The sequence below is a fragment of the Engystomops pustulosus genome, chromosome 6 (assembly GCF_040894005.1).
Source record: "Engystomops pustulosus chromosome 6, aEngPut4.maternal, whole genome shotgun sequence".
NCBI classification, from domain to species: Eukaryota; Metazoa; Chordata; class Amphibia; order Anura; family Leptodactylidae; genus Engystomops; species Engystomops pustulosus.
In genome coordinates this window covers 7,907,475-7,973,276 of record NC_092416.1, presented here as the reverse complement: position 1 = coordinate 7,973,276, position 65,802 = coordinate 7,907,475, and the positions used below count along the sequence as shown (strand labels likewise).

The following is a 65,802-nucleotide window of genomic DNA, read 5'->3' as shown; positions in this document are numbered from 1 at the left end:
AGGTTCTGAGGAGCCGGGCGCCGTGCACCACCACAGACCGCACAGTATGACGGCACATGAATCTGCCCAACACAACTCATAGAAGGCTGAACCAGGACAGTATGAAAGCATAAGAGCACCCACCCTGTACACACTACTACTGCAGCTCCACACAACTAGGAGGGATATGCATGAGGACTATGGGTAAGGAGGGATATGATTGAGGACTATGGATGGGGAGGGATATGAATGAGGACTATGGATGGGGAGGGATATGAATGAGGACTATGGATGGGGAGGGATATGAATGAGGACTATGGATGGGGAGGGATATGAATGAGGACTATGGGTGGGTAGGCATATGAATGAGGACTTTGGGTAAGGAGGGATATGAATGAGGACTATGGGTGGGGAGGGATATGAATGAGGACTATGGATGGGGAGGGATATGAATGAGGACTATGGATGGGGAGGGATATGAATGAGGACTATGGATGGGGAGGGATATGAATGAGGACTATGGATGGGGAGGGATATGAATGAGGACTATGGGTAAGGAGGGATATGAATAAGGGACTATGGGTAAGGAGGGATATGAATGAGGACTATGGGTAAGGAGGGATATGAATGAGGACTATGGGTAAGGAGGGATATGAATGAGGACTATGGGTAAGGAGGGATATGAATGAGGACTATGGGTAAGGAGGGATATGAATGAGGACTATGGGTAAGGAGGGATATGAATGAGGACTATGGATGGGGATGGGATATGCATGAGGACTATGGATGGGGATGGGATATGCATGAGGACTATGGATGGGGAGGGATTTGAATGAGGACTAAGGATGGGGATGGGATATGCATGAGGACAATGGATGGGGATGGGATATGCATGAGGACAATGGATGTGGATGGGATATGCATGAGGACTATGGATGGGGAGGGATTTGAATGAGGACTAAGGATGGGGATGGGATGTGCATGAGGACAATGGATGGGGATGGGATATGCATGAGGACAATGGATGGGGATGGGATATGCATGAGGGCAATGGATGAGGAGGGATATGAATGAGGACTATGGGTAAGGAGGGATATGAATGAGGACTATGGGTAAGGAGGGATATGAATGAGGACTATGGGTAAGGAGGGATATGAATGAGGACTATGGATGGGATATGCATGAGGACTATGGATGGGGATGGGATATGCATGAGGACTATGGATGGGGAGGGATATGAATGAGGACTATGGATGGGGAGGGATATGAATGAGGACTATGGGTAAGGAGGGATATGAATGAGGACTATGGGTAAGGAGGGATATGAATGAGGACTAAGGATGGGGAGGGATATGCATGAGGACAATGGATGGGGATGGGATATGCATGAGGACTATGGGTAAGGAGGGATCTGAATGAGGACTATGGGTAAGGAGGGATATGAATGAGGACTATGGATGGGGAGGGATATGAATGAGGATTATGGGTAAGGAGGGATATGAATGAGGACTATGGATGGGGAGGGATATGAATGAGGATTATGGGTAAGGAGGGATATGAATGAGGACTATGGGTAAGGAGGGATCTGAATGAGGACTATGGGTAAGGAGGGATCTGAATGAGGACTATGGGTAAGGAGGGATCTGAATGAGGACTATGGGTAAGGAGGGATCTGAATGAGGACTATGGGTAAGGAGGGATCTGAATGAGGACTATGGATAAGAAGGGATATGAATGAGGACTATGGGTAAGGAGGGATATGAATGAGGACTATGGGTAAGGAGGGATATGAATGAGGACTATGGATGGGGAGGGATATGAATGAGGATTATGGGTAAGGAGGGATATGAATGAGGACTATGGGTAAGGAGGGATATGAATGAGGACTATGGGTAAGGAGGGATATGAATGAGGACTATGGGTAAGGAGGGATCTGAATGAGGACTATGGGTAAGGAGGGATCTGAATGAGGACTATGGGTAAGGAGGGATCTGAATGAGGACTATGGGTAAGGAGGGATCTGAATGAGGACTATGGGTAAGGAGGGATCTGAATGAGGACTATGGGTAAGGAGGGATCTGAATGAGGACTATGGGTAAGGAGGGATCTGAATGAGGACTATGGGTAAGGAGGGATCTGAATGAGGACTATGGATAAGAAGGGATATGAATGAGGACTATGGGTAAGGAGGGATATGAATGAGGACTATGGGTAAGGAGGGATATGAATGAGGACTATGGGTAAGGAGGGATATGAATGAGGACTATGGGTAAGGAGGGATATGAATGAGGACTATGGGTAAGGAGGGATATGAATGAGGACTATGGGTAAGGAGGGATATGAATGAGGACTATGGGTAAGGAGGGATATGAATGAGGACTATGGGTAAGGAGGGATATGATTGATATGAGATGATATGAGGACAATTAAGTGAAAATTTAATTCTTTATCTAAATAAACTTTATTATTAAAAATTCTGCTTGATTTTTTTTCCTCCATCTGTAAATATCCACAACCCGGATTCGACAGATAAAAAAGATGAATGTGCACAGTATATTTCTGCTCTGGGCCTCCCCTCCTCGCACTGCTGGGCCTCCCCTCCTCCTCGCACCGCTGGGCCTCTCCTCCTCCTCGCACCGCTGGGCCTCTCCTCCTCCTCGCACCGCTGGGCCTCCCCGCACCGCTGGGCCTCCCCTCCTCCCACCGCTGGGCCGCCCCTCCTCCCACCGCTGGGCCGCCCCTCCTCCCACCGCTGGGCCGCCCCTCCTCCCACCGCTGGGCCGCCCCTCCTCCCACCGCTGGGCCGCCCCTCCTCCCACCGCTGGGCCGCCCCTCCTCGCACCGCTGGGCCGCTCATCCTCGCATCAGCAGGGTGCGGACCGCAAGTCACGGCTTGTGCACCCCTGATCCCACACTTAGTTGAGATGAATGTGGCTGCACTTTATGTACATGCTCAGCAATGAAGCTTCTCAGCTAGAGGGACCAGGAAAGCAGGACTTCAGAGTCGTGGAGTCGGCAACATGTTGGTAGAGTTGGAGTCGAAGTTCAGGATATTGGGGAGTCGGAGTTGGATTGGGGGGGGGGGGGGGTCTGTCTTACTGACTCCAATGCCCTGGTTGTTTCTGCGGTAAATCTGTTGCATGTGAAAATATTGTAGTTTTTCCATTAAAGGCTCCAACAACCCACAAGAAGGAGGAGAAGAGGAGATAAAAGCAGAACCTGTCTAATATTGGCTACTAGAGGGAGCCAAAAAGTAAAGAAGAAGAAGGACACAGTAGTCACCACATCATCACACCAGCAGGGGGCAGTGTGTCCTCCTATCACTGCTAGGGGTGACTGTCCTATAACATGGCCCCACATCATCACACCAGCAGGGGGCAGTGTCCTATCACTACTAGGGGTAACTGTCCTATACCATGGCCCCCACATCATCACACCAGCAGGGGGCAGTGTCCTATCACTACTAGGGGTAACTGTCCTATACCATGGCCCCCACATCATCACACCAGCAGGGGGCAGTGTCCTATCACTACTAGGGGTAACTGTCCTATACCATGGCCCCCACATCATCACACCAGCAGGGGGCAGTGTGTCCTCCTATCACTACTAGGGGTGACTGTCCTATAACATGGCCCCACATCATCACACCAGCAGGGGGCAGTGTCCTATCACTACTAGGGGTAACTGTCCTATACCATGGCCCCCACATCATCACACCAGCAGGGGGCAGTGTGTCCTCCTATCACTACTAGGGGTGATTACCCTATACCATGGCCCCCACATCATCACACCAGCAGGGGGCAGTGTCCTATCACTACTAGGGGTAACTGTCCTATACCATGGCCCCCACATCATCACACCAGCAAGGGGCAGTGTGTCCTCCTATCACTACTAGGGGTGATTACCCTATACCATGGCCCCCACATCATCACACCAGCAGGGGGCAGTGTCCTATCACAACTAGGGGTGACTGTCCTATACCATGGCCCCACATCATCACACCAGCAGGGGGCAGTGTCCTCCTATCACTACTAGGGGTGACTGTCCTATACCATGGCCCCCACATCATCACACCAGCAGGGGGCAGTGTGTCCTCCTATCACTACTAGGGGTGACTACCCTATACCATGGCCCCCACATCATCACACCAGCAGGGGGCAGTGTGTCCTCCTATCACTACTAGGGGTGACTGTCCTATAACATGGCCCCACATCATCACACCAGCAGGGGGCAGTGTCCTATCACTACTAGGGGTAACTGTCCTATACCATGGCCCCCACATCATCACACCAGCAGGGGGCAGTGTGCCCTCCTATCACTACTAGGGGTGATTACCCTATACCATGGCCCCCACATCATCACACCAGCAGGGGGCAGTGTCCTATCACTACTAGGGGTAACTGTCCTATACCATGGCCCCCACATCATCACACCAGCAGGGGGCAGTGTGTCCTCCTATCACTACTAGGGGTGATTACCCTATACCATGGCCCCCACATCATCACACCAGCAGGGGGCAGTGTCCTATCACTACTAGGGGTAACTGTCCTATACCATGGCCCCACATCATCACACCAGCAGGGGGCAGTGTCCTCCTATCACTACTAGGGGTGACTGTCCTATACCATGGCCCCCACATCATCACACCAGCAGGGGGCAGTGTGTCCTCCTATCACTACTAGGGGTGACTACCCTATACCATGGCCCCCCACATCATCACACCAGCAGGGGGCAGTGTCCTCCTATCACTACTAGGGTTAACTGTCCTATACCATGGCCCCACATCATCACACCAGCAGGGGGCAGTGTCCTCCTATCACTACTAGGGGTGACTGTCCTATACCATGGCCCCCACATCATCACACCAGAAGGGGGCAGTATATCCTCCTATCACTACTAGGGGTAACTGTCCTATACCATGGCCCCACATCATCACACCAGCAGGGGGCAGTGTGTCCTCCTATCACTACTAGGGGTGATTACCCTATACCATGGCCCCCACATCATCACACCAGCAGGGGGCAGTGTCCTATCACTACTAGGGGTAACTGTCCTATACCATGGCCCCCACATCATCACACCAGCAGGGGGCAGTGTGTCCTCCTATCACTACTAGGGGTGATTACCCTATACCATGGCCCCCACATCATCACACCAGCAGGGGGCAGTGTCCTATCACAACTAGGGGTGACTGTCCTATACCATGGCCCCACATCATCACACCAGCAGGGGGCAGTGTCCTCCTATCACTACTAGGGGTGACTGTCCTATACCATGGCCCCCACATCATCACACCAGCAGGGGGCAGTGTCCTCCTATCACTACTAGGGGTAACTGTCCTATACCATGGCCCCACATCATCACACCAGCAGGGGGCAGTGTCCTCCTATCACTACTAGGGGTGACTGTCCTATACCATGGCCCCCACATCATCACACCAGCAGGGTGCAGTGTGTCCTCCTATCACTACTAGGGGCGACTGTCCTATACCATGGCCCCCACATCATCACCCCAGCAGGGGGCAGTGTCCTCCTATCACTGCTAGGGGTGACTGTCCTATACCATGGCCCCCACATCATCACACCAGCAGGGGGCAGTGTGTCCTCCTATCACTACTAGGGGTGGCTGTCCTATACCATGCCCCCCCCCCACATCATCTCACCAACTGGGGGCAGTGTGTCCTATCACTGCTAGGGGTGACTGTCCTATACCATGGCCCCCACATCATCACACCAGCAGGGGGCAGTGTGTCCTCCTATCACTGCTAGGGGTGACTGTCCTATACCATTGCCCCCACATCATCACACCAGGAGTGGGCAGTGTGTCCTCCTATCACTACTAGGGGTGACTGTCCTATACCATGCCCCCCCCCCACATCATCACACCAGCAGGGGGCAGTGTGTCCTCATATCACTACTAGGGGTGACTGTCCTATACCATGCCCCCCCCCCCACATCATCACACCAGCAGGGGGCAGTGTGTCCTCATATCACTACTAGGGGTGACTACCCTATACCATGGCCCCCACATCATCACACCAGCAGGGGGCAGTGTCCTCCTATCACTACTAGGGGTGACAGTCCTAATCCATGGTCCCCATATCATCACATCAGCAGGGGGCAGTGTGTCCTCATATCACTACTAGGGGTGACTGTCTTATACCATGGCCCCCACATCATCTCACCAGCTGGGGGCAGTGTGTCCTCCTATCACTACTAGGGGTGACAGTCCTAATCCATGGTCCCCATATCATCACACCAGCAGGGGGCAGTGTGTCCTCCTATCACTACTAGGGGTGACGACCCTATACCATGGCCCCCACTTCATCACACCAGCAGGGGGCAGTGTCCTCCTATCACTACTAGGGGTGACAGTCCTAATCCATGGTCCCCATATCATCACACCAGCAGGGGCAGTGTGTCCTCCTATCCCTACTAGGGGTGACTGTCCTATACCATGGCCCCCACATCATCACACCAGGAGTGGGCAGTGTGTCCTCCTATCACTACTAGGGGTGACTGTCCTATACCATGCCCCCCCCCCCACATCATCACACCAGCAGGGGCAGTGTGTCCTCCTATCCCTACTAGGGGTGACTGTCCTATACCATGGCCCCCACATCATCACACCAGGAGTGGGCAGTGTCCTCCTATCACTACTAGGGGTGACAGTCCTAATCCATGGTCCCCATATCATCACACCAGCAGGGGGCAGTGTGTCCTCCTATCCCTACTAGGGGTGACTGTCCTATACCATAGCCCCCACATCATCTCACCAGCTGGGGGCAGTGTGTCCTATCACTGCTAGGGGTGGCTGTCCTATACCATGGCCCCCCCCCCCACATCATCTCACCAACTGGGGGCAGTGTCCTCCTATCACTACTAGGGGTGACTGTCCTATACCATGGCCCCCACATCATCACACCAGCAGGGGGCAGTGTGTCCTCCTATCACTACTAGGGGTGACTGTCCTATACCATGGCCCCCACATCATCACACCAGCAGGGGGCAGTGTCCTCCTATCACTGCTAGGGGTGACTGTCCTATACCATGGCCCCCACATCATCACACCAGCAGGGGGCAGTGTGTCCTCCTATCACTGCTAGGGGTGACTGTCCTATGTCAACAGGAATCCAAAATGGCCAAATGAAATGGACACCCATGTACACAAGCCGCACATATGTGTAATGATACATACACTTTATGGAGGAGGGTACCTGAGTAGGAGGGTACAGAGTCTCCTTATAGCGAGGTGTTGGTTGTCCTCCTTATAGCAGCTCATAAGGCACCGGGTGTTATGTCCCCATCAGTGTGTGGCCCCTGGAACAGGCCATAGAGCACAGGGTGGTAGGTCATGGTGTTACGGGGCTCCGAGTCTCCAAGTTCATGTTCCAGAGCATCCAACAGACCCCGGGCAGATGGTCGCCCCCAAAATATGTGCTCCTTGTAGGGGTCCCTGGGGTGGAGGCGAGTATTGCACACGTTTTGGGTACCTTTACCTGTCGCACATCACCTGAGTCCATGCAGTGTCCATCGTGCCGGTGGTAACTCCAGGAATAGACTCCACAAAGCCCTGAGCCCCGACGACTTTGTGGACAATCTTTGGCTTCCACAAGTTGAAGTCCCTCCAGGTGGCGCTCCGTCAAATAGTACCAGGGGGTGTCCCTCTTATCCCATCCAAGAGCCCCCCAGATGGGCAGGATGAAGTACAGAAGATTTCTGTGTCCTACACATCAACGTGTGCAAGACCCGGTCTAAAGTCTTCTCTTGATCAATTCATCATATTCCAGAGCATCCAAAAGTGCAACTGAGGACTCCCAAAAGGTGCAATGATCCTTCCTCCTTGTTGGGGCACCAGTAGGGAGTGTTGTACAAGTTCCAGGTGTGGACTTCCCTCCAAAAGAAAGAGTTACACTTCTTACCCTTATCCATCTATTGGACCAAACATGACCTGGATTCCTCCTCAGACCCTTTATCTCCTCCAGCTTCTCTCCGACCTCCCAGGCAGCGGACGCTGGAGATCTCTGAAGCTCCTTCTCACTCCCCTCTCAGCAGGACAGAAGCTCCTGCAGGAAAATCTCACCTACCTCTGACCATGTGAGGGGGGCCACCTACACCATACACCCAGCACATACCGTACAGGTCAGGTTTACATCATATACTACACCATACACCCAGCACATACCGTACACAGCGCACAGGTCAGGTTTACATCATATACTACACCATACACCCAGCACATACCGTACACAGCGCACAGGTCAGGTGTGTCTAAGGAGTTTTTACTTTCCAGTGCATCTTAGTTTAGGACTTTTGTTCATAAAGTCACCCAAAAGTCACATAGATCTCAGTTATTCCCTACAAATACCACGAGCAGGTGTGGATTTACACCAAATTTGGGATATTTGTTCACAAAGTCCCAACTTCCACGTCTGTAATCGGGTGATAATTCAAGGAACATTTATGAAAACTCGACCATGGAGAAAATCTGAGCCAAAACAAAGGTACATGAGCCCCTAAGGGTGACCTAGACTCAAGACCACATTAGAATGCAACTCTTCAACTCTGCATCTCCAGCTCCTCTCTAAGGCCCCTTCTCCACTGGCGTTTTTCACGCGCGAGTTCTGCGCGTGCATTTGACGCTCAGAACTCGCATTGCACTCTGTCCCATTGTATTCAATGGGTCTTTCTCCATTTGCGTGGTTTTCAACGCGCGTGCTTGCGTTCGTTTGCACGCGCGTCAAAATCGCAGCATGCTCTATTTTTGCGATTCACGCGCATTTTTCACGCCCCATTCAAGTCTATGGGGACGTATCAAAAACGCATTGCACTCGCAAACATTGCAAGTGCAATGCGAGTGCAATGCGTTTTAAACGTAAGGGTTGCTAGGTGACCAGAATAACAGTATTTCCCCTGCTCGCGAACGATCATTTAATTAAAAAAACACAATGAAGAACAGTGAAGAATAGAATAAAAACAGTGAACACAGGATCATTTAAGATAAAAACACAGTGCAGAACACAGTGCAGAATAGATTACAGATGTTCGGCACATCTGCTTACTTGTCGGGAGATACGCGCGGAGCGGTGCGAACAAAATAGCATGTGAAGAACAATATATATGTGTGAAGAAGACATTGCAGATGTATGGAAACATCTGCAATGTGTTCTTTACACACATATATATTGTTCTTCACATGCTATTTTGTTCGCACCGCTCCGCGCGTATCTCCCGACAAGTAAGCAGATGTGCCGAACATCTGTAATCTATTCTGCACTGTGTTCTGCACTGTGTTTTTATCTTAAATGATCCTGTGGTCACTGTGTTCACTGTTTTTATTCTATTCTTCACTGTTCTTCACATCTGTAACTTGTCGGGAGATAATATACGCGCGCGGAACAGTGAAGAATAGATCGCAGATGTTTGCAACTTATCAGAAGACATTATTTTTCAATTAAATAAAACATTTTATTCCCGAACCTTGGTCCCTTTGAAAAAGTCCCATTGACTTAAAAAAACGCGCGTGAAAAACGCAACGAAAACGCAAAAAAACGCGAACAAAAATGAAACAAAAACGCAGCAAAAACGTCAGTTTTTCATGCATTGCACCCGCACGTGAAACGCAACGCTAGTGTGCAAGAGGCCTAAGGTCCCCCTCAAAGCACAGAAGGTCATGTAGGGATTTCCACTCTAAAAAGTCCCTTTTTGGTCCCCGGGAAGGACGGCAGCCTCTATCTCATCCATCTTTGACCATGTGATGGAAGCCCAACTTCAAAGGGACTTTTCAGGACTCATTTGTCTCCTCCAGCTCCTTCAAGGTTCCAGCACAGGAGGTGCCACTCTCTGAGGTCCCTCTTTTCTCCCCTGGGAAGGACAGCAGCAGGAACGTTGCATCTCATCCATCTTTGACCACATGAGGGGAGCACAGCTGACGCCGGGCATCAAACAATTGTTTGAAATCCATGGTTGTTCCTCTCCACGGAGATCTGTAGTAAAAGGCTTTATTGAAGGAGCAGAAGTCTCCTGCGATATTTGTTCAAAAAGTCCCAACTTCCACATCTGTAATCGGGTGATAATTCAAGGAACATTGCTGAAAACTAGACCATGGAGAAAAGGCTCAGCCAAAACAAAGGTACATGAGCCCCTAGGAATTCCAGCTTCCACCTGGACTCAAGACCTCCATGAAATGCTGCACTTTGGTGTCCACCAGTTCCTCCTCAATGTCTCCTCGGCTGTCGCTCACTAAAGTCCCTCTAACTGCCCCTGGAAAAGGCGACTGTTTTAGCAGGAACGTTCCATTTATGTTGGACTGATGGAGGGAAGTAAAGCTTCAAAGTGTCTTCTCAGAAGTCCTTTGTGTCCTCCTGCTCCTCTCTGATGTCCCAGCACAGGAGGTCTTGGAGATCTTTTGTCGCTCTCTGAGGTCCCTCTTTTCTCCCCTGGGAAGGACAGCCGCCTAAGCAGGAACATTGCATCTCATCCATCTAGGACCACATGAGGGAAGTCCAGCTTGACTTGTCTCCTCCAGCTCCTTCAAGGTCCCAGCACAGGAGGTGCCACTCTCTGAGGTCCCTCTTTTCAGGAATATCTCATCCATCTTGGACCACATAAGGGAAGTCCAGCTTCAAAGTGCCTTTTCAGGACTTGTCTCCTCCAGCTCCTCCCCAAGGTCCCAGCACAGGAGGTCTTGGAGATCTGTTGTCACTCTCTGAGGTCCCTCTTTTCTCCCCTGAGAAGGACAGCAGCAGGAACATCTCATCTATCTTTGACCACATGAGGGAAGCCCAGCTGCCGCCGGGCATCAAAAAATTGGTAGAAACTCATGGTTGTTCCTCTCCACGGAAATCTTTAGTAAAAGGCGAAAGATTTGGGCGTTCTGAAGAGAAACCAGAGTGTACCTAAGGGAGGACGACGTCTCTGCACAGGGACTCGGCTCCCCTCATCACACCCATGGAGAGGACAAGGTCCGTGTGTATTTGGAGGATATGACCCGCCCCCCGTCACCTGGACTCTTGTATCTCCTGATACTGAACTGCACAAAGATTTTATTTTATTTTTGTAAACCAGTTTCAATCCTGAAGAGGCACCAGATGCATCCTGGGTAACTATGCAGATGAGAGCAGGAAGTCTTCAGATGGCTGTGAGTTACTGCTGAGAGGGCGGGAGGTTCCTGTCTCCACGTCCTGTGGTGGAGGGGCTGCACTGGAGAGGACACCGGGGGATGGGAGCGGCTCAGGGTGATCACAAGCAGCAGAGGATCACAAGAGCCAGAGGTGGAGGTATCTCTGCGCAGACCTGCCCTCAGGTTACGGAGGAGGCGTCTTATACTGTCGGCATCTATTGGGTTGTCCTTCAGAAGATTCTGGGCTGTGATGTCGGCGCCCCCCGGTGGTCACTCCCTCTGCGGACACTTAGACATCGAAAACTACAGGACGTCACACAAAAAATAAGCCCCCGCACTGCTACGGAAAGCGGCAACACAAAGAGTCTGTTTTTTCCCCTAAAGGATATCATTAAATAAATGAAGGGTTTTTTTTTTTTTTTACAAATTAAAACTTTTACTTCTGGTATTGCGGTTTTCCTTTCGACCCAGAGAAACATTTTTAAGTTATTTGGCAAATTTTTATTAGAAAAAATAACATCAGATTTGTGCGATATGTTAAACAATCTGTATAGAGAGGGTTAATAAAAGGTCATTAGTGCGACATATGAAACCCCAAATTACTATCCCCTTAAAGGGGTTTGCCCATGAAAGAAAATTCTCAAATTTCAATCCCCCAATTGATGTTTACAGAAGAAAGATCATTATTAACCCCTTACTGCACAATGTTACTCAGTGTTATTGGTGTTTTATCTCCTATCACTCAGTGATGGTCGGTGTGAGGGTCCAGAGTGTGAGCGGGGACTCTCTGAGCAGACACTTCATGATCCCTCTAGTGCCCGGAGATGCTGTGTGCTGACAATGTGCTTAGATTATCAGGGTCCAGGTTTATATATACTTGCATTTACCTTCTGAATATTCACTAATATCTGACACATAGAGAGATATGAGACAGAACAGATCAGAGATGATGAGATCCATGAGATGCATATTACACACAGTCACCCAGAACACATGCTGTCAGCTCTGCTATATGCCCCCCTCCCCTTCCCCTGGATAAAGACCTTATCTGTCTATAGATCTGTATGCATGGCCGTGCATCTCTATGGAGAGGGGTGGGGTCATCCCTCCTCCTCTCCATGGCGCCGGGCGCATCCCCGTTTGACGGGGTACATTCGTGTGCATTCAGCCTTAAAGTAATTATTAAAAAAAACATGATTTTTAAATGCAGATCTCCATCCCCCCCCCCCCCCCGACTATAACTTTAAGACTGGATCTCTCTGGTTCTGTCTCACTTAGAAATATTAGGATATTATATTAAAGGGGAGACATCTATACCTCAGTGCCTCCAGAGATATGACGAAGTATATAATATATGAGGTTTGGGCGGTAGCTCGGGACCCAATCCTTCTATGGGGCCCCATGGCCACCCAAACCAGCCACCAAATGTCATACTGAGAAGGTCCTTCGCCCCTGAAATCCTTGTACATCTGTTTCTGCTCTCAATACACATGTGCACAAGAGCCATTTCAGGACCTTAGAAGGTCCTCCAAAGGTCCTGGAACCACAGATTGAAAGCAGCAGAAGGGACTCATCCTCCATTCTACAAGAAGCTGATTCTAGCACCAGATGTGGGAAGTGATTCCAGACTTGTAGGGGCCATAATATTCATACAGCCCCGGGGCACATGGTGGTCTTATTTCCATCCCCCCCCCCCCCCCCCCAAAAAAAAAAGTTTATATTTTCACATTTTAGTTATTTTTCTGCTAATTCTAAATAATTAAATTATTCTATCAGGTTAAAGTCTTAAATATCATGTAAAAAAACTAAGTAAAAATTGTTGTGATCTGTAAAAATCGGTTCCACAAATGTTGCCATTTAAAGACGAGAACAGAACAGAACTGCAAAGATGGACCAGGACGTTCAGGCACCAATGACCAGCGGTAACGAAGGGGTTAATGTGACCCAATAAGATTTTCCAGAACATGGTGTTGTTAGATTTGATGTTGAATGATATCTCAGTGACCAATGTGACGGCTCCTGGAGGTAACGGAGGTAAGATGGCCGCCGCTCACATTGCGTTGCCCTGACGATGTCCGCTCGCCGCTCCAGCTTTGCTACCTGACAGCGTCAGTGTCTGGGGACGGAGCCTCTGTACTGCTGAAAGCGGCGTGAACGGCGGCCATCTTTCCTGTGATACCAGCGTTCACACCTGCACTGACACCCAGACACCATGGAACACCAGACCCGGGCCAACCCATTGTCCTATCAGTGGCGGGACCAAGGTCCAATCCAGGGGGTGTAGGAGAATCATCTCAGAGGTGACCTCCTTACACCCACCGCCGTTTCCGCTCCACAATCCTGGGGCATAATAATAATAGGAGGGGGAGGAGGAGAAGGAACATAAATATCACAACATTATGGACCTTTCCAGAAGTGACACCATGGGGGGTTAGGATATTTATTAGGGTACCCCACTGGCCTAGCACTTCCTGTGTACAGATATATATATATTATACACTTCCCATAGTGGCCACTAGATGGAGATAATAATCCACAATGTGGCCCGGATCAGAACCGGCATCTATAACACACAGGTTATAGCGGAGACTCCTGGATTTATAGATACAGGCAGTCCCCGGGTTACATACAAGATCGGGTCTGTAGGATTGTTCTTAAGTTGAGTTTGTATGTAAGTCGGAACTGTATATTTTATCATTGTAAACCCAGCCAGAACTTTTTTGGTCTCTGTGACAATTGGATTTTCATAATAATGTTGGGTTGTCATAAGAATCAGGATTGATAATAAATCTTCATTACAGACGCCTGTGATATATACACTGTGCAGCTATTGCCCCAGATGAGATGAAACCACTAGATGAAGAGACAGACAGGCTGCTCGCCTTCAGCCTCACGACGCGGTCACATGCTGCGTTTCGGTTGCGTTTTGATACGCATTACAGCATCTGAGGAGCGGAAATTTGCCTAATTACATTACTGATTACATCTGTTAACGCTATGTAAACACGTATGTTAACAAAACATAAACAGTAACACATTTTTTTAACACCTGCGTTAACATCACGTTTATGATGTGTTTTATAAACACAAATGTTAACAGTAAAGTAATTAGGCAAATCACCTCCTCAGCTTTTGTAATGTGGTTCAAAACGCAATGAAAACGCAACGTGTGACCGTGGCCCCACCCAAAAAGTTCCAAATTTTAGGAATCCAGTAAAAAGGCAGGAAAAAAAAAAAATCAGGAATGTATTCCACCTCATGTACAATGTTTGTCCTGGATTCCTCAGCTATAGAGATAGACTGCACACAGGTATGTACTTACATTACATACAGTAGGTAGGTAGGTAGATAGGTAGGTGACTCTTGCTCGGGTCAGTGGAGGGAGTTGTCAGGACCTACAGGAGGATGGATGAGGATGCTGCTGACACGTCCTAGGATAATGTCTGAGATATAACTCTGCTTGCTTCTATCTGGCGACCCGACTGCGTTATGAACGCTAGAGAGGGGAGGGGCCTGGCTGCTGCACCTGTCATAGAGCACTGATAGGGCAGAGACTGCAGGGACCCATTACTCTGCTGCCCCCTGCCGCCGGGGAGAACTGCCTGCACCTGCCATAGAGCACTGATAGGGCAGAGACTGCAGGGACTCATTACTCTGCTGGCTGCCTCTGCAGGACCTTCTCCCCCCCCTCTCGGAGGTCCCTGCAGGCTGTGATATTACATACAAGACATTGTCTAAGGTGTCATGTGGGAGGAGCCAACACAATTTTGCATTGACCCTGGAGAGATTATGGGGTGACACCTGCTGATTGTGCCCCTCAGACATCCCTGGCGCCAGCAGCCCCTCCTGTGACACAACCCCCCGCAGTACAGGGGCCGCCATACCACTCCCTGCCACTGTGATGCGCTATACTGCGCTGTAACCCGTAGCAACCACATCACACATCAGACATGAGCTGGTGAGGGGTGCAGGGGGGGCACTTACCTCACAATACGTCACACATAGAAGATGGATTTTGTCCACTTTTATTAAAAACCCAACTGAGTTCCCTAAATTTATGCCAGAAACCCCCTCGTAGCTGAGGCAGATACCAGATTCTGGCACATGACGGGGCCCCGGCGGACCCCAGACTGTAACCTGCGGTCCTTATACATGTGTGATAACTACAACCCCCAGCATGTCCACACACAGGATACACAGCTGACCACCAGGGTGCGCTCTACCACACAGAGCGTCCTGCCGGGCATCAGCCTCTGTTCACACTCTCACAATCGTCACGTTTTTTGGATGCATTTTTGACAGATTCCAAAGGCGTCAGCCCTGACCACGCTCTGAGGTTACATTACGTTTTAGCAAATGCAGTGGAAACGCGATGTAACCCCAGCGTGTGATCAAGGCCGAATCCTTTGGAGTGCGCCAAAAACACCTCACGTGACGTTTCTCTGGAGGGCGCGTTCACACGTTGCGTTTTGACCTGCGTTTTCATTGCGTTTGAAACGCATATACAACAGCTGAGGAGCGGTGATTTGCCTAATTACATCACTGTTAACATTTCCGTTTACAAAGTGCATCATAAACGTGATGTTAACGCATGCGTTAACGTTGCGTTTACAAACGTAAACGGTAATGTAATTAGGCAAATTACCTCTCATCAGCTGTTGTATATGCGTTTCAAACGCAATGAAAACGCGACCAAAACGCAACATGTGAACGCGCCCTGAGGTCGTGTTCACACGTTGCGCTTTGGTTGTGTTTTCATTGCGTTTTAAACACATATTACAACAGCTGAGGAGAGGCGATTTGCCTAATTACATTACTATTTACATTTGTTAACGCGATGTTAACACATGCGTTAACATCATGTTTTTAGTTGTGCGTTTTTAGATCGTAAAAAAAAACACATGGGTTTTTGACCAGTTTGAATTAAGATAATTGGTCGAAACTGTAAGGGCGCGTTCACACGTTGCGTTTTGGTCGCGTTTTCATTGCGTTTGAAACGCACATACAACAGCTGATGAGAGGTGATTTGCCTAATTACATTACCGTTTACGTTTGTAAACGCAATGTTAACGCATGTGTTAACAAAACGCATGTGTTAACGCGTTGTTAACGCATGCGTTAACATCGCGTTTACAATGCGTTTTGTAAACAGAAACGTTAACAGTGATGTAATTAGGCAAATCACCGCTCCTCAGCTGCTGTATATGCGTTTCAAACGCAATGAAAATGCGACCAAAACGCAACGTGTGAACGCGCCCTAAAAAAAACCATGCATTTTTTTACGATCTGAAAACGTGCAACTAAAAACATCCCAAAAATGGCCTAAAAACTCCTTGTGTGCCACCACCCTAAAACCCAGTACGCCAATATGCAAATATGATGCATTTTTCAAGAATGCAAAAACACAATAAAAAAAACGCAACAAAAACGCCGCCTGTGTCACCAGCCTCAGGATGCAGGCCGCGGTCACACGTACCGCTAGACGTCCGTTCATAACGCGACGCTAGCGCACAGGGGGAGGTCCTCGGCCCGAACGCACATGCGATTGTTAAGCCGATCGCATGCGTTTCTCTGGAAGGACCTCCCCCTGTGCGCTAGCGTCGCGCTATGAACGGACGTCTAGCGGTACGTGTGACCGCGGCCTCAACAATCGCATGCGTTTCCCTGGAAACGCATTTGCGTTCGGGCCAAGGACCTCCCCCTGTGCGCTAGCGTCGCGTTATGACGGACGCTTAGCGGTACGTGTGACCGCGGCCTAAGCCGATCGCATTCGTTTCCCTGTTAACGCATGTGCGTTCGGGCCGAGGACCGCCCCCTGTGCGCTAGCGTCGTGTTAGGAACGGACGCCTAGCGGATCGTGTGACCGCGGCCTTAGGCCGGCGCCACACGTGGCGCTTTGTCTGCGCTTGCAAACGCAAACGCAGACAAAGTCGCGCCCACCGGGGAGGGCCTCGGCCAGTGTGGCCACTGTGTGGCGCCGGCCTTATGAACGCGGCGCTAGCGGAACATGTGAATGTGCCCTGAGTACTCACACCTGTGGCACCGTATACCTGAGCGCAGGATGTTGCAGGTGACCAGCGGGAGGCGCTCTCAGGAGTCCTGACCAATCAGTGGCATTGGCTCGTTAACCCCTTGCTATATAATGACCTGCAGGCAGGGAGGGGGTAGGTGCAGCTGTGTCTTACCTGAGTGGATCCTTGTGCCTGAGGTAGGTGGGAGATGTATCTAAGCTCCTGTATCACTGGGGGTGGGGGATAAGTTGTGGGTCCTGTATTTTGGCTTTTTGTCTGTTCTTGCCCTGGGGTCCTGCAGTGGGTGTGCGCTGCCTTCTCTGATGGGTGGGGGTCTCCATGAAGCCCCCGGGCTCTGGATTATCCTGCTTTTCTGTTATCTGCTGTTTGTTGCTTCTCTCTGGTGTTTGGATGGAAACCTTCAGTGTTTTATAGAAATAAGTCCCTTCTTAAAGGGATATTCCAGTGTCTAGTTATCAGTGACTATGAGATGTGACCTGTATCTTCCCTTGCCTTTAGTCATGTGGTTTAGGGGGTCCCCTTTCTATTATATGGGTGGACACTGCTGCCCTGTTTTTGCTCCCCTTCTCTTTGGTGTCTAGCAGGAGACTTCCCCTTTAATGCATGATTGCTTTCTTCTAAACAGCGCCATGGCTGTCTGTGGTATTGCAAGTGTTTCCCACTTACTTTAATGGAGAGTACTGGAGCTGTTTTTGGAAGAAGCCATGGGGGCATTTTGTAAACAACCCCCCCCCCCCCCCCCCTGATTCTCCTGTCCATGTGTTTTTTAATCGATTACTTTAAATAAAAACGGGTTCAAAACTCTAACGTGTCCCACCACCCTTGCAAAAATTAGTTAAGAACGGCAGGCTTTTCCCTTTAAGAGCCTCATGGTTTTTGTGGTGATGGGAGACAGTCAGTAGGTACGGTAATCTGGGGACCGCTAACCTAGCACTGGTCTTGTATGGTGGAGTTGCTTGGGGTCCTCTAAAGCTCCTGGACCCCCTTTGGTTGTGACCTTCTACCAAATACTGTTACACTATTTCTCCAGCCTCTGTCTACATTGTAACACCATGCATCTCGAGGTCAAAGCCGCCGTCAACTTCCTTGTGAAGATCCTAAGTCTGAAGGAGACGCTGCACCCAGATCAGCTCGAGGCTCTGGGCAAGAACCTCATCTGCTTACTGTGCGAGAAGTTCCAGGGACACTGGTACCCTGACAAACCGGCCAGGGGACAAGCCTTCAGGTATGGTCTGACCTGAGGAACATACTATGGTCCTATCTCTACAGGGCCGTCAGTAGATAAAATTATACGGTAGACTATTTGGCTGGAAGCTATAGGGGCTTGGCCAATGGGGTTGGCCATGACTCTCTGTCCTACCGGGCAGTGTCCTGCTGCAGAACGCTTGCATCAGGTCAAGGATCCAGTCTTGGTGGTTGACAGTCCTTCACGTATGAAGTTTTGGTCCATGATCTTGATCAGTTCTTCTCTCCTCAGGTGCATCCGTATTAACCCCTGGCAGTATGCCGATGACTCCATTCTTCAGGCCTGTGTGAAAACTGGTATTAAATATTCAAAGCTTCCTCTCCCGGAGGAGATTACTCTCTGGATTGATCCGTTTGAAGTTTGTGGAAGGTGAGTCTTGACAATTTCATGTCTCCCCACTTACAGTTGACATGAAAGGCAAAAACTTGGGTTCCTTCATTATGTTGTCTTGCTCTTCTAGGTTTGGAGAACACACCGAGTACTTCACAATTGCAACATTTGACCCTGTTGTGGAAACAGAGCCAGTTCTTGACTATCCAGAAAGGGAAACTTCAGACTACTCCTCAGCAGGACCTTCATCTGGGGCAATGTCAGAAAACTCCTCTGACGACGAGTCTTCTGGAGAGAAGGTCGTCACTCGAGATCTAATCCTACTCGATGAAGCGGTGGCAGTGTTGTCCTTGAATGCAGAGGATGAAGTGAATGAGTCCATGCAGTCGGAGAAGACGGAGTACAGTGCTGGTTCTGACACGGATGAAGATGCCGCTCAGGAGACCACGGTGGTATTTGAGGGAAACGAGTCTTTATGACACCACTCATTTTGTTGATGACTAAGTTTTTGAGAATTGATGAGACTCCAGATTGACACAGTATAATCTAGATCTGGAGATGTTCCTCAAGGCTTTGTGGCCGAAGATTCCAACCTTCAAAGCAAAATGTTATAATGGGTCACATGCATACTGCTCACGAGCTTCATGTTCTATGCTGTGGACCTTGTTGTCCACAGGCCGGGATCCTTCATGCCTCCAGAGTTGATGTCAACATTTTTCAGTTTTGTTCAAGAAGTTTGTTGTAATTTAGACCCTTTGAAGGTGACTTGGTTAACTAGAACTGTGTCAGCTGTAGTTCTCGGCCTATTCCAGAGTAGATTTTTAGCACTTTTTTTAGATTTTTATTACTTTTTATATTTTTAGATTGCAGTTCCTAAATTTGTATCTAGCCTCATGGCCTTTTATGACCCACATTAGTCCAACTATCACTGGTTGACCAGAAATCTGGTCAATTTACCCAACACCTTCTGGTCCAACTGGTTAAGTATCCAACCCGTTGGTATCGTGACTCCATCTTGCTCTTGGGTTAATTTCAGGTGTGGTTGAGCTAGGACAATTCCTGTCTATTTCAGGCTTGTAGATAGTGGGGGTTAGGTGGTCATCTCCACCAGTTCTGAAGTAAAGTTGCTTGTGTCTAGAGCCTGTAGGAGTATTGGGTTTTATGATCAATTGTCTGTATTCTAACAAACTTTGTCTCTAGATCCAAGACCACCATGTAAAACCCACCTTATAAGCCGAGGTCTTGATGGACTTGACCCTGCTGTGCTTCATCAATTTGGCAAAGTTTTTTAGAATGCAGACATGGACCCGAGGGATATAATAGATATCGTTTTATACATTGAGCGTGACCCATAGAGGGCAGCACAATTTGAGGTACATGTGGTTACACTATAAACATCTGTTGTGGTGGCTGGAGAGTGTTCTTCAGAAGGAAATACAAGATGGGTAGATATTTGGAACCGTAGACTGTGCAGAGCAGACACTTTAACAACTTGAGCTGTAAGCCGGTCTTGGCTTTAGGCTAGATGTAACATGGTTCATCATGGTGGTTCCATATCGGTCGCTTTTTGTGGCATCAAGCCCATTGACTATTTTGATGGCTTGGTCTTCATTGCTCATGGAGGGAGTCTTCAAGGTTGGGGATCAGATGTCTTCATGGCTTCCTACAGTAATACATGGTGCCATATGGCCAATGGCTACTATTTGAATGCAATGGACCATCCTCCATGTTCTACTATTGGGCTGTAGATCTCAATGATGGGGTTGTACTACATGGACCAACTATTCAGAACTGGTCATTGGATGTGGCCTTTGTAAGACTTGGAGACTTCTAAAGGATAATGTCCGCTGATCAATATGTTCAGATGCCGATTCATTTGGACTTTATAGATCAAGGAAGACTTTGGACCTCCATAATCTCTGGCCCCAAACCTAGTTTGGTGTAACTGTCTGCATTGAGCTAGGCATCAAACTTTTGAGGACCAGGTTGTAAACTGATGTGTAAAGTCCTTGCCACCTGTACATGGGATGTCTCAGCCACGTCTTGTACCACAGAATAAATCTTTTAAAATGGTCAATTGTGTCTTGTCTTAAATTGTCTTGTCCAGGGCATCTGGTGGTGGGGGCGGCCCCCATTGAATGTAGTCCAGACAGGGAACAGCAATAGCTATATACTGCTCCCCGTTGATAACTATATAGTCACCTGAAGTGGGCTGCCACCATCATGGTACACCTCCAATCATGTATGGCGGGGAATTGTTCAGCTCTGACCTCAGGCTAGAGAAACTGAAGGCTGCACCCAAGTACATTGGGCTATTCAGGCAACATGTGATAGCCTGCATTTGGTGGGCACCCTGGGCCTATAATCTGGCCATGCCAGGGGGCACCAGGTTCATGAAGACTATGCTCTAGTTTTCATTCTGCCACATAGTACACACTGCACTGCTTTTGATAAATTGTTCTCCAATACATGCGGTCCCCCTACTTAAGAACACCTGATTTGCAGATGACCCTTAGGTTCAAATTGACCTCTTGATGTTGGTAATTTACTGTACTTTAGCCCCAGGCTACAATAAACAGCTATAAGTTATCACAGGCGTCTGCAATCGAGCTTCTGATGACCCAACACTTTTTAATATCCAATTATCACAGACCAAAAAAAAAATTTGACGGGGGATACGATAAAATATACAGTTACAACTTAAAGGGAACCTGTCACCAGGGACCTCATTCACTAAAAACAGATTGTAGTAGCTTATGACACCTGCAGTGCACATCTGCCTTTTCTAAGCATTTGCATTACAATATAATTGTGTTTAAACTTGCCTTGCGCCCTGACAAAATCCTGGGGTAGTCACAGGGGTTGGGCTTTTGGTTTGGATTCATTTCAAAGAACAACATGTGACTTGTCTGTGTTACTCCCTCCTCAGATCTTAGCCCCCACCTTTGTGCTCTTGTACACCTCCATCTCCTACTCTTAGAGGTCATAGCCTGGTGAGCTGACATCAGTGGCGGAGAGAGGAGCTGCACAGGAGCACAAAGATGGAGACAGCCTGCAGCCCAGACAAGTCAAATTTTCTTTCTTTTAAATGCAGCCCAACTTGCAATAGAAGGTAACCCTAAAAGGTCCACCTAGCCTAAGAAGCTGCAGTACCAGGTCTCACCAGTGGAGAAGTGTGGTGCTGTGTCCAGCTAGGGTTATATCTATATATATATCAGAGCAGTAGACGATTCATTGGTTAGCAAACATCCTGAAGAACGCTTTGACCAGTTTGTAGGGCAAACAAATTGCACAACCGGATAAATCAGTGAACTGTTGTGTTGACTTTTGCCTGATGTCGTAACTTGGTTCTCAACTATGACGGATTGTTTTGTAGACTGTAAAAGAATCTTGGACTCTGATGTGACCACTCCAATTATTACCCCCCCCCCCCCCTCCCCCTTCTTGTGATCCTGTCATCCACAGGGACCACCAGTCAGAAAACACATCAGCTCTCTGTAACGTCTCCTTATAGAAGATTCCCACCACTAGTCATGTTCCCGTCCATCGGCTTCTCAGTAAATTCCTAGAGTTTTATTGGATACTGGAATATCCTCCTCCCATCGGAGTCCTGAGTGACTGATATGTCTGCAATGTTCGGTCAGGACTGTGTGCCACTTCCCAGAACCTCCAGCTGAGGCTCCAGTCTGCCGCTTGTTTGTGAAGATTCACAACTTCATGCTTCTTTTATGAACGTTCATCGTGAGCTTGTGCGAGACCGGGAAAGCTCGCTTGAGTATCGGGTGCTGATTCCTCAGGAATGGTGGAGCCTAGAGCAAGAATTACAACTGAAGAAATCGGTGGAACAACCGAAGCGAGGAATCGGGTGGTGGTCAAAAGTTCTACTTTCAAGAGCCAGACCCTCATCCAATCTGATTTTGAGGGTACAGTCTAACAAAAGCCCTCAGAGGGGGCGACACCAGAGCTGGTAGATGTATGAGCTGCCCCTCCGCATGTCACCCCCCCCCCCCTCTCGTATCTAGCACACAACGCCTCCCATAGCCTTGATATCTGGAGTCATGACCTCAGTGCAGCGCACATGGCGCCGGCTACACACGACTATCCTGTACCGATAGATCTTCATGGTCAGTCAGATAAAGGCGAGGAGGACAAGGCCCGTGGATTCCATGCCGTGTACACGTGGCGCTGATATTACTCAAGGTAATCTACACTATTTGTGTTTTGGAAATCTGATCGCTTCCGGCTCTGAAGGTTCTGCAATGTTTATATCCACCTCTTATCTCCCGGCTTATTTCTGACCCGGAAATGGCGGATAACAATGTATTGGAAATGTACAGATAGCCGCACACCTGCCCTGACCAAGGCTGTCGGAAGTGTCTATCCCATCTACAGGGGCCGAGGTCTTCTAACCACTCGGCTTCTGACGTCCACATAGGACATCACCACGGAGTATTAGTTACTGTAGATTCACCTGCACCTGACATTAATGTCAATTGGACAGAGTTGCAATACCACACATCACCTGTTGATGAAGGTGGCGCCGTTTGTGGAACACTTGCTCCGATTGTGTGGGAGATGTACACGTAATACATGAAACGTATACAAGGCCTCACTTCTATCTGGCCTGAAGTCTTTACTGCCAATCACAAAACTGCTTTCAGTCCGAGATGAGTTCTTGTGTCCCTTTGAGGAATTAAAAAGCTGATTGGTTGCTATGTAACCTGGTCAGGTATACAGTAGGTGTCGTTGGTGCTATATTATGTGTTGTAGATACTTTAACGTATCCCTTTAATACATTTTTAGTCCTTCTCTACTGATGTGGAAAGTCACCTAAAATATTCAATACAGTGGCCTTAAAGGGATTGTCCATGATTTCCAAAAAGGCTAGTGACCCATATTATTCAATCTGATGAGTTAGGGAACCAATCACAGAGCTGCTTTCACTTCCCCACAGCAATGTATGAGCTCTGCTACGTTGCTATGGGTAACTTCCAGTCTCGGCAGTTTTCTCGGATGAGGCCCGGTGTATGACTGTGTTTACCGTTACCTCATGTTTTTTCACTACAAGTGACTGTCTTCCAGGAATGTGATGGCAGCAGTTACGTCCTCAGGTGATCTGCGTCCAGACGCTTGTATATATTCACATGCATCAGAACCGGTTTTGGTTTTCCCGCCGGTGGCTCTCCAGTTGGCTCCGTACATTCCTCCCAGTCTCGCTGAGGTGTTTGTCTTGTGTCTCGTGACCTCAGCGGGAGTTGCGGGAGGTTACTCCATGCCTCGAGCCGCCGCTCTCCTTGTACACGATGTGCTGAAGTTGTGTAACACGTCTGACTCACTACACGCGTAACGTCCCGTAATATCCCCTAATACTCTGCCACCCCGAGAGAGACACAACAACAACAATAGAAAGTAAACTCAAATCTCTAATAAAAAAGAAAGTGTAAGAGGTAAATGAGACATAGAAATATGTACACAGCACCCCCGCATGTTGTGACAGGGGACGCCGGGCACCACAGCCCCTCAGGATTAATATGCTTCTTATATTTTACCTCAGTTTGAGGTGTAGAAGCCTCTTGTATGTTATGAGGAGATTCTGTGGTGTTTTCTTCCCGCTCTTTTTTTCCTATTCTTTAATTTTTTGTTCAGGTGTTATCTCAACCAATCAAAAAGTGAGTTACCTGGGTCAGCTGTGATTGGTTGACTTGTAGATCCAATCAAAGTGCGGTTTCTGAGGAGAAATATGTTGGTGCTCAGCTGATTGGATCATCGGCCTGGTGGTTTTCCCTTAAAAGAAGGTGCTGAGTCCTGAGGTGACCCAGCTGCCCGACGCCCTGACCTGCCCACCCAACAATCAGCACTTGTCGCCTTGTTTTCTTAGGGCGCGTTCACACGTTCTGCTAGTGTCGTGCTCATAATGCGACGATAGTGCACAGGGGGCGGGGTTCAGGTGATCACATACGCGTTTGCCGCAATTGATAACGCATATGCGATCGGCCTGAACCCCAGTCCCTGTGCGCTAGCGTCACCTTAGGGTGACCTTAGGGTGATGACACACGTGGCGTTTTGAACTTAATTTTGGCCCATTTTTAAGCAGTCCGTCAAAAAGGCTGGTGCCACACGTACCGCTTTGTCTGCGTTTGAAAACGCAAACACAGACAAAGCCGTACCCAACGGGGCGGGCTGTGGCCCGATTGCATCGGTGTTTCTGTGGTACGTGTGGCACCAGCCTAAGGCCCCTTCCACACTAGCGAGTGTGATGCGATGAACTCGCATCACACTCGCAACGCAAGCTGCCGGGAACGCACGGCCCGAACGCTGCACCGCGGGAGTGAACTCAGCATGTCAGTTCACTCCCGCGGTGCAGGGTTCGGGCCGTGCGTTCCCGGCAGCTTGCGTTGCGAGTGTGATGCGAGTTCATCGCATCACACTCGCTAGTGTGGAAGGGGCCTAAGTGGGGGTTTTGTCTCCCATCTAAGCGTGATGCCACATATGGAGTTTTGAACCCGTTTTGAATCCGCTTTTTGGCCCGGGTCAAAAACGGATTCAAAACGGTTTCAAAACACCACGTGTGGTATCACCCTAATGCTGGGGAACTGCAGTTATATTTGATTATTTATATTATTTATTGAATAAATTATTGGTTACTCTATAATAAAGCTTTGGCAGCCATGTTTTACCACAATGTCTGCATTTTTGTCTTTTTTTATCCCCTATTGCGTCACAGCCTTTTTTCGATCATTTTTTGCTCCCTACCTTCAAAAATCCACTTTTCCGTGTACAGAGCTGTGTGAGGGTTTATATTCTGCGTAACAACTTTTACTTCTGAGTGACGTCATTTATCATTCCGTGCCGTGTGCTGGGAAGAAGGAAAACAATTCCAAATGTGGTGAAATTGGTGGAAAAAAACGCATTTGCGTCACTTTCTTGTGCGCTCCGAATGATGCGTCTACTTTGGTTCCGTACAATCAGGGTGATGCCACACGTGGCGTTTTGAATCAGCTTTTGGTCAGTTTTTAAGCAGTCCGCCTAAAAATGCATGCGTTTTTGACCAGTTTTAATGAAGATAATTGGTGAAACCTGTCAAAAACGGATGCGATTTTTAACGGACTGCTTAAAAACAGGTTCAAAATGCCATGTATGCCATCACCCTCACAGTGATTTAGATTTTTTTTTTTTTTAGATTTTTTAAAATTGTGTTTTAATACATTTTAAACAATGTTTACGTAAAAATAATAGTTTCGCCATCTTCTGACGCTAATAACTCTCTCATACTTTGGTGTACGCAGTTGTTTGAGGTGTCATTTTTTGCATGATGAGCCGACGTTTCCATTGTTACTATTTTAAGGACTGTGCAACCTTTTTTTTTATCACTTTTTGTATCCAAAATGCCATAAAAGTGGCGTTTTGGATATTTGGGCGCTATTTTCCGTTATGGGGTTCACCGCCAGGAATGACTGATTTTATAATCCGTGTCCATGTTTTGTCCTGCCAATAAAGCTTCTTTGATTTGATATGAATGATGGGAAATTGCTATTAACTCTTTCTATAATGTACATAGGGGGAGAGTTATGGCAGTGTCTGAGGTAAAGCTGTTGCCCATGGAAACCAATCAGAGCTCAGGTTTCATATTAAAAACAGCTGTGGGAAAATGAAAGCTGAGCTCTGATTGGTTGTAATGTACAGTTAGTTCTGCTCTCAGACGCTCCTGATAAATGTCCCCCATCAATAACTTGTATTATTATCACTTTCAATATTAGTCACTTTCTGTCACGTGACGTGCGGTAAGTGGTGAGTCACGTATCCTGCGGGGTAAGTACAGCATATACGGTGATACTCGCCCCTCCCCCGGGGACACGTGCTCGCCCTGTATACACATACACACACATGAAGGGGCGGAGTTGTTCGGTGGGCCCCGCCCCCGCCAGTCCCAGGATATCCATGTATGGAGTGTGACGTCACGCCGGGGATTCCCTCCCCCTGGGTGACTCTCCTGGAGCTGGAGACTCCGCTCACACAAAGAGCCGGGAAGAGGAGGAGCAGCAGCTGCGGTGAGTGCTCCGCCACATGTGCGCGACCTCTGTGTGACTTGTGTTATGACTTTCCTGTAGTTTTTAGCTTTATAGCAGTCCCAGCATCCGGCGCGGGGTAGAGGGGATGCTGAGGGTTGTAGTCCTCCACAGACACCTGTATCACTATGAGGGGGAACGATAGTGTGTAGCGGCCACATGGCACAGGAGCCCCGGAGGAGTAACAGAGGGGAAGCACAGGAGCCCCTGAGGAGTAACAGAGGTGGGGGGTGCACAGGAGCCCCTGAGGAGTAACAGAGGGGAAGCACAGGAGCCCCTGAGGAGTAACAGAGGGGAAGCACAGGAGCCCCTGAGGAGTAACAGAGGGGAAGCACAGGAGCCCCTGAGGAGTAACAGAGGGGAAGCACAGGAGCCCCTGAGGAGTAACAGAGGGGAAGCACAGGAGCCCCTGAGGAGTAACAGAGGGGAAGCACAGGAGCCCCTGAGGAGTAACAGAGGGGAAGCACAGGAGCCCCTGAGGAGTAACAGAGGGGAAGCACAGGAGCCCCTGAGGAGTAACAGAGGGCGACCACAGGAGCCCCTGAGGAGTAACAGAGGGGAAGCACAGGAGCCCCTGAGGAGTAACAGGGGGCGACCACGGGGCATAGGAGCCCAGGAGGAGTAACAGAGGGCGAGCACATGGCACAGGTCGAGTAACAGGGGGCGACCACAGGGCACAGGAGCCCAGGAGGAGTAACAGAGGGCAACCACATGGCACAGGAGCCCAGGGGGAGTAACAGAGGGCCACCACAGGGCACAGGAGCCCAGGAGGAGTAACAGAGGGCCACCACATGGCACAGGAGCCCAGGAGGAGTAACAGAGGGCGCCCACAGGGCACAGGAGCCCAGGAGGAGTAACAGAGGGCGCCCACAGGGCACAGGAGCCCAGGAGGAGTAACAGAGGGCGCCCACAGGGCACAGGAGCCCAGGAGGAGTAACAGAGGGCACAGGAGCCCAGGAGGAGTAACAGAGGGCCACCACATGGCACAGGAGCCCAGGAGGAGTAACAGAGGGCACCCACAGGGCACAGGAGCCCAGGAGGAGTAACAGAGGGCCACCACATGGCACAGGAGCCCAGGAGGAGTAACAGAGGGCCACCAGAGGGCACAGGAGCCCAGGAGGAGTAACAGAGGGCAACCACAGGGCACAGGAGCCCAGGAGGAGTAACAGAGGGGAAGGACAGGAGCCCAGGAGGAGTAACAGGGGGCCACCACATGGCACAGGAGCCCAGGAGGAGTAACAGAGGGCCACCACAGGGCACAGGAGCCCAGGAGGAGTAACAGAGGGCCACCACAGGGCACAGGAGCCCAGGAGGGGTAACAGAGGGCGACCACATGGCACAGGAGCCCAGGAGGAGTAACAGAGGGCCACCACAGGGCACAGGAGCCCAGGAGGAGTAACAGAGGGCGCCCACAGATCACAGGAGCCCAGGAGGGGTAACAGAGGGCCACCACAGGGCACAGGAGCCCTGGAGGAGTAACAGAGGTTGACCACATGGCACAGGAGCCCAGGAGGGGTAACAGAGGGCGACCACATGGCACAGGAGCCCAGGAGGGGTAACAGAGGGTGACCTCGCTGTGTGCTGGGAGGGGTAACAGAGGGCGGTCTCGCGGGGTGATGTGAGGGTACAGGGTCATACAGGGGGCTCTGCTGGGATCTGTAGTCCGGGTGCAGGTATCGGGGACGCCTCTGTCACATGTCGTCCGGTGTCTCTGTGTTACATCATCCTGTGTTTATAATCATGTAGGGGGGAGGGAGCAGGATTCACCCACATTCCTGATGCCACCAAGGAAAGTCCCAGGGTATTTATATATCAGAGGATCCAGGATACTGCCCCCTGCTGCCGACTACGTGACTATAACACCCTGCGCTGCCTGCTGACTGTCTCCTGTATACAGGGCTGACCCTGCGCTGCCTGCTGACTGTCTCCTGTATACAGGGCTGACCCTGCGCTGCCTGCTGACTGTCTCCTGTATACAGCGCTGACCCTGCGCTGCCTGCTGACTGTCTCCTGTATACAGCGCTGACCCTGCGCTGCCTGCTGACTGTCTCCTGTATACAGGGCTGACCCTGCGCTGCCTGCTGACTGTCTCCTGTATACAGGGCTGACCCTGCGCTGCCTGCTGACTGTCTCCTGTATACAGGGCTGACCCTGCGCTGCCTGCTGACTGTCTCCTGTATACAGCGCTGACCCTGCGCTGCCTGCTGACTGTCTCCTGTATACAGGGCTGACCCTGCGCTGCCTGCTGACTGTCTCCTGTATACAGGGCTGACCCTGCGCTGCCTGCTGACTGTCTCCTGTATACAGGGCTGACCCTGCGCTGCCTGCTGACTGTCTCCTGTATACAGGGCTGACCCTGCGCTGCCTGCTGACTGTCTCCTGTATACAGGGCTGACCCTGCGCTGCCTGCTGACTGTCTCCTGTATACAGGGCTGACCCTGCGCTGCCTGCTGACTGTCTCCTGTATACAGGGCTGACCCTGCGCTGCCTGCTGACTGTCTCCTGTATACAGGGCTGACCCTGCGCTGCCTGCTGACTGTCTCCTGTATACAGGGCTGACCCTGCGCTGCCTGCTGACTGTCTCCTGTATACAGGGCTGACCCTGCGCTGCCTGCTGACTGTCTCCTGTATACAGGGCTGACCCTGCGCTGCCTGCTGACTGTCTCCTGTATACAGGGCTGACCCTGCGCTGCCTGCTGACTGTCTCCTGTATACAGGGCTGACCCTGCGCTGCCTGCTGACTGTCTCCTGTATACAGGGCTGACCCTGCGCTGCCTGCTGACTGGCTCCTGTATACAGGGCTGACCCTGCGCTGCCTGCTGACTGGCTCCTGTATACAGGGCTGACCCTGCGCTGCCTGCTGACTGGCTCCTGTATACAGGGCTGACCCTGCGCTGCCTGCTGACTGGCTCCTGTATACAGGGCTGACTGTGCGCTGCCTGCTGACTGGCTCCTGTATACAGGGCTGACCCTCTGCCGCCTGCTGACTGGCTCCTGTATACAGGGCTGACCCTCTGCCGCCTGCTGACTGTCTCCTGTATACAGGGCTGACCCTCTGCCGCCTGCTGACTGTCTCCTGTATACAGGGCTGACCCTGCGCTGCCTGCTGACTGTTTCCTGTATACAGGGCTGACCCTGCGCTGCCTGCTGACTGTCTCCTGTATACAGGGCTGACCCTGCGCTGCCTGCTGACTGTCTCCTGTATACAGGGCTGACCCTGCGCTGCCTGCTGACTGTCTCCTGTATACAGGGCTGACCCTGCGCTGCCTGCTGACTGTCTCCTGTATACAGGGCTGACCCTGCGCTGCCTGCTGACTGTCTCCTGTATACAGGGCTGACCCTGCGCTGCCTGCTGACTGTCTCCTGTATACAGGGCTGACCCTGCGCTGCCTGCTGACTGTCTCCTGTATACAGGGCTGACCCTGCGCTGCCTGCTGACTGTCTCCTGTATACAGGGCTGACCCTGCGCTGCCTGCTGACTGTCTCCTGTATACAGGGCTGACCCTGCGCTGCCTGCTGACTGTCTCCTGTATACAGGGCTGACCTTGTCCTACCTCCTGCCTTGTTTTGCATAATGACACCCGTGAACCTTGGGAAATTGGGCTGTAATGTTCTGCCTCCTTCCTGCTGGGAGTTTTGTGATGTGAGATAAGAGGCTCAGGTGTCACTTCCCTGAAACTTGTGATGAAATCATCTACGGGGTTAATTCTGTGGAATAAGGAAGTCTCCGGCCTCATCCCTCTGTAGATGATGGCATTGTTCTCTGTTATCTGCCATGTGCTGATGATACTGTACACACCTCAGCTGCCGCAGAACCTCATTATGACACTGTAGATGATGTGGCTGTATCTATGACGTCTGGTGCCGGGCCTGGGGGCGCCTTCGTGTTCTGCCAAGGCCGGTCCATGACCTTGTGGCCCCCGGGACGTCGTGTTCTGGTCAGTATGGCAGGCAGGGGGCGCTCCGCTGTTATCACCTCACAGACAGGCCGTGGGCTGTAGTGCAGGTTTTGGGCCTGCGCTGTGACAACCAGTGAGACAGGGTCACCTAAAATTGGGGCGACCATGTGAATCCCACCAATCTGACCCCCATGTGTTGACACCCCGGTTGCTATGGGCGCACGGCCTAACAACCACAGCAGTCCCTATCATTGCTTTGTTAAGCAGGGACTCCCTAGCAACCAGCCAAAATGGAGGCCAAGCTAAGCTCCTTGAGCTGGACAATTCCTCGAAATGTGTCTCACAGTCTGTGTGGAAATCTGGGGGACTTTCCTAATTCCACTAATTTATTACCCAGAATTCCTGGGGAAAATGAAAGCAAATGGATGTCCGGAAAACCCCATAAAAGGGGATTATTCTACGGTGCGAGCGCCGCTAGTGAATCCATTGCCGTCCATATAATGTTCTGTTTATTACTTCTATGTAACAATTATCCGGCCAGTAACTAGTATTTTCGGATGATGCCCTTTAACCCCTAACGTTCCTCTGTATCTGTCCCTGCAGGAGAGGACACGTGGCAGCCATGTATGAAGAGGTACAGCGGGGGGCGTCCTACATTGTGAGGCTGCTGAACCGCCACCAGAGACTGGACAGCGAGCAGGTGGAGCGATTCACTCAGACCCTCACCTCCATCTTATGTGACAAGTATGAGGGACACTGGTATCCGGAGAGCCCGCAGAAAGGCCAAGCCTACAGGTAAGAGCCCACCCGCGACACGAGGGGTTAAACCGGCTGCAAGGATCACACAGCAATAGAACTGTGAAATATGGATTTATATTCCAGGATTGTAGCTGTATTGTCTCTGGAGAGATGTGTAATAACCCCCTTGTGTATGTAAGTTGCAGCAGGACTGTACAATATGGGTTTATATTCCAGGATTGTAGCTGTATTGTCTCTGCAGAGATGTGTATTCCCCCCCCCTTGTGTATGTTGTTAGTTGCAGCAGGACAGTGAAATATGGATTTATATTCCAGGATTGTAGCTGTGTTGTCTCTGGAGAGGCATGCAATCACCCCTTTGTCTATGTTGTTAGTTGCAGCAGGACAGTGAAATAAGGATTTTATATTCCAGGGTTGTAGCTTCTTCAAGTGCACTGGGGGCGTGTCCTCACACTGTTGTGCACTGTGTTCTCCGCAATGATATCCTCCCCATTCACCGTCACTTTGCTCTGAGTGATTGCTGTATCCAACAGAAAACTGCTGCATCTGTTACACAGAAGGGAGGGCTGTGCAGCGGAGCACAGAGCTTTAGAGAGCACAGCAGTGTGAGGACCCGCCTCCAGTGCACTTAGAAGATACAATCCTGGAATTTAAATCCATATTTCACAGACCTTCCATTACTAACAACAAACACAAGGGGTTGGTTCACATCTCTCCAGAGAGCACAGAGCACAGCAGTGTGAGGACACATTCCCGATGCCCTTGTGCTGAATGTTTATCAGGTCAGGCAGTGTGTATATACATAGATTAGGGTGAGGTCATACACTCTGGAAAACCCCGGTGCTGTGGGGGTGGATGCAAATGTCACCTTTCGTAGAACTTTCCCCGGAACCGGTCGAGCAGGGAATTTAACTTCAGCAATGCTGAGTGTCGCTATTCTTTAGCTTCTGTTTTCCTTGTTCCTTTATATCCTGCTGTGTGAGAACTACAACTCCCATCAAGATGCCTCATGTATAGATGTGCAGTATCTTACAGTCCTCTGACCCCCCCAGGTGTATCCGGATAGAGAAGAACGCCGCGGTGGATGACTCCGTATTACGGGCCTGCGTCCGGAGCGGACTGCGCTGCTCACAGTTGGCCTTCCCCAAAAACATGTCTATATGGATTGATCCGGAGGAAGTGAGCTGCAGGTAAGTCGCATTGTAACACCTATAATCCGAAAAAAACACTGATAACTCAAACCTGTTTCGGGGGGGGTATAAGCCCCACCCCTTTGAGGTCGGCCTCACCATTCATGCAGAGCTGTCCTGTGTCCTCAGGTTAGGGGAGAGCTGCAGCCCCTTCATTGTGAAGGCTCCAGAAGAGCCCAAAAAGACGACGACACCAGAGAAACCGGAGCAAGACACGTCGGACTATCACTCCGAGGGCTCGGACGTCAGCGCGTCACCTTCTGAGTCCTCCAGCGAGGATGAGGAGAACGTCAGGAGCAAGAAGAAATCCGCCGTGACCAATGCTCAGAAAATGGTAAGAGCGCAGGATAGCGCCAGGGCCTCTTGATATATAAGGGGTTAACACTTGGGATATGGGGGGATTTAGGGGGACACAGAGCAGTCAGGTGAAATCCATCCACTCCCCCTCCTCTATGATCACGACTACGTGCTGTAGACTTCAGATGCCCCCATTATTTTTATAGAGTTTTAGTTAATCAGCACCGCGGGCATCTGCTCTTTAAAGTCAGTAGCCCCATAGTAGGTGTCACATTTGAAGGGCTTTTCCATTGATAATGTTTATCACATAATAAATGTATCACCCAGTAGAGGGCAGTACAGGAGGATCTGAAGCCACTCGTTCTGCAGGTGGGACCTGGGACATCGGAGCGCCTGCGGTTAGACATTTATTGATAAATGCTAATTCAGCCGATCCTTGTGCACATCCGTGGGTGGGAGGGGATGATGACATCATGGTGTGGGGTGGCACATGCTCCGATGACACGTTTCGGTGAGTCAGGCAGGATTCATTACACTCGTGTTGCTTCATGCAGGACTCTGTCCGCTGAGTGTCGGGAATGACTCACCCCCCTCCTCCTCCTCCTCCTCGTCTGCTACTTCCTGTCTTGTCCTAAAAGAACTTCCACAAATTCTTGACCTGTTTGTCTTTCTCCACCTACAGGGCGCTCAGTATTACTACAGCCCGGCTCCCTCCTCCACCGTCTATTACCAGTACCCCGGCAGCTTCATCCCGGCCTACCAACCCATGACCGTGTACTACCTGGTACCCAAATACTACCACAATATCCGACCTCGCAAGTGGAAATCCAAAAAGTCAACATCTCCTCAAACTAAAAGTTAAAGTGGAACTTCGGAACTTCCAAAAAACAAAAACATTTCAACCTCCTACTTGAAGACGACACCCCCAGTTGGAGTCCTTGGAAGGAGGACGTGACCCTCATGGTGCGGGCCTCCTCAAGCAGCTGGTGTGTGTAGTCCAAGAATTTTACGGGAACACTCAGGAACTGGAATACAAGTCGTGAACTGCAGGTGGCTGCTCGGGGGCGGGGCTGTTAATACTGATGCCCACCCCCGAACAGAGACCACTATTGTTTTATCTCATAGATGTCCTCCTGTACCTCTGGGGCTGGGCTTGGTAGATACATGGCTCGTGGCTCCTGCTCTAATTGTAGCTTTTAATGGTTTATTGAAACATTTTAACTATGGAGACCCCCACTTAAAGGGCATCTCCACTCAATCCTGCCTTTTAACTCTGTACCCTCCGCATCATCTCTAGATGCAAATAAAATGTTGTTTTCAGGTCACAAATCCAGGGGCAAAGAATAGACCGCGCCTTTAGGTGCTCTGTACGCGGCTCGTCTCACCACTCCCCCCTCCCTCTAACATGGGAAGTTGAACCCCCCCAAAAAAGCTGCTAAAGCATCGGAAAGTCACACTTTCGGTGGTTTGGGAATTTTCCTCTATGGAGGACGGACCGGGGCGTCGTGAATCGAAACGGTTCTTGCCCTCGATTACGTGATCCCTAGGATTTATTGGGTCCATTGTGAACACGCCCTTAAAAAGTGGGCGGGATTATTTAATAAATGTACATAACCCATGTAACGGCTGCTCCCTGTACATAGCTTTGGGTCTTACAAAGTTTTATACATTTTTTAATGAATTTTTTTTTTTATGTGCTGCTGTGCAGAGTAGTCTGCAAGCTTTGGTCCTTGCGTTGCGGTAAAACTACAACTCCCAGTATGCTTGTAGCGGGCGGAGATTCACATTCTGGGAGTTGTAGACACCTTTGAGCTTGTAATTTATTCTGCTATACCGGATGCCGTCTCAGGGCTCCACCGTACACTCGTATAATCTGCGCTCACTACCCCCGCACCGGCATGAAAGCTTTATTTATAAGGTATTATATGGACGATAACCTAAAATCTTTCTATGATATTGTTTGTAATGTCTTTGTTAACCTGTTGGGAAGCTTCTTAAATTAATGATTTTTTTTTTGTAATATTATTTTTTTTCTAGAGTTTAACCTATTTTGTAAAAAAAATAATATTTATTGTATAAAAGATAACTAACAAAATATGACTGCTTCTACTTTAGTGTCCGCGGGGGCGGGGCTAGTACTGTAGAAGCTCAGCAGGGGCAGATACTGGAGGGCGGGGCCTCTAGAGAAATGGTTATAAAGCCTTGGTGCTTGGGACTGGTTAATACTTCTGTGTATCTCGTTAGTAGCAGCAGGCTCGGAAAATCACGCGACCACAAGCTGCTGTACAGAGGAAATCCTGTCCCCTCAGTCACTGCATGTCCCCAAGCTCCCAGACTGAGCATGTGCGTCTCTATGGGGATGTGACTTCTGATTTAATGATCTGCAGACTCTGGGATCGGGAAGACCATGTGACATGTCACAGGTGCACTGTGGGTGTGTCCTCACACTGCTTTGTTTTGTGCTCTTTGCAGCCAGTGTTACGTACTGTGTAATCAGACCTTTGTGTATGTTTGCTAGTAGCAACTAGAAATATGGATTTATAGTCCAGGGATGTAGCTTCTTCAAGTGCACTGAGGTGTGTCCTCACACTGCTGTGCTTTCTGCAGCACCCAGTTTCAGATACTGTCCCTGGAGTGATGTGTAATCAGACCTTTGTGTATGATGTTAGTAGCAGCAGAACTGTGACATATGGATTCATATTCCAGGATTATAGCTTCTCCGTGTGCACTGGGGAGTGTCCTCACACTGCTGTGCTCTCTGCAGCACCCAGTTTCAGATGCTGTCCCTGGAGTGATGTGTAATCAGACCTTTGTGTATGATGTTGGTAGCAGCAGAACTGTGACGTATGGATTCATATTCCAGGATTATAGCTTCTCCAGGTGCACTGGGGAGTGTCCTCACACTGCTGTGCTCTGTGCTTTTTGCATTAAACTGCTGCACCACCTTGCTGTGAGTAAAATCTGCAATAGGTCTCTAAATTAATGTACATTTCCTGTTAGTTCAATCGGTTCTCATCAGCTACAAGCTATTGTTGTGTGTTATCAGCCAATAGAGGTATTCATTCCATGGAACAAAGGAAAGGAAGTACATGGGGGGGGGGGGTAAGAGATAAGCGGTGCCCCCCACATCTGGTGACGCTGATCACAGAAGAAACCTAGGCCTGGGAGACGTCCTCCTACACTTCACACGATGATGGGTAACAGATCCCCCGGATTGTTCTAGATGGATGTGACGATTATTACCTATGTCATGGAACATCTATACACGTGACACACAGCAAAGGCAGGTTATAAAATATTATCATTTCTCTCATATAAAACTAAATCCACATCAATGAGCTTAAAGGGATTGTCCAGAGAAGCAGCAGCGGATTTCTTCCCCTCTATCACTGAGCCTCTTCCTAGGACCTGGAGGATCAGACCTCACACTGCTGTGCTCTGTGCTCTGTGCAGCCAGTGTTATGTATTGTCCCTGGAGAGATGTGTAATCACACCTCACACTGCTGTGCTCTGTGCTCCCTGCAGCCAGTGTTATGTATTGTCCCTGGAGAGATGTGTAATCATTCCTCATACTGCTGTGCTCTGTGCTCTCTGCAGCCAGTGTTATGTATTGTCCCTGGAGAGATGTGTAATCAGACCTCGCACTGCTGTGATCTGTGCTCTCTGCAGCCAGTGTTATGTATTGTCCCTGGAGAGATGTGTAATCAGACCTCACACTGCTGTGCTCTGAGCTCTCTGCAGCCAGTGTTATGTATTGTCCCTGGAGAGAGGTGTAATCAGTCCTCACACTGCTGTGCTCTGTGCTCTCAGCAGCCAGTGTTATGTATTGTCCCTGGAGAGATGTGTAATCAGACCTCACACTGCTGTGCTCTGTGCTCTCTGCAGCCAGTGTTATGTATTGTCCCTGGAGAGATGTGTAATCAGACCTCACACTGCTGTGCTCTGTGCTCTCTGCAGCCAGTGTTATGTACTGTCCCTGGAGAGATGTGTAATCATACCTCACACTGCTGTGCTCTGTTCTCTGCAGCCAGTGTTATGTATTGTCCCTGGAGAGATGTGTGATCAGACCTCACACTGCTGTGCTCTCTGCAGCCAGTGTTATGCACTGTCCCTGGAGAGATGTGTAATCAGACCTCACACTGCTGTGCTCTGTGCTCTCTGCAGCCAGTGTTATGTACTGTCCCTGGAGAGATGTGTAATCAGACCTCACACTGCTGTGCTCTGTGCTCTCTGCAGCCAGTGCTATGTATTGTGCCTGGAGAGATGTGTAATCAGACCTCACACTGCTGTGCTCTGTGCTCCCTGCAGCCAGTGTTGTGTATTGTCCCTGGAGAGATGTGTAATCAGACCTCACACTGCTGTGCTCTGTGCTCTCTGCAGCCAGTGTTATGTATTGTCCCTGGAGAGATGTGTAATCAGACCTCACACTGCTGTGCTCTCTGCAGCCAGTGTTATGTATTGTCCCTGGAGAGATGTGTAATCAGACCTCACACTGCTGTGCTCTGTTCTCTCTGCAGCCAGTGTTATGTATTGTCCCTGGAGAGATGTGTAATCGGACCTCACACTGCTGTGCTCTCTGCAGCCAGTGTTATGCATTGTCCCTGGAGAGATGTGTAATCAGACCTCACACTGCTGTGCTCTCTGCTCTCTGCAGCCGGTGTTGTGTACTGTCCCTGGAGAGATGTGTAATCAGACCTCACACTGCTGTGCTCTGTGCTCTCTGCAGCCAGTGTTATGTATTATCCCTGGAGAGATGTGTAATCAGACCTCACACTGCTGTGCTCTGTGCTCTCTGCAGCCAGTGTTATGTATTATCCCTGGAGAGAAGTGTAATCAGACCTCACACTGCTGTGCTCTGTGCTCTCTGCAGCCAGTGTTATGTATTGTCCCTGGAGAGATGTGTAATCAGACCTCACACTGCTGTGCTCTGTGCTCTCTGCAGCCAGTGTTATGTGTTGTCCCTGGAGAGATGTGTAATCAGACCTCACACTGCTGTGCTCTGTGCTCTCTGCAGCCAGTGTTATGTACTGTCCCTGGAGAGATGTGTAATCAGACCTCACAATGCTGTGCTCCCTGCAGACAGTGTTATGTATTGTCCCTGGGTAGATGTGTAATCATACCTCACACTGCTGTGCTCTGTGCTCTCTGCAGCCAGTGTTATGTACTGTCCCTGGAGAGATGTGTAATCAGACCTCACACTGCTGTGCTCTGTGCTCTCTGCAGCCAGTGTTATGTATTGTCCCTGGAGAGATGTGTAATCAGACCTCACACTGCTGTGCTCTGTGCTCTCTGCAGCCAGTGTTATGTATTGTCCCCGGAGAGATGTGTAATCAGACCTCACACTGCTGTGCCCTGTGCTCTGTCCAGCCAGTGTTATGTATTGTCCTTGGAGAGATGTGTAATCAGACCTCACACTGCTGTGCTCTGTGCTCTCTGCAGCCAGTGTTATGTATTGTCCCTGGAGAGATGTGTAATCGGACCTCACACTGCTGTGCTCTGTGCTCTCTGCAGCCAGTGTTATGTATTGTCCCTGGAGAGATGTGTAATCGGACCTCACACTGCTGTGCTCTGTGCTCTCTGCAGCCAGTGTTATGTATTGTCCCTGGAGAGATGTGTAATCGGACCTCACACTGCTGTGCTCTGTGCTCTCTGCAGCCAGTGTTATGTATTGTCCCTGGAGAGATGTGTAATCGGACCTCACACTGCTTTGCTCTGTGCTCTCTGCAGCCAGTGTTATGTATTGTCCCTGGAGAGATGTGTAATCGGACCTCACACTGCTGTGCTCTGTGCTCTCTGCAGCCAGTGTTATGTACTGTCCCTGGAGAGATGTGTAATCAGACCTCACACTGCTGTGCTCGGTGCTCTCTGCAGCCAGTGTTATGTACTGTCCCTGGAGAGATGTGTAATCAGACCTCACACTGCTGTGCTCTGTGCTCTCTGCAGCCAGTGTTATGTATTGTCCCTGGAGAGATGTGTAATCGGACCTCACACTGCTGTGCTCTGTGCTCTCTGCAGCCAGTGTTATGTATTGTCCCTGGAGAGATGTGTAATCGGACCTCACACTGCTGTGCTCTGTGCTCTCTGCAGCCAGTGTTATGTATTGTCCCTGGAGAGATGTGTAATCGGACCTCACACTGCTTTGCTCTGTGCTCTCTGCAGCCAGTGTTATGTATTGTCCCTGGAGAGATGTGTAATCAGACCTCACACTGCTGTGCTCTGTGCTCTCTGCAGCCAGTGTTATGTACTGTCCCTGGAGAGATGTGTAATCAGACCTCACACTGCTGTGCTCGGTGCTCTCTGCAGCCAGTGTTATGTACTGTCCCTGGAGAGATGTGTAATCAGACCTCACACTGCTGTGCTCTGTGCTCTCTGCAGCCAGTGTTATGTATTGTCCCTGGAGAGATGTGTAATAAACCTTTGTGTATATTGTTGGTATTGTTGTAGCTGGTTCCCGAAAATATACTATAGTACATACCCAGTGCAGGGGGGAACTAAGACTGTGGAGCAGCTCAATTCAGTAAGCAAAGTGCACAGCAGTGTGAGGTTACTTGGAGAAGCTACAATCCTGGAATATGAATGCAAATACCTTCGTCCTGCTGCTGCTACAACCAACATACACAAAGGTATTTTACACATCTCTCCAGGGACATTACCTAACCCTGGTTGCAGTGAGCACAGAGCACAGCAGTGTGAGGACACCTATGCAAAATAATCCTGCAGTATAAATCCATATATCACAGTCCTGCTGCTACAACCAACATACACAAAGATATGACTACACATCTATGCAGGGACAATACCAAACACTGGCTGCAGTGAACACAGAGCACAGCAGTGTGAGGACACCTACGCAAAAAAAAAAAAATCCATATATCACAAAGTGCTGTAAAGAGCTTAAAGCGTCTCATGTTGTCGTCTATAACATGGCGTCTTGCCACGAGACTGAGCCGATGCCATTAAAATACTCTGCATACTGTTCTCGAGATCGGATGGCGTCATCACACACACCGCGGGCGCAGAGCGGCTGGAGAGGCGTAATCATGTCCGAATCCTCCCGCCACTCGCCATGGACCATCTCGTGGTTCTTGATGTCTTCCAGGTCCATCATACTGGCTGGAGAGTAGGTGTGAGGGTCGTGGTGGAGCAGGTAGTTGTGGAGCACACAGCAGGCCACCACCACCTTGTCAATCTTTTCCGGAAGTAAATTGATTGGCGTGTGGAATATCCGGAACCTGTGTGCCATGATCCCGAAAGCGTTCTCCGCCACCCTCCGAGCCCGGGACAGTCGGTAATTTAAGATCTTCCTCTCCTTGTTGAGCTGTCTCTGGGGGAAGGGTTTGAGGAGATGTTTGTGCAGTGGGAACGCCTCATCTCCGATGAAGACAAAGTTCAGGTTCTGCTTCGTGTCTTCACGGGTCGGTAGGTTCAGGTCGTTACTCTGTAACAGTTGGTGGAATTTAGTTTGTTCTAGAACGCCGCCACCGCCCGAAGCGCACCCGTTCTTTCCGACGTCCACCATGAGGAACTGGTAGTTGGCGTTGACCACGGCGACGAGGATGATGCTGCAGAAACCCTTGTAGTTGTAGTAACGGGATCCGGAGTTAGGAGGTTTGGAGATGCGGATGTGTTTGCCATCGAGGGCACCGCCGCAGTTGGGAAATTGCCAGAGCGTCTCAAAGTCGTCGGCGACGTTTCTCCACTCGCGAGGATTCTTGGGGAACTGTGAAAAACAGAGAAACATGGGAAATTACTAGGAAATCCAAGATTGATCCCATCATCCAGAGTGGTCAGGGATATGTGCACACTGGTGGCACTGGTGGAACGCGGAGTCTTGGTGGTCGCAATGGGAGGTTCCTATAATGCACAACACCTGAGATCGGAGACGATTCCAATCCTATCCAACCCAATCCTGTGCAATCCTGACCATTTAGGCTCCTTTTACACCCGCGAGTGTGATGCGATGAACTTGCATTCAGTTCCGGTTTGCAGCGTTCGGGCCGGGAGACCCGGGCAGCACACGTTGCGAGTGTGATGCGAGTTCATCGCATCACACTTGCGAGTGTAGAAGGGGTATTACTCTCTTAGGTCAGCTGCTGACAATACACAATGGCTATGCATCAACAACAGGAGTCAGGGTTCAGTGTCAGACTCGCAGGGCCAAGGGCCCACCAGTAAGATCCGTCACTGGAACCCAACACCGTACAGTCACCACACCGGTGCGGAGGGTCTGCACTCGAGCAAAATAGCAAAATGTGGCTGAAAATCCACAGTGACTCCGTATTATTATCCAGATTCTGCTGCAGAGCAGATGCGGAGCCTCTGGATCAGTGTTTAGGAAGCCTCGGATGCCACGGTCACAGATTACTGCATCAAAACGGAAGCTTAAAGACAATAGGGTCTCCTGCAATAGGAGTTTACAACACATCCAACACGGAGTTTTGGGCGATTTATCATTCGCTAGTCCCTCATTCGCTTCTGCGGGATATTTCTAAAGGCTCCGCGTCCTGATGTATCTTGCAGTCGGCCTTTGGCCTTGCTCTATAAGCTGCGGCAGTTACTGGCATAACCTACAGCTAGTGCCCAGACACAGGGCAGGAGAGCCCCGTGGTGGTCAGCTAGTGCCCGGACACAGGGCAGGAGAGCCCCGTGGTGGTCAGCTAGTGCCCAGACACAGGGCAGGAGAGCCCCGTGGTGGTCAGCTAGTGCCCGGACACAGGGCAGGAAAGCCCCGTGGTGGTCAGCTAGTGCCCGGACACAGGGCAGGAAAGCCCCGTGGTGGTCAGCTATTGCCCGGACACAGGGCAGGAGAGCCCCGTGGTGGTCCACTCCGAGGCCAGGAGCGGCCGCCGTCACGAAAATTCATTGAAGATTATGAAGGAAATTGGAGAAAGATGACAGCGACACAAAAGCTAAAGTCTCTTTTTGAAATAAAAAATGAATATTAACTGGTCAAAAACGCATGCGTTTTTTTTCCGATCTGAAAACGCACAACTAAAAACGGTCTAAAAACGCCTCCCACCGATACAGGACGGGGGACCCCCTACACTGCGCCCCCGATTGCCAGAATAATCAAAAAGTTAAGACTCTGAATTAAGTCGGAGAGACGGAACTTTGTAACTTTTTCCAAGTACAATACTAATAACTGGAATGTTCCATGGATCTGACACGTAATCCTCGCTGTCCACGCACCTTTAGGTACCCGTCTCGCAGGGCTCCCACGATGGCCTCGCACGTCTCCGGGATGATGGAGCTGAGTGCAGGGACGGAGATGCTGGTGCTGGTCTTCAGCTCTTGCAGGGACCTCCCTGTCGCCAGGAATCGCAGCGTTGCGGCAAGGCGTTGCTCGGCGGGGATGGACGCCCGCATCACCGTGTCCTTTTTTTCGATCAGTGGTTTGACCACGGCCAGAAGATTCCTGAAAGACTCCTCCGACATCCCTAAGTGATTCCGGAAATCCTCAGGGCTGCTCTCCGTGATCTCAGTTTTGGGCCCCGGGGGAGAGGGGTTCTCTTTCGGCTGTGGGCACGGCTTGCACCAACATCTCCTCCGACGCTTTTTGGGCTGATTCTCCTCCAGCTCAATGATGTGCTCCAGGATCTCTATCGCCAGGCGACGCTTCGCCCACATACTCATCCTGCAGCTCCTTACACAGACAGGGAAGCAAGATGGAGGCCGGACTGTGGGGGGAGGATCCGGGAGGAGGGAGAGGGGAGTAACTACACAACCCCCTCCTCACAGCCCACACCTGCACACTCAGCCCTCACCACCAGACACGTCCTGCATGTGCCAGAGATCAGAACATGGAGAATAATAACCACAGAACCAGCACTTCTACCTCACACACTGATACTGATGGGCCGCACACCTCTCAGAACCAGCACTTCTACCTCACACACTGATACTGATGGGCCGCACACCTCTCAGAACCAGCACTTCTACCTCACACACTGATACTGATGGGCCGCACTCCTCTCAGAACCAGCACTTCTACCTCACACACTGTACTGATGGGCCGCACACCTCTCAGAACCAGCACTTCTACCTCACACACTGATACTGATGGGCCGCACACCTCTCAGAACCAGCACTTCTACCTCACACACTGATACTGATGGGCCGCACACCTCTCAGAACCAGCTCTTCTACCTCACACACTGATACTGATGGGCCGCACTCCTCTCAGAACCAGCACTTGTACCTCACACACTGATACTGATGGGCCGCACTTCTCTCAGAACCAGCACTTCTACCTCACACACTGATACTGATGGGCCGCACATCTCTCAGAACCAGCACTTCTACCTCACACACTGATACTGATGGGCCGCACTCCTCTCAGAACCAGCTCTTCTACCTCACACACTGATACTGATGGGCCGCACACCTCTCAGAACCAGCACTTCTACCTCACACACTGATACTGATGGGCCGCACTCCTCTCAGAACCAGCACTTCTACCTCACACACTGATACTGATGGGCCGCACACCTCTCAGAACCAGCACTTCTACCTCACACACTGATACTGATGGGCCGCACACCTCTCAGAACCAGCTCTTCTACCTCACACACTGATACTGATGGGCCGCACTCCTCTCAGAACCAGCACTTGTACCTCACACACTGATACTGATGGGCCGCACTTCTCTCAGAACCAGCACTTCTACCTCACACACTGATACTGATGGGCCGCACATCTCTCAGAACCAGCACTTCTACCTCACACACTGATACTGATGGGCCGCACTCCTCTCAGAACCAGCTCTTCTACCTCACACACTGATACTGATGGGCCGCACACCTCTCAGAACCAGCACTTCTACCTCACACACTGATACTGATGGGCCGCACTCCTCTCAGAACCAGCACTTCTACCTCACACACTGATACTGATGGGCCGCACTCCTCTCAGAACCAGCTCTTCTACCTCACACACTGATACTGATGGGCCGCACTCCTCTCAGAACCAGCACTTCTACCTCACACACTGATAGTGATGGGCCGCACTCCTCTCAGAACCAGCACTTCTACCTCACACACTGATACTGATGGGCCGCACTCCTCTCAGAACCAGCACTTCTCCCTCACACACTGATACTGATGGGCCGCACACCTTTTAGAACCAGCACTTCTACCTCTCACACTGATACTGATGGGCCGCACTCCTCTCAGAACCAGCACTTCTACCTCACACACTGTACTGATGGGCCGCACACCTCTCAGAACCAGCACTTCTACCTCTCACACTGATACTGATGGGCCGCACTCCTCTCAGAACCAGCACTTCTACCTCTCACACTGATACTGATGGGCCGCACACCTCTCAGAACCAGCACTTCTACCTCACACACTGATACTGATGGACCGCACATCTCTCAGAACCAGCACTTCTACCTCACACACTGATACTGATGGGCCGCACTCCTCTCAGAACCAGCACTTCTACCTCACACACTGATACTGATGGGCCGCACTCCTCTCAGAACCAGCACTTCTACCTCACACACTGATACTGATGGGCCGCACTCCTCTCAGAACCAGCACTTCTACCTCACACACTGATACTGATGGGCCGCACTCCTCTCAGAACCAGCTCTTCTACCTCACACACTGATACTGATGGGCCGCACTCCTCTCAGAACCAGCACTTCTACCTCACACACTGATACAGATGGACCGCACACCTCTCAGAACCTCACTTCTACCTCACACACTGATACTGATGGGCCGCACTCCTCTCAGAACCAGCACTTCTACCTCACACACTGATACTGATGGGCCGCACTCCTCTCAGAACCAGCTCTTCTACCTCACACACTGATACTGATGGGCCGCACTCCTCTCAGAACCAGCACTTCTACCTCACACACTGATACTGATGGGCCGCACTCCTCTCAGAACCAGCGCTTCTACCTCACACACTGATACTGATGGGCCGCACTTCTACCTCACACACTGATACTGATGGGCCGCACACCTCTCAGAACCAGCACTTCTACCTCACACACTGATACTGATGGGCCACACTCCTCTCAGAACCAGCACTTCTACCTCACACACTGATACTGATGGGCCGCACTCCTCTCAGAACCAGCACTTCTACCTCACACACTGATACTGATGGGCCGCACTCCTCCCAGAACCAGCACTTCTACCTCACACACTGATACTGATGGGCCGCACTCCTCTCAGAACCAGCGCTTCTACCTCACACACTGATACTGATGGGCCGCACTCCTCTCAGAACCAGCGCTTCTACCTCACACACTGATACTGATGGGCCGCACTCCTCTCAGAACCAGCACTTCTACCTCACACACTGATACTGATGGGCCGCACTCCTCTCAGAACCAGCACTTCTACCTCACACACTGATACTGATGGGCCGCACTCCTCTCAGAACCAGCACTTCTACCTCACACACTGATACTGATGAGCCGCACTCCTCTCAGAACCAGCACTTCTACCTCACACACTGATACTGATGGGCCGCACTCCTCTCAGAACCAGCACTTCTACCTCACACACTGATACTGATGGGCCGCACTCCTCTCAGAACCAGCACTTCTACCTCACACACTGATACTGATGGGCCGCACTCCTCTCAGAACCAGCACTTCTACCTCACACACTGATACTGATGGGCCGCACTCCTCTCAGAACCAGCACTTCTACCTCACACACTGATACTGATGGGCCGCACTCCTCTCAGAACCAGCACTTCTACCTCACACACTGATACTGATGGGCCGCACTCCTCTCAGAACCAGCACTTCTACCTCACACACTGATACTGATGGGCCGCACTCCTCTCAGAACCAGCACTTCTACCTCACACACTGTACTGATGGGCCGCACACCTCTCAGAACCAGCACTTCTACCTCACACACTGATACTGATGGGCCGCACTCCTCTCAGAACCAGCACTTCTACCTCACACACTGATACTGATGGGCCGCACTCCTCTCAGAACCAGCACTTCTACCTCACACACTGTACTGATGGGCCGCACACCTCTCAGAACCAGCACTTCTACCTCACACACTGATACTGATGGGCCGCACTCCTCTCAGAACCAGCACTTCTACCTCACACACTGATACTGATGGGCCGCACTCCTCCCAGAACCAGCACTTCTACCTCACACACTGATACTGATGGGCCGCACTCCTCTCAGAACCAGCACTTCTACCTCACACACTGTACTGATGGGCCGCACTCCTCTCAGAACCAGCACTTCTACCTCACACACTGATACTGATGGGCCGCACTCCTCTCAGAACCAGCACTTCTACCTCACACACTGATACTGATGGGCCGCACTCCTCTCAGAACCAGCACTTCTACCTCACACACTGATACTGATGGGCCGCACTCCTCTCAGAACAAGCACTTCTACCTCACACACTGATACTGATGGGCCGCACTCCTCTCAGAACCAGCACTTCTACCTCACACACTGATACTGATGGGCCGCACACCTCTCAGAACCAGCACTTCTACCTCACACACTGATACTGATGGGCCGCACACCTCTCAGAACCAGCACTTCTACCTCACACACTGATACTGATGGGCCGCACTCCTCTCAGAACCAGCACTTCTACCTCACACACTGATACTGATGGGCCGCACTCCTCTCAGAACCAGCACTTGTACCTCACACACTGATACTGATGGGCCGCACTTCTCTCAGAACCAGCACTTCTACCTCACACACTGATACTGATGGGCCGCACTCCTCTCAGAACCAGCACTTCTACCTCACACACTGTACTGATGGGCCGCACTCCTCTCAGAACCAGCACTTCTACCTCACACACTGATACTGATGGGACGCACACCTCTCAGAACAAGCACTTCTACCTCACACACTAATACTGATGGGCCGCACTCCTCTCAGAACCAGCACTTCTACCTCACACACTGATACTGATGGGCCGCACTCCTCTCAGAACCAGCACTTCTACCTCACACACTGATACTGATGGGCCGCACTCCTCTCAGAACCAGCACTTCTACCTCACACACTAATACTGATGGGCCGCACACCTCTCAGAACCAGCACTTCTACCTCACACACTGATACTGATGGGCCGCACTCCTCTCAGAACCAGCACTTCTACCTCACACACTGATACTGATGGGCCGCACTCCTCTCAGAACAAGCACTTCTACCTCACACACTGATACTGATGGGCTGCACACCTCTCAGAACCAGCACTTCTACCTCACACACTGTACTGATGGGCCGCACTCCTCTCAGAACCAGCACTTCTACCTCACACACTGATACTGATGGGCCGCACTCCTCTCAGAACCAGCACTTCTACCTCACACACTGATACTGATGGGCCGCACTCCTTTCAGAACCAGCACTTCTACCTCACACACTGATACTGATGGGCCGCACACCTCTCAGAACCAGCACTTCTACCTCACACACTGATACTGATGGGCCGCACTCCTCTCAGACCAGCTCTTCTACCTCACACACTGATACTGATGGGCCGCACTCCTCTCAGAACCAGCACTTCTACCTCACACACTGATACTGATGGGCCGCACTCCTCTCAGAACCAGCACTTCTACCTCACACACTGATACTGATGGGCCGCACTCCTCACAGAACCAGCACTTCTACCTCACACACTGATACTGATGGGCCGCACTCCTCTCAGAACCAGCACTTCTACCTCACACACTGATACTGATGGGCCGCACACCTCTCAGAACCAGCACTTCTACCTCACACACTGATACTGATGGGCCGCACTCCTCTCAGAACCAGCACTTCTACCTCACACACTGATACTGATGGGCCACACTCCTCTCAGAACCAGCACTTCTACCTCACACACTGATACTGATGGGCCGCACTCCTCTCAGAACCAGCACTTCTACCTCACACACTGATACTGATGGGCCGCACTCCTCTCAGAACCAGCACTTCTACCTCACACACTGATACTGATGGGCCGCACTCCTCTCAGAACCAGCACTTCTACCTCACACACTGATACTGATGGGCCGCACACCTCTCAGAACCAGCACTTCTACCTCACACACTGATACTGATGGGCCGCACTCCTCTCAGAACCAGCACTTCTACCTCACACACTGATACTGATGGGCCTCACTCCTCTCATAACCAGCACTTCTACCTCACACACTGATACTGATGGGCCGCACTCCTCTCAGAACCAGCACTTCTACCTCACACACTGATACTGATGGGCCGCACTCCTCTCAGAACCAGCACTTCTACCTCACACACTGATACTGATGGGCCGCACTCCTCTCAGAACCAGCACTTCTACCTCACACACTGATACTGATGGGCCGCACACCTCTCAGAACCAGCACTTCTACCTCACACACTGATACTGATGGGCCGCACTCCTCTCAGAACCAGCACTTCTACCTCACACACTGATACTGATGGGCCGCACTCCTCCCAGAACCAGCACTTCTACCTCACACACTGATACTGATGGGCCGCACTCCTCTCAGACCAGCACTTCTACCTCACACACTGATACTGATGGGCCGCACTCCTCTCAGAACCAGCACTTCTACCTCACACACTGATACTGATGGGCCACACTCCTCTCAGAACCAGCACTTCTACCTCACACACTGATACTGATGGGCCGCACTCCTCTCAGAACCAGCACTTCTACCTCACACACTGATACTGATGGGCCGCACTCCTCTCAGAACCAGCACTTCTACCTCACACACTGATACTGATGGGCCGCACTCCTCTCAGAACCAGCACTTCTACCTCACACACTGATACTGATGGGCCGCACTCCTCTCAGAACCAGCACTTCTACCTCACACACTGATACTGATGGGCCGCACTCCTCTCAGAACCAGCACTTCTACCTCACACACTGTACTGATGGGCCGCACACCTCTCAGAACCAGCACTTCTACCTCACACACTGTACTGATGGGCCGCACACCTCTCAGAACCAGCATTTCTACCTCACACACTGATACTGATGGGCTGCACTCCTCTCAGAACCAGCACTTCTACCTCACACACTGATACTGATGGGCCGCACTCCTCTCAGAACCAGCACTTCTACCTCACACACTGATACTGATGGGCCGCACTCCTCTCAGAACCAGCACTTCTACCTCACACACTGTACTGATGGGCCGCACTCCTCTCAGAACCAGCACTTCTACCTCACACACTGATACTGATGGGCCGCACACCTCTCAGAACCAGCACTTCTACCTCACACACTGATACTGATGTGCCGCACTCCTCTCAGAACCAGCACTTGTACCTCACACACTGTACTGATGGGCCGCACACCTCTCAGAACCCGCACTTCTACCTCACACACTGATACTGATGGGACGCACACCTCTCAGAACCAGCACTTCTACCTCACACACTGGTACTGATGGGCCGCACTCCTCTCAGAACCAGCACTTCTACCTCACACACTGATACTGATGGGACGCACACCTCTCAGAACCAGCACTTCTACCTCACACACTGATACTGATGGGCCGCACTCCTCTCAGAACCAGCACTTCTACCTCACACACTGATACTGATGGGCCGCACACCTCTCAGAACCAGCACTTCTACCTCACACACTGATACTGATGGGCCGCACTCCTCTCAGAACCAGCACTTCTACCTCACACACTGATACTGATGGGCCTCACTCCTCTCATAACCAGCACTTCTACCTCACACACTGATACTGATGGGCCGCACTCCTCTCAGAACCAGCACTTCTACCTCACACACTGATACTGATGGGCCGCACTCCTCTCAGAACCAGCACTTCTACCTCACACACTGATACTGATGGGCCGCACTCCTCTCAGAACCAGCACTTCTACCTCACACACTGATACTGATGGGCCGCACACCTCTCAGAACCAGCACTTCTACCTCACACACTGATACTGATGGGCCGCACTCCTCTCAGAACCAGCACTTCTACCTCACACACTGATACTGATGGGCCGCACTCCTCCCAGAACCAGCACTTCTACCTCACACACTGATACTGATGGGCCGCACTCCTCTCAGACCAGCACTTCTACCTCACACACTGATACTGATGGGCCGCACTCCTCTCAGAACCAGCACTTCTACCTCACACACTGATACTGATGGGCCGCACTCCTCTCAGAACCAGCACTTCTACCTCACACACTGATACTGATGGGCCGCACTCCTCTCAGAACCAGCACTTCTACCTCACACACTGATACTGATGGGCCGCACTCCTCTCAGAACCAGCACTTCTACCTCACACACTGATACTGATGGGCCGCACTCCTCTCAGAACCAGCACTTCTACCTCACACACTGATACTGATGGGCCGCACTCCTCTCAGAACCAGCACTTCTACCTCACACACTGATACTGATGGGCCGCACTCCTCTCAGAACCAGCACTTCTACCTCACACACTGTACTGATGGGCCGCACACCTCTCAGAACCAGCACTTCTACCTCACACACTGTACTGATGGGCCGCACACCTCTCAGAACCAGCATTTCTACCTCACACACTGATACTGATGGGCTGCACACCTCTCAGAACCAGCACTTCTACCTCACACACTGATACTGATGGGCCGCACTCCTCTCAGAACCAGCACTTCTACCTCACACACTGATACTGATGGGCCGCACTCCTCTCAGAACCAGCACTTCTACCTCACACACTGTACTGATGGGCCGCACTCCTCTCAGAACCAGCACTTCTACCTCACACACTGATACTGATGGGCCGCACTCCTCTCAGAACCAGCACTTCTACCTCACACACTGATACTGATGGGCCGCACACCTCTCAGAACCAGCACTTCTACCTCACACACTGATACTGATGTGCCGCACTCCTCTCAGAACCAGCACTTGTACCTCACACACTGATACTGATGGGACGCACACCTCTCAGAACCAGCACTTCTACCTCACACACTGATACTGATGGAGCGCACTCCTCTCAGAACCAGCACTTCTACCTCACACACTGGTACTGATGGGCCGCACTCCTCTCAGAACCAGCACTTCTACCTCACACACTGATACTGATGGGACGCACACCTCTCAGAACCAGCACTTCTACCTCACACACTGATACTGATGGGCCGCACTCCTCTCAGAACCAGCACTTCTACCTCACACACTGATACTGATGGGCCGCACTCCTCTCAGAACCAGTACTTCTACCTCACACACTGATACTGATGGGCCGCACACCTCTCAGAACCAGCACTTCTACCTCACACACTGATACTGATGGAGCGCACTCCTCTCAGAACCAGCACTTCTACCTCACACACTGATACTGATGGGCCGCACACCTCTCAGAACCAGCACTTCTACCTCACACACTGATACTGATGGGCCGCACTCCTCTCAGAACCAGCACTTCTACCTCACACACTGATACTGATGGGCCGCACTCCTCTCAGAACCAGCACTTCTACCTCACACACTGATACTGATGGGCCGCACTCCTCTCAGAACCAGCACTTCTACCTCACACACTGATACTGATGGGCCGCACTCCTCTCAGAACCAGCACTTCTACCTCACACACTGATACTGATGGGCCGCACTCCTCTCAGAATCAGCACTTCTACCTCACACACTGATACTGATGGGCCGCACTCCTCTCAGAACCAGCACTTCTACCTCACACACTGATACTGATGGGCCGCACTCCTCTCAGAACCAGCACTTCTACCTCACACACTGATACTGATGGGCCGCACTCCTCTCAGAACCAGCACTTCTACCTCACACACTGATACTGATGGGCCGCACTCCTCTCAGAACCAGCACTTCTACCTCACACACTGATACTGATGGGCCGCACTCCTCTCAGAACCAGCACTTCTACCTCACACACTGATACTGATGGGCCGCACTCCTCTCAGAACCAGCACTTCTACCTCACACACTGATACTGATGGGCCGCACTCCTCTCAGAACCAGCACTTCTACCTCACACACTGATACTGATGGGCCGCACTCCTCTCAGAACCAGCACTTCTACCTCACACACTGATTCTGATGGGCCACACTCCTCTCAGAACCAGCATTTCTACCTCACACACTGATACTGATGGGCCGCACACTCCTCTCAGAACCAGCACTTCTACCTCACACACTGATACTGATGGGCCGCACTCCTCTCAGAACCAGCACTTCTACCTCACACACTGATACTGATGGGCCGCACTCCTCTCAGAACCAGCACTTCTACCTCACACACTGTACTGATGGGCCGCACTCCTCTCAGAACCAGCACTTCTACCTCATACACTGATACTGATGGGCCACACACCTCTCAGAACCAGCACTTCTACCTCACACACTGATACTGATGGGCCGCACTCCTCCCAGAACCAGCACTTCTACCTCATACACTGACACTGATGGGCCGCACTCCTCTCAGAACCAGCACTTCTACCTCACACACTGATACTGATGGGCCGCACACCTCTCAGAACCAGCACTTCTACCTCACACACTGATACATATGGGCCGCACTCCTCTCAGAACCAGCACTTCTACCTCACACACTGATACTGATGGGCCGCACTCCTCCCAGAACCAGCACTTCTACCTCACACACTGATACTGATGGGCCGCACAACTCTCAGAACCAGCACTTCTACCTCACACACTGATACTGATGGGCCGCACTCCTCTCAGAACCAGCACTTCTACCTCACACACTGATACTGATGAGCCGCACTCCTCTCAGAACCAGCACTTCTACCTCACACACTGATACTGATGGGCCGCACTCCTCTCAGAACCAGCACTTCTACCTCACACACTGATACTGATGGGCCGCACTCCTCTCAGAACCAGCACTTCTACCTCACACACTGATACTGATGGGCCGCACTCCTCTCAGAACCAGCACTTCTACCTCACACACTGATACTGATGGGCCGCACTCCTCTCAGAACCAGCACTTCTACCTCACACACTGATACTGATGGGCCGCACTCCTCTCAGAACCAGCACTTCTACCTCACACACTGATACTGATGGGCCGCACTCCTCTCAGAACCAGCACTTCTACCTCACACACTGATACTGATGGGCCGCACTCCTCTCAGAACCAGCACTTCTACCTCACACACTGTACTGATGGGCCGCACACCTCTCAGAACCAGCACTTCTACCTCACACACTGATACTGATGGGCCGCACTCCTCTCAGAACCAGCACTTCTACCTCACACACTGATACTGATGGGCCGCACTCCTCTCAGAACCAGCACTTCTACCTCACACACTGTACTGATGGGCCGCACACCTCTCAGAACCAGCACTTCTACCTCACACACTGATACTGATGGGCCGCACTCCTCTCAGAACCAGCACTTCTACCTCACACACTGATACTGATGGGCCGCACTCCTCCCAGAACCAGCACTTCTACCTCACACACTGATACTGATGGGCCGCACTCCTCTCAGAACCAGCACTTCTACCTCACACACTGTACTGATGGGCCGCACTCCTCTCAGAACCAGCACTTCTACCTCACACACTGATACTGATGGGCCGCACTCCTCTCAGAACCAGCACTTCTACCTCACACACTGATACTGATGGGCCGCACTCCTCTCAGAACCAGCACTTCTACCTCACACACTGATACTGATGGGCCGCACTCCTCTCAGAACCAGCACTTCTACCTCACACACTGATACTGATGGGCCGCACTCCTCTCAGAACCAGCACTTCTACCTCACACACTGATACTGATGGGCCGCACACCTCTCAGAACCAGCACTTCTACCTCACACACTGATACTGATGGGCCGCACACCTCTCAGAACCAGCACTTCTACCTCACACACTGATACTGATGGGCCGCACTCCTCTCAGAACCAGCACTTCTACCTCACACACTGATACTGATGGGCCGCACTCCTCTCAGAACCAGCACTTGTACCTCACACACTGATACTGATGGGCCGCACTTCTCTCAGAACCAGCACTTCTACCTCACACACTGATACTGATGGGCCGCACTCCTCTCAGAACCAGCACTTCTACCTCACACACTGTACTGATGGGCCGCACTCCTCTCAGAACCAGCACTTCTACCTCACACACTGATACTGATGGGACGCACACCTCTCAGAACAAGCACTTCTACCTCACACACTAATACTGATGGGCCGCACTCCTCTCAGAACCAGCACTTCTACCTCACACACTGATACTGATGGGCCGCACTCCTCTCAGAACCAGCACTTCTACCTCACACACTGATACTGATGGGCCGCACTCCTCTCAGAACCAGCACTTCTACCTCACACACTAATACTGATGGGCCGCACACCTCTCAGAACCAGCACTTCTACCTCACACACTGATACTGATGGGCCGCACTCCTCTCAGAACCAGCACTTCTACCTCACACACTGATACTGATGGGCCGCACTCCTCTCAGAACAAGCACTTCTACCTCACACACTGATACTGATGGGCTGCACACCTCTCAGAACCAGCACTTCTACCTCACACACTGTACTGATGGGCCGCACTCCTCTCAGAACCAGCACTTCTACCTCACACACTGATACTGATGGGCCGCACTCCTCTCAGAACCAGCACTTCTACCTCACACACTGATACTGATGGGCCGCACTCCTTTCAGAACCAGCACTTCTACCTCACACACTGATACTGATGGGCCGCACACCTCTCAGAACCAGCACTTCTACCTCACACACTGATACTGATGGGCCGCACTCCTCTCAGACCAGCTCTTCTACCTCACACACTGATACTGATGGGCCGCACTCCTCTCAGAACCAGCACTTCTACCTCACACACTGATACTGATGGGCCGCACTCCTCTCAGAACCAGCACTTCTACCTCACACACTGATACTGATGGGCCGCACTCCTCACAGAACCAGCACTTCTACCTCACACACTGATACTGATGGGCCGCACTCCTCTCAGAACCAGCACTTCTACCTCACACACTGATACTGATGGGCCGCACTCCTCTCAGAACCAGCACTTCTACCTCACACACTGATACTGATGGGCCGCACTCCTCTCAGAACCAGCACTTCTACCTCACACACTGATACTGATGGGCCGCACTCCTCTCAGAACCAGCACTTCTACCTCACACACTGATACTGATGGGCCGCACACCTCTCAGAACCAGCACTTCTACCTCACACACTGATACTGATGGGCCGCACTCCTCTCAGAACCAGCACTTCTACCTCACACACTGATACTGATGGGCCTCACTCCTCTCATAACCAGCACTTCTACCTCACACACTGATACTGATGGGCCGCACTCCTCTCAGAACCAGCACTTCTACCTCACACACTGATACTGATGGGCCGCACTCCTCTCAGAACCAGCACTTCTACCTCACACACTGATACTGATGGGCCGCACTCCTCTCAGAACCAGCACTTCTACCTCACACACTGATACTGATGGGCCGCACACCTCTCAGAACCAGCACTTCTACCTCACACACTGATACTGATGGGCCGCACTCCTCTCAGAACCAGCACTTCTACCTCACACACTGATACTGATGGGCCGCACTCCTCCCAGAACCAGCACTTCTACCTCACACACTGATACTGATGGGCCGCACTCCTCTCAGACCAGCACTTCTACCTCACACACTGATACTGATGGGCCGCACTCCTCTCAGAACCAGCACTTCTACCTCACACACTGATACTGATGGGCCACACTCCTCTCAGAACCAGCACTTCTACCTCACACACTGATACTGATGGGCCGCACTCCTCTCAGAACCAGCACTTCTACCTCACACACTGATACTGATGGGCCGCACTCCTCTCAGAACCAGCACTTCTACCTCACACACTGATACTGATGGGCCGCACTCCTCTCAGAACCAGCACTTCTACCTCACACACTGATACTGATGGGCCGCACTCCTCTCAGAACCAGCACTTCTACCTCACACACTGATACTGATGGGCCGCACTCCTCTCAGAACCAGCACTTCTACCTCACACACTGTACTGATGGGCCGCACACCTCTCAGAACCAGCACTTCTACCTCACACACTGTACTGATGGGCCGCACACCTCTCAGAACCAGCATTTCTACCTCACACACTGATACTGATGGGCTGCACTCCTCTCAGAACCAGCACTTCTACCTCACACACTGATACTGATGGGCCGCACTCCTCTCAGAACCAGCACTTCTACCTCACACACTGATACTGATGGGCCGCACTCCTCTCAGAACCAGCACTTCTACCTCACACACTGTACTGATGGGCCGCACTCCTCTCAGAACCAGCACTTCTACCTCACACACTGATACTGATGGGCCGCACACCTCTCAGAACCAGCACTTCTACCTCACACACTGATACTGATGTGCCGCACTCCTCTCAGAACCAGCACTTGTACCTCACACACTGTACTGATGGGCCGCACACCTCTCAGAACCCGCACTTCTACCTCACACACTGATACTGATGGGACGCACACCTCTCAGAACCAGCACTTCTACCTCACACACTGGTACTGATGGGCCGCACTCCTCTCAGAACCAGCACTTCTACCTCACACACTGATACTGATGGGACGCACACCTCTCAGAACCAGCACTTCTACCTCACACACTGATACTGATGGGCCGCACTCCTCTCAGAACCAGCACTTCTACCTCACACACTGATACTGATGGGCCGCACACCTCTCAGAACCAGCACTTCTACCTCACACACTGATACTGATGTGCCGCACTCCTCTCAGAACCAGCACTTCTACCTCACACACTGATACTGATGGGCCTCACTCCTCTCATAACCAGCACTTCTACCTCACACACTGATACTGATGGGCCGCACTCCTCTCAGAACCAGCACTTCTACCTCACACACTGATACTGATGGGCCGCACTCCTCTCAGAACCAGCACTTCTACCTCACACACTGATACTGATGGGCCGCACTCCTCTCAGAACCAGCACTTCTACCTCACACACTGATACTGATGGGCCGCACACCTCTCAGAACCAGCACTTCTACCTCACACACTGATACTGATGGGCCGCACTCCTCTCAGAACCAGCACTTCTACCTCACACACTGATACTGATGGGCCGCACTCCTCCCAGAACCAGCACTTCTACCTCACACACTAATACTGATGGGCCGCACACCTCTCAGAACCAGCACTTCTACCTCACACACTGATACTGATGGGCCGCACTCCTCTCAGACCAGCACTTCTACCTCACACACTGATACTGATGGGCCGCACTCCTCTCAGAACCAGCACTTCTACCTCACACACTGATACTGATGGGCCGCACTCCTCTCAGAACCAGCACTTCTACCTCACACACTGATACTGATGGGCCGCACTCCTCTCAGAACCAGCACTTCTACCTCACACACTGATACTGATGGGCCGCACTCCTCTCAGAACCAGCACTTCTACCTCACACACTGATACTGATGGGCCGCACTCCTCTCAGAACCAGCACTTCTACCTCACACACTGATACTGATGGGCCGCACTCCTCTCAGAACCAGCACTTCTACCTCACACACTGATACTGATGGGCCGCACTCCTCTCAGAACCAGCACTTCTACCTCACACACTGTACTGATGGGCCGCACACCTCTCAGAACCAGCACTTCTACCTCACACACTGTACTGATGGGCCGCACACCTCTCAGAACCAGCATTTCTACCTCACACACTGATACTGATGGGCTGCACACCTCTCAGAACCAGCACTTCTACCTCACACACTGATACTGATGGGCCGCACTCCTCTCAGAACCAGCACTTCTACCTCACACACTGATACTGATGGGCCGCACTCCTCTCAGAACCAGCACTTCTACCTCACACACTGTACTGATGGGCCGCACTCCTCTCAGAACCAGCACTTCTACCTCACACACTGATACTGATGGGCCGCACACCTCTCAGAACCAGCACTTCTACCTCACACACTGATACTGATGTGCCGCACTCCTCTCAGAACCAGCACTTGTACCTCACACACTGTACTGATGGGCCGCACACCTCTCAGAACCCGCACTTCTACCTCACACACTGATACTGATGGGACGCACACCTCTCAGAACCAGCACTTCTACCTCACACACTGGTACTGATGGGCCGCACTCCTCTCAGAACCAGCACTTCTACCTCACACACTGATACTGATGGGACGCACACCTCTCAGAACCAGCACTTCTACCTCACACACTGATACTGATGGGCCGCACTCCTCTCAGAACCAGCACTTCTACCTCACACACTGATACTGATGGGCCGCACTCCTCTCAGAACCAGTACTTCTACCTCACACACTGATACTGATGGGCCGCACACCTCTCAGAACCAGCACTTCTACCTCACACACTGATACTGATGGAGCGCACTCCTCTCAGAACCAGCACTTCTACCTCACACACTGATACTGATGGGCCGCACACCTCTCAGAACCAGCACTTCTACCTCACACACTGATACTGATGGGCCGCACTCCTCTCAGAACCAGCACTTCTACCTCACACACTGATACTGATGGGCCGCACTCCTCTCAGAACCAGCACTTCTACCTCACACACTGATACTGATGGGCCGCACTCCTCTCAGAACCAGCACTTCTACCTCACACACTGATACTGATGGGCCGCACTCCTCTCAGAACCAGCACTTCTACCTCACACACTGATACTGATGGGCCGCACTCCTCTCAGAATCAGCACTTCTACCTCACACACTGATACTGATGGGCCGCACTCCTCTCAGAACCAGCACTTCTACCTCACACACTGATACTGATGGGCCGCACTCCTCTCAGAACCAGCACTTCTACCTCACACACTGATACTGATGGGCCGCACTCCTCTCAGAACCAGCACTTCTACCTCACACACTGATACTGATGGGCCGCACTCCTCTCAGAACCAGCACTTCTACCTCACACACTGATACTGATGGGCCGCACTCCTCTCAGAACCAGCACTTCTACCTCACACACTGATACTGATGGGCCGCACTCCTCTCAGAACCAGCACTTCTACCTCACACACTGATACTGATGGGCCGCACTCCTCTCAGAACCAGCACTTCTACCTCACACACTGATACTGATGGGCCGCACTCCTCTCAGAACCAGCACTTCTACCTCACACACTGATTCTGATGGGCCACACTCCTCTCAGAACCAGCATTTCTACCTCACACACTGATACTGATGGGCCGCACACTCCTCTCAGAACCAGCACTTCTACCTCACACACTGATACTGATGGGCCGCACTCCTCTCAGAACCAGCACTTCTACCTCACACACTGATACTGATGGGCCGCACTCCTCTCAGAACCAGCACTTCTACCTCACACACTGTACTGATGGGCCGCACTCCTCTCAGAACCAGCACTTCTACCTCACACACTGATACTGATGGGCCACACACCTCTCAGAACCAGCACTTCTACCTCACACACTGATACTGATGGGCCGCACTCCTCCCAGAACCAGCACTTCTACCTCACACACTGATACTGATGGGCCGCACTCCTCTCAGAACCAGCACTTCTACCTCACACACTGATACTGATGGGCCGCACTCCTCTCAGAACCAGCACTTCTACCTCATACACTGACACTGATGGGCCGCACTCCTCTCAGAACCAGCACTTCTACCTCACACACTGATACTGATGGGCCGCACACCTCTCAGAACCAGCACTTCTACCTCACACACTGATACATATGGGCCGCACTCCTCTCAGAACCAGCACTTCTACCTCACACACTGATACTGATGGGCCGCACTCCTCCCAGAACCAGCACTTCTACCTCACACACTGATACTGATGGGCCGCACAACTCTCAGAACCAGCACTTCTACCTCACACACTGATACTGATGGGCCGCACTCCTCTCAGAACCAGCACTTCTACCTCACACACTGATACTGATGGGCCGCACACCTCCCAGAACCAGCACTTCTACCTCACACACTGGTACTGATGGGCCGCACTCCTCTCAGAACCAGCACTTCTACCTCACACACTGATACTGATGGGACGCACACCTCTCAGAACCAGCACTTCTACCTCACACACTAATACTGATGGGCCGCACTCCTCACAGAACCAGCACTTCTACCTCACACACTGATACTGATGGGCCGCACTCCTCTCAGAACCAGCACTTCTACCTCACACACTGATACTGATGGGCCGCACTCCTCTCAGAACCAGCACTTCTACCTCATACACTGATACCGATGGGCCGCACTCCTCTCAGAACCAGAACTTCTACCTCACACACTGATACCGATGGGCCGCACTCCTCCCAGAACCAGCACTTCTACCTCACACACTGATACTGATGGGCTGCACTCCTCTCAGAACCAGCACTTCTACCTCACACACTGATACTGATGGGCCGCACTCCTCCCAGAACCAGCACTTCTACCTCACACACTGATACTGATGGGCTGCACTCCTCTCAGAACCAGCACTTCTACCTCACACACTGTACTGATGGGCCGCACTCCTCTCAGAACCAGCACTTCTACCTCACACACTGATACTGATGGGCCGCACACCTCTCAGAACCAGCACTTCTACCTCACACACTGATACTGATGGGCCACACTCCTCTCAGAACCAGCACTTCTACCTCACACACTGTACTGATGGGCCGCACTCCTCTCAGAACCAGCACTTCTACCTCACACACTGATACTGATGGGCCGCACACCTCTCAGAACCAGCACTTCTACCTCACACACTGATACTGATGGGCCGCACTCCTCTCAGAACCAGCACTTCTACCTCACACACTGATACTGATGGGCTGCACACCTCTCAGAACCAGCACTTCTACCTCACACACTGATACTGATGAGCCGCACTCCTCTCAGAACCAGCACTTCTACCTCACACACTGATACTGATGGGCCGCACACCTCTCAGACACTGGGGACACTTTGTTAAAAAGTATATATCACAATATTCACTTGTATTAGACCATAAAGAGTTAAACTGATAGCCGTACACGAGCTGTGACATATACAGGTAGGGATGTACATTACATCCAGCCTAAATATATATGAATACCATATATAGGGACACAGAACGTCCAACACTACAAGACACACCTCTGTGCTGTTCCCCTTAGTTGTATATGTTGTTATTCTACTGTTTACATAACTGTATTTTGTTCTACCTCCATTATATGTGATATATTGGGGCTATGCTGCCATCTGCTGGTCAGGATGCACATGCGCTCCCTCTGCTTGTTTTATAAGTTTTTTCTAAGTGGGAGTGGTTTTGGAGCCCTGTCCCTGGTTATTTCCTGTGGCAGCCATCTTCGGTTGCCTGTAACTGGGAACACACGTGTTTTGGGCTACAGAAGCATCAAATTCTGACCAGCAGTTCAGATCTCTGTATTACAGAAGCGTATATCATCTTCAAGACTCATCAATTACCAGCATCAACAATCTCAGAGCCACACAACACTGTATCTGTGACTATCGCTGTATCTGAGGTAATAAACCAAGTCTTGCTTCACATCACTGATTACTGCATCTTATCTCCTGCATCTGAGCTCTGGTCCTGTCTGCTCCACATTCTGGATACGAAGGTAGGAAAGTTTCCCAGTTACTATCTTCTAGTCAGTTACACCTTCAATCGCCTTGTGTGGGGACAGAACAGTCAGAATTTGTCTTAAAGCCCAAAATCATAGTCAGAATTTGTCTTAAAGCCCAAAATCATAGTCAGAATTTGTCTTAAAGCCCAAAATCATAGTCAGAATTTGTCTTATAGCCCAAAATCAAAGTCAGAAATATCTTCTGCAACAAGTTCATGTGCAGTGACTCTGCCCAGCTATATTACATGTCTGGACAAGCCTCAGGGGATGCTCAGTGTATCTGTAATATCCCATACATGCAGCAAGGTCTTCCTCAGACCATCCTCCTACTAAGAGACTTCCTGGACATATCTCATGTTGCTGCAGTCAAAGAGATTTGAAAACACTGCAATTTACTGATATTACCCCGGGAATATTATTGGGGTGTTCCACAGAAGCCGTGCTGCGATTTTTAGCCCCAAATCAAAAACTTTGTTTTCTTAAAGAGACAGTGCACCTTATACCAAAATGGCTGAAAAAGATGTGGAACAATTTCCCAGTGATAAAACACAGCAAAGACAAGCTGATTCGGATGATTTTGAAGAGCAGGAAAAGGAAGTCGCACTTTCAGCAGATGAGATTGCACGACCAAGACGCTTTCTCAAACCGTCACTGAAGGTCATTGAAAACTATCACACTACAAAAGATGAGTTCTGTGATAACCTGGAAGATCTATGGAAGCGAGTTACCTCCCTCATGTCAGGCTTTCAATCCCTCAAAGGTAATGCTGAGAGGTTACAAGACTTCGTTACAAAGCTAAATACAGCGCACGAAAGATATAAGCGACTTCTGGCAAAGTACGTCACGTTCTTAAAAGACTGTAATATTGATGAAGCCTTAACAGAGCTGAACAAAGCAGAATCAGTAGACAGAGAAAGAGACGCCATGGTGCAGAATGCTAAAGCTAAAGCGGAACTCCATATCTCTCATGTACAGGAGACTAGATCACACGCATCAACTTCATCCAAACATTCATCACGAACATACAGATCATCCTGCTCAAGAAGCTCAGTCCTAAGTGACAGATTACTAGAGGCCCGCATAGATGCAGAGCAATCCAAAATAAGACGTGCCTTCAGAGAGAAAGAATTAATGGCAGACGCTAAGGCTAAAAAAGAGAGAGCAGAAGCAGAGGCTCTGATAAAGACTCTTCAAATAGAGATGGAAGAGGAAATCGCATTAGCCAAAGTAAAGGTACTTGAGCAAGCATTGAGCCAAGGTCTTGATCCAGTTTGCTCGCCACCACAGGAAACAGACAATCCAGTTGATCGCACCAGTGATTATGTGCTGAAACAGTCATCTGCAGCGCTCCCTATTCTCAGTACTGTTCAAGTTGACAATGCTGAAACATACAAGTCAGCTCTACCTGAGGTTCCAGTGCTGTCCATAGCACCTGCACAAACTAATAATCTTCACCCTGTTGTATCTTCTCATGGACAGTTATCTCAGCAAGATGGCTATCAGTTATTTTCTGGCCTACAGCATAAGCAGCGGTCATCAGAACTTCCAGAGGCTAAACCACAGCTCAACCCTTCAGCGACCTCATTCTACCCAGGAACATCTCACCCTTTCACGCCAAGCAACCCATACGCCCAAGGGGTACCACGAGTTGACACGGCAACAAGCAGTGAGAAAGCAGATATGTCTGAGTTTGCTAGGTATATGGTTAGCAGGGAACTGATCAACACCAGTCTCTCAAAATTTGACGACCGTGCAGAAAGCTACAGAGCATGGAAAGCAACCTTCAAAGCTGCCATCGCCAACCTTAACCTAACCGCAGAGCAGGAGCTTGACCTCCTTGTCAAGTGGTTGGGACCAGGTTCTACAAATCGCATCAAGAGCCTCAGGACTGTCTATGTGGGACAGGCAGAAGCAGGTCTTGCCGCTGCCTGGCAGAGACTTGAACGTACCTTTGGCAGTGCCGAAGCGATAGAGAAATCCCTATTCAAGAGATTGCAGAACGTTCCAAAGATTAATCTCAAGGAGGTCAACAAGCTCCAGGACTTAAGTGATCTGCTTATGGAACTGGAACTTGCCAAAAGAGACCCTCGTCTATCTGGATTGTGTTATCTGGATACTGCCCATGGGGTGAACCCAATTGTCACAAAACTACCATACAGTTTGCAAGAGAAATGGGCAACATCAGTCTCAAGATACAAAAGGACACATGATGTCACCTTTCCCCCGTTTGTTCATTTTTGCAAGTTCATCGATGAGCAGGCCCAGATGAGAAACGACCCCAGTCTCGACTTTCTGGAGTTCAACACCGCAACTGCATCATCATCAAGGTATGAAGGCATCACACAAAAACACAAAGACTTTAAGAACAGTGTGAATGTTAGAAAGACCAACCTGCCACCACATGCAGTAGCCACTGGCAAACGCCATACTAACTCTTCAGGAGACAAATCCTTCAATCGTGAATGTCCCATTCATAAAAGGCCACATTCGCTAAACAAATGCAGAGGATTTAGGTCCAAACCCATACAGGAACGCAAGAAAATCCTCACTGAGCTAGGAGTATGTTTTAGATGTTGTGCTTCATTGGAGCATATGGCAAAGGACTGTAAATCTGCAATTGAGTGTGAGGAGTGTCACAGCGACAGACATGCCACAGCTATGCACCTAACCCCACTCACCAGAGATTCACCAGCTGTAGTTACCAGTATTCCTGCTCCAAGCCATGGCGGGGAGCCCCAGAAGCCTGCTAACTCTACCACAGATGTTTCCTGTTCATGCTTGGAGGTATGTGGAGAGCACCAAAGAGACAAATGTTGTGCCAGAATATGTTTAATCAAGGTTTACCCAGAGGGACAACCAGAAAGGGCTATAAAAATGTACGCAATCATCGATGACCAAAGCAACCGGTCACTAGCGGGACCTAAGTTCTTTGAAGCCTTTGGAATCAAGGGACCTGCAACACCTTATACTTTAAATACCTGTTCAGGTAGCATAGAGACTTGTGGAAGAAGAGCACAAGGATTCATCGCTACTGCTATCAATGGGGACACTGAGATACCTCTACCTACTTTGATTGAATGTGACCAAATACCCGATCACAGGGATGAAATTCCCACCCCAGAAGCTGCATTTCACCAACCACACCTAAAGCACCTGGTCAGTGTTATCCCACCTTTGGATATGGACGCCGAGATTCTACTTCTGCTTGGCAGGGACAATCTAAGGGTACACAAGGTGCGTCAACAGTGTAACGGTCCTGACTATGCCCCGTATGCCCAGAGACTAGACTTGGGATGGGTAGTCATAGGAAATGTATGCTTGGATCAACCAGGAGTTGACTCTTTTAAGACATATGTGTGTGGGGATGGACGCACATCTTGCATCAAGCCATGCCCTCATCACTACAAGGTGAAAGAGAAACATACAGACCTCATACAGGTGCCTGACGTCATTCCCTCCCCCTATGCTGATGACCTGGGGAGATCAGTGTTTCTCACAACTAAAGATGACAATAAGGTAGCCTTGTCAGTAGAGGACAGAGAATTTATCAAGATAATGGACAGTGAGTTCTCTAAAGATGAAACCAGTCATTGGGTTTCTCCATTGCCCTTCCGAGCTTCCAGGGCAAGACTCCCAAATAACCGGGAACAAGCTTTGTCTAGATTCAACTCTCTTCATCGTACTCTAAACAACAAGCCTGAAATGAGAGAACATGTTGTAACCTTTATGGAAAAAATATTCCAGAAAAACCACGCAGAACTGGCTCCATCCTTAAAGAAGAATGAGGAGTGCTGGTACTTGCCTTCATTTGGAGTATACCATCCGCAGAAACCTAATCAAATTAGGGTTGTGTTTGACTCAAGCTCCAAACATCAAGGTATATCTCTTAATGATGTACTTCTCACAGGTCCTAATCTGACAAATAATCTACTCGGAGTCTTGATAAGGTTCAGGAAAGAGACTGTTGCCATCACTGCTGATATAGAACATATGTTTCACTGTTTCCTAGTCAGAGAGGACCACAGGAATTTCCTGAGGTTTCTGTGGTACAAGGACAATGACCCCAGCATGGAGATGGTGGAGTATCGCATGAGGGTACATGTATTTGGGAACAGCCCTTCACCTGCTGTAGCGACCTATGGCCTTCGCAGAACTGCTAGAGAAGGAGAGTCTGAGTATGGAACAGAT

General features: G+C 50.6%; 3 protein-coding genes and 1 non-coding gene across 7 annotated transcripts; 2 read left to right on the top strand and 2 right to left on the bottom strand.

Moving 5' to 3' along the window:
* Nucleotides 1-10,759: 10,759 nt before the first annotated feature.
* LOC140066411 (U5 spliceosomal RNA) lies at nt 10,760-10,874 on the bottom strand. The gene has a single exon (XR_011848256.1). It is a non-coding gene; the product is annotated as a U5 spliceosomal RNA (small nuclear RNA).
* Nucleotides 10,875-18,145: 7,271 nt separating this feature from the next.
* On the top strand, nt 18,146-20,785 carry LOC140134555 (protein BTG3-like). Its single transcript, XM_072154953.1, has 3 exons — nt 18,146-18,357; nt 18,610-18,747; nt 18,839-20,785. The coding sequence occupies exons 1-3, from the start codon at nt 18,185-18,187 to the stop codon at nt 19,185-19,187; spliced, it is 660 nt and encodes a 219-aa protein (XP_072011054.1). The 5' UTR covers nt 18,146-18,184; the 3' UTR covers nt 19,188-20,785.
* Nucleotides 20,786-26,600: 5,815 nt separating this feature from the next.
* On the top strand, nt 26,601-33,791 carry LOC140134553 (protein BTG3-like). 4 transcript variants are annotated; one of them, XM_072154950.1, is made up of 5 exons: nt 26,601-26,756; nt 31,277-31,468; nt 32,484-32,621; nt 32,751-32,955; nt 33,601-33,791. In XM_072154950.1, the coding sequence occupies exons 2-5, from the start codon at nt 31,296-31,298 to the stop codon at nt 33,778-33,780; spliced, it is 696 nt and encodes a 231-aa protein (XP_072011051.1). In that variant the 5' UTR covers nt 26,601-26,756; nt 31,277-31,295; the 3' UTR covers nt 33,781-33,791. The 4 variants fall into 4 exon arrangements, with proteins under 4 accessions (XP_072011051.1, XP_072011050.1, XP_072011053.1 ...); XM_072154949.1 differs by lacking the exon at nt 26,601-26,756 and adding an exon at nt 26,763-26,774; XM_072154952.1 differs by lacking the exon at nt 26,601-26,756 and adding an exon at nt 30,460-30,712.
* A 5,043-nt stretch (nt 33,792-38,834) lies between these two features.
* On the bottom strand, nt 38,835-42,608 carry LOC140134552 (putative nuclease HARBI1). Its single transcript, XM_072154948.1, has 2 exons — nt 42,108-42,608; nt 38,835-40,638 (listed from the first exon to the last, which is right to left on the bottom strand). The coding sequence occupies exons 1-2, from the start codon at nt 42,549-42,551 to the stop codon at nt 39,835-39,837; spliced, it is 1,248 nt and encodes a 415-aa protein (XP_072011049.1). The 5' UTR covers nt 42,552-42,608; the 3' UTR covers nt 38,835-39,834.
* Between the last annotated feature and the right edge of the window lie 23,194 nt (nt 42,609-65,802).

Excerpts from the sequence above, each read along its gene's own strand:
- LOC140134555 (XM_072154953.1), top strand. The coding sequence starts at position 18,185 with ATGCATCTCGAGGTCAAAGCCGCCGTCAACTTCCTTGTGAAGATCCTA. Across the intron at positions 18,358-18,609 it reads GCCAGGGGACAAGCCTTCAG|GTGCATCCGTATTAACCCCT; the intron begins GTATGGTCTGAC and ends TTCTCTCCTCAG. Across the intron at positions 18,748-18,838 it reads CCGTTTGAAGTTTGTGGAAG|GTTTGGAGAACACACCGAGT; the intron begins GTGAGTCTTGAC and ends TTGCTCTTCTAG.
- LOC140134553 (XM_072154949.1), top strand. Across the intron at positions 31,469-32,483 it reads CAGAAAGGCCAAGCCTACAG|GTGTATCCGGATAGAGAAGA; the intron begins GTAAGAGCCCAC and ends TGACCCCCCCAG. Across the intron at positions 32,622-32,750 it reads CCGGAGGAAGTGAGCTGCAG|GTTAGGGGAGAGCTGCAGCC; the intron begins GTAAGTCGCATT and ends CTGTGTCCTCAG.
- LOC140134552 (XM_072154948.1), bottom strand. The coding sequence starts at position 42,551 with ATGAGTATGTGGGCGAAGCGTCGCCTGGCGATAGAGATCCTGGAGCAC. Across the intron at positions 40,639-42,107 it reads TGCGAGACGGGTACCTAAAG|TTCCCCAAGAATCCTCGCGA; the intron begins GTGCGTGGACAG and ends TGTTTTTCACAG.